A 72,089-nucleotide genomic window follows, 5' to 3' on the forward strand; every position below is an offset into this window, starting at 1 on the left:
AGATAAAAGCAGAAATAAATGAAATAGAGAATAGAAAAAAAATAGAATCAACAAAACCAAATGTTGGTTCTTTGAAAGGACCAACAACATCGACAAACCACTGACCAAACTGGCAAAAGAAAAACAGGAGAGGATGTAAATAACTCAAATAAGAAATGAAATGGGGAACATTACAACAGACCCAACTGAAATGAAAAGGATCATAGCAGAGTTTTATGAAAGACTATACTCCAACAAATTTGAAAGCCTAGAGGAAATGGACAAATTTCTAGAAACACCCTACTTACCCAAACTAACACAAAATGATGTTAAAAATCTGAACAGACGCAAAACAAGAGAAGAGATTGAGAGATTAAAAAAAAAAAACCTCTCAACCAAAAAAAAGTCCCAGCCCAGATGACTTCACTGGAGAATTCTACCAAACATTCAGAGAACAGCTTACACCAGTACTATTGAAACTATTTCAGAACATAGAAAAGGAAACTATCCTTCCAAATTCGTTATAAGAAGCCAGCATAACCCTAATACCAAAAGCAGGCAAAAAGAAAAAAAAAAACCACTGCCATTGAGTCGATTCCAACTCATAGCGGCCCTGTAGGACAGGGTATAACTGCCCCATAGAGTTTCCAAGGAGAGAATGGTGAATTTGAACTGCTGACCTTTTGGTTAGCCTCCATAGCTCTAAACCACTATGCCACCAGGGTTTCCAAACCAGGCAAAGACACCACAAAAAAAAAAAAATTACGGATCAATATCTCTCATGAATATAGATGCAAAAATTCTCAACAAAATTCTAGCCAATACAATTCAACATCATATCAAAAAAATAATACACCACGACCAAGTAGGATTCATACCAGGTATGCAAAGATGGTTCAACATTAGAAAATCAATCAGTATAATCCACCACATAAATAAATGAATCACATGAGCATCTCAATCTATGCAGAAAAGTCAATCGACAAAGTCCAACACCCATTCCTGATAAAAAACCTAAATAGAATAGGTATAGAAGGGAAATTCCTGAGCATAATAAAGGGCATTTACACAAAATCAACAACCAACATCATTTTTAACAGGGAGAGGCTGAAAACATTTCCCTTGAAAACAGGAACAAGACAAGGATGGCCTTTATCACCACTCCTATTTAACATTGGGCTGGAAGTCATAGCTAGAGCAACAAGGCACGAAAAAGAAATAAAGGGCATCCAAATACGTAAGGAAGAAGTAAAATTGTCCCTATTTGTGAATGATATGATACCATACATAGAAAATGCAAAAGACTACATGAAAAAACTACTGGAAGTAGTAGACAGATTCAGCAGAGTGGCAGGATCCAAGATAAACAAAAAAATCAGTTGGATGCCTATACAACAATAAACAGAGTGATGAAAAGGAAATCAGGAAAACAATACCATTTATAATAGCCCCTAAAAAAAAAATACTTAGGAACGAATCTAACCAGAGATATAAAAGACCTATACAAAAAAACTACAAGACACTACTGCTAGAAACCAAAAGAGACCCACATAAGTGGAAAAACATAAGTTGCTCATGGATAGGAAGACTCAACATCGTGAAAACGTCTATTCTACCCAAAGCGATCTATAGATACAATGCAATCCAGAACCAAATTCTGATGGCATTTTTTAATAAGATGGAGAAACAAATCACCAACTTCATTTGGAAAGGGAAGAGGCCCCAGATAAGTAAAGCATTACTGAAAAAGAAGAACAAAGTGGGAAGCCTCACACTACCTGATTTTAGAACCCATTATACTGCCACAGTAGTCAAAACAGCCTGGCACTGCTACAACAACAGATAGAGACCAGTGGAACAGGATTGGGAGTCCAGACATAAATTTACCCACCTAGAGAGTCGTTGTGAGTTGGAATCGACTCGATGACACTGGGTCCTGGGTTTTATGATTAGCTGATATTTGACAAAGGCCCAAAGTCAGTTAAATGGGGAAAAGACAGACTCTTTAACAAATAGTGCTGGCATAATTGGATGTCCACCTGCAAAAAAATGAAACAAGACCCATATCTCACACCATGCACAAAAGCTAACTCAAAATGGATCAAAGACCTAAATATAAAATCTAAAATGATAAAGATCATTGAAGAAAAAACAGGGACAACACTAGGAGCCCTAATACATGGCATAAACAGTATATGAAACATTACCAACAATGCACAAACACCAGAAGAGAAACTAGATAACTAGGAAAACCACCAAACCCAGTGCCGTCGAGTTGAATCCAACTCTTAGCCACCCTACAGTGACCCTATGTATATCTCTCGCTATGAGATAACTAGGAGCTCCTAAAAATCAAAACACCTATACTCATCCAAGGACTTCACCAAAAGAGTAAAAAGACAACCTAAAGACTGGGAAAAAAAATTTTGGCTACAACAAATCCGATCAGCATCTAATCTCTAAAATCTACAAGAACTACAAAACCCCAACAACAAAAAGACAAATAACTCAGTTAAAAAATGGGCAAAGTACATGAACAAGCACTTCACCAAAGAAGACATTCAGGTGGCTAACAGATACATAAGGAAATGCTCGCGATCATTAGCCTTTAGAGAAATGCAAATCAAAACTACAATGAGATACCATCTCACCCCAATAAGGCTACCACTAATCCAGAAAACACAAAATAATAAATGCTGGAGAGGTTGTGGAGAGACTAGAACACTTATACGCTGCTGGTGAGAATGTAAAATGGTACAACCACTTTGGAAATAGATTTGGCACTTCTGTAAAAACCATCCAAAAAACCCAAACCCATTGCTGTAGAGTGGATTCCAACTCAAAGCAACCCTATAGGGCAGAGTAGAACTGCCCCATAGAGTTTCCAAGAAGTGCCTGGTAGATTCGAACTGCCGACCTTTTGGTTAGCAGCCATAGCACTTAACCACTATGTCACCAGGGTTTCCAGAAGTACCAGGATATATTCCGAAGAGCGGGATTGCTGGGTCATATGGTAGAAGTATATATATATCCTAGAGAAATAAGAGCCCTTACACGAACAGATATATGCCCACCCATGTTCATTGCAGCATTGTTTACAATAGCAAAAAAGACGGAAAAACCAAGGTGTCCACCAACAGATGAATGGATAAACAAATTATGGTGTATTCTTACAATGGAATACTACGCATCGATAAAGAACAATGATGAGTCCATGAAACATTTCATAACATGGAGGAATCTGGAAGGCATTATGCTGAGTGAAATTAGTCAGTTGCAAAAGGACAAATATTGTATGAGAACACTATTGTAAGAACTCAGGAAAAGATTTAAACACAGAACAAAACATTCTTTGATGGTTACGAGGGTGGGGAGGGAGAGAGAGGGGAATTCACTAATTAGGTAGTAGACAAAAACCATTTTAGGCGAAGGGAAGGACAGTGCACAATTCAGGGGAAATCAGCTCGACTGAACTAAACCAAATGCTAAGAAGTTTCCTGAATACAACCAAACACTTTGAGGTACAGAGTAGCAGGGGCGGGAGTCTGGGGACCATGGTTTCAGGGGACATCTAGGTCAATTGGCATAACCAAATGTATTCAGAAAATGAGACTCCATCAGCCTGAGACCAGAAGAATTAGATGGTGTCCAGCTACCATCAATGACTACCCTCACAGGGAACACAACAGAGAATCCCTGATGGAGCAGGAAAAGCAGTGGGATGCAGAACTCAAATTCTAGTAAAAAGGCCAGAATTAATGGTCTGACTGAGGCTGGAGGGACCCCAGAGGACATGGCCCCTGGACTCTCTGTTAGCCCAAAACTAAAACTATTCCTGAAGCCAACTCTTCAGACAAAGATTAGACTAGACTATAAAACATAAAATGATACTGGTGAGGAGTGTGCTTAGCTGAAGTGGACACATGAGATTATGTGGGCAGCTCCTGCCCGGAGGTGAGATGAGAAGGCGGAGGGGGAGAGGAGCTGGTTGAATGGACACAGGAAATACAGGGTGGAGAGGAGGAGAGTGTTATCACATTATAGGGAGAGCAACTAGGGTCACATAACAATGCGTGTATAAGTTTTTGTATAAGAAACTGACTTGAATTATAACCTTTCACTTAAAGTACAATAATAAAAGAAAAAAAAAGTTCATTACGTAATGATGAAACGGTCAATTCACCAAGGAAGCATATCAGTTGTAAATGTGTATGCACCTAACAACAGAGCTTCAAAATAGATGAAGCAAAAACAAATGTTAAAAAGAAGGACACAAATTTAAATTTATAGTTGGAGACTTCAACACTCCTTGCACAGAACTGATAAAACAAGTACAGAGAAAATCAGTAAGTATATTGATGGCATGAGTCATGACACTATTAACAAGTTGTATGAATTGATATATAGAAAACACACCATCCAACATCAAAATGTACTTTGTTTTCCAGTGCACACGTAGCATCTACCAAGATATATTATATTTTTGAGTCATAAAACAAACCACAACAAATTTAAAGGACTTGAGTCAAAGTATATTCTCTGATCACACAGAATTACATTGTTAATAAATAAAAGAAAGATATCTGGAAACTACCTAAACAGTTTTTTACCTAAACAGTACAACTTTAATAAATACACTTCTGATTTTTGTTTTGAACAGAAAGGAATAACAGAGACCAAATTTACCATACCACTTGGCACAATTCGAAAAAAAAAAAAAAGCAGTCAAAATATATGAAGCAATGGCAGCCAAGACATTGGATAGTATGCAACAAAGAATAGTGATTCCTGAAAAATGGGAAACAAATAAAATGAGCCCTATAAATTGCACCAACTTACTGCCTGGAAAAGATACCAGGGTGCAGAGCAGGGAGGGGAAATCCATGCATTGTCCAGCAGTTTTCCTTAGTTGTGGAGGCAGGGCTGAAAGTCCTGGGAGGCCCAAAACAGTTAAAGTTCACAGGGAAGAGTTTCTGAAAGGAGAGTGCTGTGCAAATAAAGAACTGTGGAAATATGCAGAAGGTCCTCATCCATTAGGGACAGAACCACCTGAAGGGGCTAGAGGGAATAGTATCTGGCACTCACACAGGGCTGGTGATAGTGCATGTTATTATTACCAGCCAAAGTGGAAAATCTCATAATTTGTAGGGCATAGTGTGGACTACTCAGAAGGTTCTTTCCTCAATAGTGGAGAAATTTAACCCTAGACTAAAAGTTGCTCTGGTCCCATCTAACGAAGCTTAAAAGCAAGACATAAAAATGTCAGCCTGTTTCCAAGTGACTTAATTGCATCCCAGAACAAAGCTCAAGAGTAGGTATAGGAATCCAAAAATATGCAGTACCCAACAAAGTAAAACTCATAATGTCTGGCATCCGATCAAAAATTACAAGTCAAACAATGAGGCAGGAAAATATTACCCATAATGAGGAGAAAACTCAATTAGGACAGATGCAAAATTGACACTGATGATAAAATTAGTAGACACAAACATTAGAACAATTGTTGTGCTTGTATTCCCTATACAGGTGCCCCTGTATAAGAAATACAGGACATATTCAAGTTATGTTGAACTGCACTCAGGACCACCTTTTTTTTTTTTTTTTTGTACATCTTATCGTTAGTAATATATGCTACATACAATGTTGCAGTGAGTAATTTGGTGATGTTATCATTCTCAGATGTTCACTTGCAGATGTTCAATTTTATGATTTATTTTTCAAAACACTGCCATATAAATTTAGCTTTCTAAACTAAATCAGGGACTTCAGTTGCTTGAAAACATGGACCCAAATGCTTTGCTAAAGTTGATAGTTTTGAGAAGTAATGAGATGTTACCACCAAATATACGAAGAAAAAAGGAAAAGGGCCATACAGACAACTCACACTAATTTTCTGATTAGAAACGCCATTCCCGTTCTCAGGGATAATTTAGATGATTCATAACCTTCCACAAGTGGAGTTATTACCAAAACTGACAAAATGCCAACATCATCCAACACTTCTTCACCGTCAGAGTAAATTTTTATGATTTGTGTGTTTTTATGTATATACATATTAAAATATATCTCTAAGTTTATATGTAATATTTCCAACCTCCAAATAAAGATCTGATTTATAAAAATACTGATAATAAAAGGCAATGATGAAAAGCAAAAAAAAAAAAAAAAGTATTCGACTTACATCAGAACGAATTTACAGTGAAGTCATCGGAACAGAATCCCATCATAAGTCAGGGACTACCTGTATTCAAAAAGATAGAGAAAAGATTGAACACGTTAACTAGAGAAGTGTTAGGTATAAAAAAGACAAGTGCAACTTCTAGAGATGCAAACTTCAATTCCTGTGATGAAAAATACAGCAGACAGTAGATGGGATTAATGACAGATTAGAAATTTCAAACGAAATGATAAGTGAACATAAAGATACATAAACCGAAACTATCCGTAATGAAATACAGACAGGAAAAAGACAGAAATAAAATGAAGAGCATGATTGAGCTGTGGGATAATTGCAGCATTTTAATGTACTTGTAACTGAAGTCTCCAAAGAAGAGGAAAGAGTGAGACAGAGAAAAAAAATTTGAAGAAATAATGGCTGGAAACTTGACAAATTTGATGAAAACTCTAAGCCTGGAGATCCAAGAACCTCACTAGGCTTGAAGCACAAGAAAACATGAAAAATACTACACCAAGGCACTTCAAAATCAAACTACTCAAAGCAAATGATAAGGAAAAATTCTTAAAACAAGCCAGAGGAGAAAAGATACATAACATAAAGAGGAAGGCGAATAAGGATTACAGCAAATTTCTTATTAAAAATGATGAGAGTTAGAATACAATAAAACAACATCTTTAAAATACTGAAAGAAAAATCAGGTCAACCTAGAATTCTATAACCAGCCAAAATATGTCTCAAAAAGAAAGGAGAAATAAAGAAATTACATACATAGAAAATTTGAAAGAATTAATCACCAATTGTTCACCAGCACACCTACACTAAAAGAATTTTAAAGGAATTCTTTCAAATATATATTTGTAGTTGTAATTATATGCCGTTGAGTCAATTCCTCCTCACAGCGACCCTATATGACAGAGTAGAACTGTCCCATAGGGTTTCCTAGGCTGTAATCTTTATGGGAGCAGATCGCCAGGTCTTCTCTCCTGCAGAGTGGCTGGTGGGTTCAAACCACAACCTTTCAGTTAGCAGCCAAGCACGTAACCATTGTTCCACTAGGGCTCATTTCATATACCTATATTGTGTGGGTGTGGGTGTGGGTGTAAAAATAACCAAATGGAAATTATAAAACTGAAAAATACAATAACAGAAATAAAAAACTTGCTAGATGGTCTCAATTGTGGAGTGGAGATGAGAGAGAATAGAAGCAGTGAACTTGAGGGAAAAAGCCAATAGATATAAATCAATAGATATTTGAAAAGCAGATATAAATCAGTAGTTGAAAAACAGAGAGAAATAGGAGCCTCAGAGAGCTGTGGTAAAATAACAAAAGGTCCAACAATCATATTATCAGAGTTCCAGAAGGAATGAAGTGTGGTGGAAACAGAATTCAGTGAAATAACGGGTAAAATTTTCCCAAATTTGGCAAAATACATAAACCCACATTAAAGAGGCCAACTGAATCCCAAATACAAAGACGAAAGAATCCATGCCAAGACACATCAAACTTCTGAAAACCAAAGACAAATAAAAAAATCTTGAAAAAAGTCAGGAGGAAACGATGGCGAACTTATAAGGGAAAAACAATTCAGATAACATAGATTTCTATTCTGAATCCAACCAAGCCAGAAAGAAGTGACACGTCGTTTTTCAAGTGCTGAAAGAAGTATCAACACACATTTTTATAGCAGCTTTATTCATAATTGCCAAAAATTGGAAGGAACCAAGATGTCCTTCAATAGGTGAATGGATAAACAAATTGTTGTACAACCATACAATGTAATATTATTCAGTGATAAAAAGAAACAAGCTAGCAAGCCATGAAAAGACAGAGGAACCTTAAATATATACTTCTAAGTGAAAGAAAGCAGTCCAAAAAAGCTATATACTATATGGTTTCAACTATATGACACTCTGGAAAAGACTAAACCATAGAGTCAGTGAAAGATCAGTGGTTGCCAGGGGTTCACGGAGAAGGTAGAAGGATGAATAGGTGGAACAGCACAGGGCAGGGCATTTGTAGGGCGGTAAAACTATTCTGTATAATACTGTAATGGTGGACACATGACACTGAGCATTTCTCAAAACTCACAGGGCTATACAACACGAAGAGTAAGCTCTAATGTAAACTATGGACTTTAGTTCATAATAATCCATTAACATAAGTTCAATGATTGCGACAAACGTGCCACAGGAATGCAAGGTGTTAACAGGAGAAACAAAGTAGAAGGAGAGGGGGTACGTTGGAACTGTCTGTACTTTCTGCACAATTTTTCTGTGAATCTAAAACTGCTCTAAAAAATAAAATCTATTTAAGAAAATTGTAAGATCATCTAAAACTCAAGATGATGACATTTAAAAGCAGGGAGGATAAATGAATCTAAATAGAACTAAGGTTTCCATGCTTCACTGATGCAAGAAACTGTGATTAGGTCACTATGCACATTGTAATATCAAGAGCGGCAACAAGAAAACTATACAAAGAAATACAACCGGAAACATATAAATAAATCAAAATTTAACCCTAAATAATGGCCTAGTAACTCATAGGAAAGCAAGGGAAAAAAAAAAAAACAGGAACAAGAAGCTGGGGAATCAAACAGAAAACAAATAATAAAATGGCAGACTTAAGCCCTAACATTTCAATAATTACCTTAAATGTAAATGGTGTAAATAAATCAATTTTGAGGCAGAAATTGATGGAATGGATAAAAGAACACAACACAACTATATGCTGCTTATAAAAATTTAGTGACATAGACAGGCAAAAAGTAAAAAGATGAAAAAAGGTATTCCATGCAAATTTATTTTTTATTATTAAAGTGTCTATACTGTACCTAATTAAGTAGACTTAAGACTGAAGAAAATTATTGGAGACAAAGAAAGCCAATGCATAATCAAAAAAGGATCAATCCAGCAGGAATATACAACAATCCTAAATGTGTATGCACCAAACAACAGAGCATCAAAATACATGATGGCAAAAATAATAGAGCTGGAAAGAAAAATAGAAAAGTTCACAATTACAGTTGGAAATTTCAGCACCTCCTTGCAGCAACTGACAGAGTTACTAGAAAGAAAATCAGCAAGGCTATAGAAGATCTGAACAATACAATCAACCCACAGGATTTAGTTGAAATATATAGAACACTACACCTCATAACAGTAGAATACACTCTTTTTTTTTTTTCAACCACCCACAGAACATTCACCAAGATAGTCCATATCCTGGGCCATAAAACAAACTTCAAAAATTTTTAAAGGATTGAAATCATACAGCATGTGTTCTGCAACCACAGCAGCATCAACCTAGAAGTCAGTAACAGAAAGATAACAGAAAACTCTAGGAACATTAAGGAACTAAACCGAACTTCTAAATAAGCCACGGGCCAATAAGAAAGTCTCAGGGGAGAAGGAGACATTGAACTCAATGAAAATGCAGCATATCAAAACTTGAGTGAGGCATCAGTTGGTCTCAACTCACCTGGATCAAAGGAGAATGAAGAACACCAAGGACACAAGGTAATTACAAGCCTAAGAGACAGAAAGGGCCACATGATCCAGAGACTACATCAGCCTAAGACCAGAAGAGCTAGATGGTGCCCGGCTACAACCGATGACTGCCCTGACAGGGAACACAACACAGAACCTCTGAGGGAGCAGGGGAGCAGTGGGATGCAGACCCCAAATGCTCATAAGACCAGAGTTAATGGTCTGACTGAGACTAGAAGGACCCGAAAGGTCACGGTCCCCAGATCTTCTGTTAGTGCAAGACAGGAACCATCCCAAAAGCCAACTCTTCTGACATGGATTAGACTGGACTATAAGATAGAAAATGATACTGCTGAAGAGTGAGCTTCTTGGATCAAGTAGACACGTGAGACAATGTGGGCAGCTTCTGTCTGGAGAGGAGATGAGAGGGCAGAGGGGGTCAGAAGCTGGCCGAATGGACACACAAATAGAGTGGAGGGAAGGAATGTGGTGTCTCATTAGAGGGAGAGTAACTAGGTTTTTTTTTTTTTTTAACTAGGAGCATATAAGGTGCATACAGGTTTTTGTATGAGAGACTGACTTGATTTGTAAACTTTCACTTAAAGCACATTAAAAAAAATTTTTAAAAACTTGTGTGATGCAGCTAAAGCAGTGCTGAAATGAAGATATATAGCACTGAATGTTTACATTAGAAAAGAGAAAATCAATAATCTAAGGTCCTACCAAAGAAACTAGAAAAAGAAGAGGAAAATGAACCAGATGCAAGCAGAGGGGAGGAAAATAATAAAGATAATAGCATTAAAAAAATGAAATTGAAAACAATTTCTCAAAAACACAAACTACCAAATCTCTACCAAAATGAAATAGATAATTTTAATAGTCTTATAACCGTTAAAGAGTTCATAATTTTAAAAATTCCCGAAAAAGAAATCTGAAGCCCCAGATGGTTTCACTGGAGAATTCTACTAAAATGTTAAAGAATAATTAGCATCAGTTCTACATAGTCTTTTCCAGAAATGAGAAGAGGAGTAAAAACTCCCCAACTAATTTTATGAGGCCAGTATTACCCTGATACCAAATCCAGATAAAGACAGTATACAAAAAAGAAAACTACATTTAATTAATCTAGACACACACACAAAAACAAATCCTCAAAAAATTATTAGCACAGTGAATCCATCAATGTATAAAATAAATTGTACACCATGTCCACATGGAATTTATCAAGCTGATTCAACATTGAAAAATCATATGTAATCCACCATATCAATAGGCTAAAAGAAAAATCATATGATTATATCGATTGATGAAGAAAAAGAATTTGACAAACCCCAACACTCATTCATAATTAAAAGAAAAAAAAACTCAGCAAGTTAGGAATAGAGAGGCACTGCTTCAACTTGAAAAAAAGCATCTACTGAAGACCTACACCTAACATAATCAATGATGAAAGACTGATTATTTTCCCTCAAAGATCAGGTGAACGATTCAAGGATGTCTCCTCTCGCCACTTTTATTCAACACAGTATTGGAAAATCTAGCCACAATAATTAGTCAAGAAAAAGAAATAAAATGCATACGGATTGAAAGCAAGATATAAAACTATCACTACTTGAAAATAACATGATCATATAAATAGAAAATCTCAAGTAATCTACAAAAAAACCTCCTAGAACTAAAAAATGAGCACATCAAGGTCTCAGAATACAAGAACCACAAAAATCAATCCCATTTCTTTACATTGTCTATGTTTTATATTCTAAAGAAAAAAAAAAACCCAAACCCACTGCCGTTGAGTCGATTCCAACTCATAGTGACCCTACAGGACAGAGTAGAACTGCCCCATAGAGTTTCCAAGGAGCGCCTGGAGGATTTGAACTGCTGACCTCTTGGGTAGCAGCCGTTGAACTTAACCACTACGCCACCAGGGTTTCCTAAATATAAAGACACAGGTTAAAACTAAACAGATGGAAAAAGATATACCACGCTAATACTAACCAAAAGAAAGCTGGACTAGCTGTATTAATTTCAGACAAAGCAGACTTCAGAACAAGGAAAATTATCAGAAATAGAAATGGGCAGTATATGACAATAAAGGGGTAAATTCTCCAAAAATACATAACAGTTCTAAATCTGTACACACAACTCAACAGTGTCAAAGTACTTGAGACAAAAATTGATGGAATTAAAGGAGAAATAGATGAATCTACTATTATAGTTAGGACTTAACACCCCACTATCAGTAATTGGTCGATCAAGCAGGCAGAAAATCAGTAAAGCTATTTAGATGACCTGAACAACACTATTAGTCAACTTAGCCTATTTGACATTTATTGAATACTGCATCTAACAACCGCATAATTCACATTGTTCTCCAGTGCATATGCAACATTTCACCAAGATAGATCACATGTTGGTCCATAAAAAACACCTTAATAAATTTAAAATAATTGAAATCATACAAAGTATGTTCTCAGATCACAATGAAATTAAACTAGAAATCAATAACAGAATGATAAACTGGAAATTCCCAAATATTTGGAAATTAAACAACACACTTATAAAAACCCATGATTCAAAAAAGAAATCTCAAGAGAAATTTTAAAAATATTTTAAGCTAAATGAAACTGAAAATTCAACTTAACAAAGTTGGTGGCATGCAGAAAAAGCAGTATTTACAGGGAATTTTATAGCATTAATGCATATATTCAAAAATTTTTTCAAAAATCTAAAATCAAGAATCTAAGGTTCCACCCTAGGAAACTAGAGAAAGAAGAACAAATTAAGCATAAAATAAGCAGAAGAAATTAAGTAATAAAAAAGAGCAGAAATTGATGATATTGAAAACAGGAAAACACTAGACAAAATCAATGAAACCAAAATCTGATTCTTGAAAAGGGCCAATAAAACGGATAAAGCTATAGCCAGACTCACCAAGAAAAGAAGAGAGAAGATGCACGTTATGAATACCAAAAATAAAAGAACAGTTATCACTACTGATTCTGTAAACATTAAAAAGATAATAAGGGAATACGACAAGCCACTCTATGCCCACAAATCTGATAACTTAGATGAAATGAACTAATTCTTTGAAAGATATTCAAAGAAAGAGAAATAGATAATATGAATAGCCCTATACCTATTAAAGAAATTGAATCAATAATTAAAAATCTTTCTTAAAAAAAAAAGCATCAGACCCAGATGGTTTCACTAGGAATTCTATCAAACATTTAAAAACTAAATAATACCAATTCTTCATCATCTCTTCCAGAAAGTAGGAGCTTAGAAAACACTTCCTGGCTCATTCTATGAGTTCAGCATTATTCTTATACCAAAATCGATAAAGACATCACAAAAAATGAAAACAACAGACCAAAATATCTCATAAACGTAGACGCAAAAATCCCCAGCAAGATAGTTAGCAAATTGAAATTAATGAATTATAAAAAGAATTATATACCATGATCCAGTGGGATTTATTTCAGGTATGCAAGGCTGGCTTAGCACTCAAAAATAAGTTAATATAATCCATCTTTTCAACAGATTGAAGAAGAAAAATTGTATGATCGTATCAGTAGATGCAGAAAAAGCATTTGACAAAATCCAACACCCGTTCATGATAAAAACTTTCAGCAAACTAGGAATAGAAGGGAACTTCCTCTACCCGATAAAGAACACCTACAAAAAAAAAAAAAAAAACCTCTACAATTGACTTCATATTTAATGGTGAGAAACTAGATGCTTTCTAGTAAGACTGGGAACAAGGCAAGGATATCCTTTCTCACTACTCCTATTCAATATTGTGCTAGAAATCATAGGTAACACAATAAGCCAAAAAATAAACAAATAAATAAGAAAGAAAAAGAAAAGGCACTCATATTGGAAAGAAAGAACTAAAACTACCTTTATTCACAAACGACAGCAACATCTATGTAGAAAATCCCAAAGAATCTGCAAAAAAAAAACCCTGAAACTAATAAGCAAGTATAGCAAAAGAAGCAAGATACAAGGTCAATATGCAAAAATCTATTGCTTTCCTATATACTAGCAATGAGCAATTGACATTGATTGGAAATAAAATGCAATACAGTTGATAAGAGCACTAAAAATGCAGTATTTAAGTATAATTTTTAAAAATATGTCCAGGATCTATGTACAGAAAACTACAGAACACTGAAGAAAGAATTCAAAGAAGATCGAAATAAATTGAGATATATTCTGTGTTTATGGACTGAAAGACTCAATGTTGTTAAATTTGGCTATCTATTCAACATAATCTAAATCAAAATCCGAGGGAGGCATTTTATATTTATCAACAAGGTGACTAAAATTTACAGGGAAAGGTAAAGGACCTAGAATAACCAGCACAATACTGAACAAAGTTGAAGAAGTCACATTACTCAATTTTAAGACTTACTATGAAGCTACCCCCACACCTCTGTCAGTTTGTCATACTATGGTGGCTTGCTTGTTGCTATGATGCTGGAAGTTAAGCCACCAGAATTCAAATACAAGCAGGGTCCCCCAGAGTGGACAGGTTTCAGCAAAGCATCCAGACTAAGGCACACTAGGAAAAAGGGCCTAGCAGTCTACTTCTAAAAAAAATTAGCCAGTGAAAACCTTATGAATAGCAGCATTGTCTGATATAGCACAGGAAGATGAGCATCTCAGGTTGGAAGGGGCTCAAAATAAGACTGGGGAAAAGCTGCCTCTTGAAAGTAGAGTCGACCTTAATGATGTGGATGCAGTAAACCTTTCAGTACCTTCATTTGCTGATGAGGCACAACTCAAAATGAAAAGAAACACCTGCAAACATCCGTTAGTAATAGAAATGTAGAATGTACGAAGTATGAATCTAGGAAAACTGGAAATCATCAAAAAAGAAATGGAACACATAAAGATTGATATCCTAAGCATTAGTCAGCTGAAATGGACTGGTTTGGCCATTTCGAATCAGGTAACCACATGGTATGCGGTGCCGGGAACAACAAATTGAAGAAGAGTGGCATCACATTCATTGTCAAAAAGAACATTTCGAGATCTATCCTGAAGAAAAACACTGTCAGCAACAGGATAATATCCATAAAAGGATATTATCTTCCTACAAGGAAGACCAATTATTACAACTATTATTCAAATTTACACACCAACCACTAAGGTCAAAGATGAAGAAACAGAAGATTTTTACCAACTTCCGCAGTCAGAAATTGATCAAACACAATCAAGACGCACTGATAATCACTGGTAACTGGAATGCAGAAGTGGAGAAACAAAGAAGGATAGGTAGTTGAAAAACATGGCCTTGGTGTTAGAAATGATTTCGAGGATCACATGGCAGATTTTTGCAATACCTTTATTCAACAACATAAACGGCGACAATTTCGTCACTGGATGGAAAAAAAAAGAAATCACATAGACTAAATCTGTGGAAAGATATGATGGAAAGGCTCAGTATCATCAGTCAGAACAAGGCCAGGAGCTGACTGCAGAACAGACTATCAATTGCTCATATGCAAGTTCCAGTTCAAGCTGAAGAAAATTAGAACAAGTCCATAGAAGCCAAATTACGACCTTCAGTATCTCCCACCCAAATTTAGAGACCATCTCAAGAATACATTTGATGCATTGAACACTAACGAACAAAAACCAGATGAGTTGTGTAATGACATCAAGGCCATCATACGTGAAAAAAAACTAGGGGTCATTTAAAAAACGGGAAGGAAAGAAAAGACCAAAATAAATGGATGTCAGAAGAGACTCTGAAACTTGCTGTTGAATGTAGAGTAGCTAAAGTGAAAGGAAGAAATGATGAAGTAAAAGAGCTGGACAGAAGATTTCAAAGGGTAGCTCAAGAAGACGAAGTAAAGTATTATAATAATAAGCTGTGCAAAGACCTGGAGTTAGAAAACCAAAAGGAAAGAACACGTTCAGCATTGCTCAAGCTGAAATACCGAAGAAAAAATTCAAGCCTCGAGCTGCCATAGTGAAGGATTTTATGAGAAAAATATTGAACAAAGCAGGAACATCAAAAGAAGATGGAAGGAATACACGGAGTCACTGTAAGGAAAGGAATTGGTCAACATTCAACTATTTCAGGAGGTAACATATGATCAAGAACTGATGGTACTGAAGGAAGAATTCCACGCAGCACTGGAAGCATTGTCGAAATACAAGGCTCCAGGAATTGATGGAATATCAAATGAGAGGTTTCAAAAAACAGATGCACCACTGGTGCTCACTCATTTATGCCAAGAAATTGAAAGAAACTTCATCGCCAATCAATATAGGAAGAGATCCATATTTGTGCCTAATCCAAAGAAAGGTGATCCAACTGAATGAGGAAATTACAGAACAATATCATCAGTATCACACACAAGTAAAATTTTGCTGAAGATCATTCGAAAGCAGCTGCAGCAGTACATAGACAGGGAACTGCCAGAAATTCAAGTAGATTCAAAAGAGGCCATGAAACCAGAGATATCATTGCTGATGTCCGATGGATCCTGGCTGAAAGCAGAGAATATCAGAAAGAAGTTTACCTGTGTTTTGTTGACTATGCAAAGGTATTCTGCTGTGTGGATCATAACAAATTATGGATAACATTGCAAAGAATGAGAATTCCACAACACTTAATTGTGTTCATAAGGAACCTGTACATAGACCAAGAAGAAGTTGTTCGAACAGAACAAGGGGATACTTTGTGGTTAAAGTCCGGAAAGGTATGAGTCAGAGGTGTATCCTTTCACCATACTTATTCAATCTGTATGCTGAGCAAATAGTCTGAGAAGCCAGACTATATGAAGAAGAACGGGGTATCAGGATTGGAGGAAGGCTCATTAAGAACCTGTGATACGCAGATGACACAACCTTGCTTGCTCAAAGTGAAGAGGTCTTGAAGCACTTACTGATGAAGATCAAAGACTACAGTCTTCAATATGGATTACACCTCAATATAAAAAAAAAAGATCCTCTTAACTGGACCAATAAATAACATCATAATAAATGGAGAAAAGATTCAAATTGTCAAGGATTTCATTTTACTCCGATCCACAAGCAACACCCATGGAAGCAGAGGTCAAGAAATCAAAGGACACATTGCATTGGGCAAATCTGCTGCAAAACACCTCTTTAAAATGTTGAAAAGCAAAGATGTCACTTTGAGGACTAGGGTGCACCTGACCCAAGCCATGATATTTTCAATCGCCTCATATGTGTGGGAAAGCAGGACAATGAATAAGGAAGACCAAAGAAGAATTAATGCCTTTGAATTGTGGTGTTGGTGAAGAATATTGAATACACCATGGACTGCCAAAAGAATGAACAAATCTTTCTTGGAAGAAGTACAACCAGAATGCTCCTTAGAGGCAAGGATGGTGAGACTTCGTCTCACATACTTTGGACATGTTATCAGGAGGGACCAGTCCCTGGAGAAGGACATCATGCTTGGCAATGTAGAGGGTCAGAGAAAAAGAAGACCATCAGAGAGATGGACTATTGCTCAGCATACAGATCGAATAAGTATGGTGAAAGGATACAATCCTAACGCACATCTTTCCTAACTTTAAACCACGCAATATCCCATTGTTCTGCTCCAACAACGATTCCCTCTTAGTCACTGTACAGGTTCCTCATGAGCACAGTTAAGTGTTGTGTAATTCCCATTCTTTGCAACGTTATCCATAATTTGTTGTGATCCACACAGTGGAAAACCTTTGCATAGTCAATATAACACAGGTAAACATCTTTCTAATATTCTCTGCTTTCAGCCAGGATCAATCTAACATCAGCAATGATATCCATGGTTCCACGGCCTCTTCCAAATCCAGCCTGAATTTCTGACAATCCCCTGTCGATGTACTGCTGCAGTTGCTTTTGAATGAACTTCAGCAAAATTTTACTTGCGTGTGATATTATTGATATTGTTCTGTAATTTCCTCATTCAGTTGGATCACCTTTCTTTGGAATAGACATAAATATGGATCTCTTCCAGTCAGTTGGCCAGGTAGCTGTCCTCCAAATTTCTTGGCATAGACGAGTGAGCACTTCCAGCAATGCGTCTGTTTGTTGAAACATCTCAGTTGGTATTCCATCAATTCCTGGAGCCTTGTTTTTTCCCAATGTCTTCTGTGCAGCTTGGACTTTCTCCAGTACCATCAATTCTTGATCACATGCTACTTTCTGAAATGACTGAATGTCGACCAATTCTTTTTGGTATAGTCACTCTGTGTATTCCTTCCATCTTCTTTTGATGCTTCCTGTGTTGTTCAGTACTTTGACCATAGACTCCTCACTATTGCAACTCGAGACTTGAATTTTTTCTTCATTTCTTTCAGCTTAAAAATGCCAAGCATGCAACGGATGAATGGATAAATAAATTGTGGTATATTCACACGATGGAATACTACACATCGATAAAGAACAATAATTAATCCGTGAAAGAGTTCATAACATGGACGAACCTGGAAGGCATTAGGCTGAGTGAAATTAGTCAGTTGCAAAAGGACAAATATTGTATGAGACCACTATTGTAAGAACTAGAGAAATAGTTTAAACAGAGAAGAAAATATTCTTTAATGGTTACGAGAGCAGGGAGGGAGGGAGGGAGAGGGGTTTTCACTAATTAGATAGTAAAAAAAAAATAGTAGACAAGAACTATTTTAGGTGGAGGGAAAGACAACACACAATACAGGAGAGGTCAGCACAACTGGGCTAAACCAAAGGCAAAGAAGTTTCCTGAATAAACTGAATGGTTCGAAGGCCAGCGTAGCAGGGGCAGGGGTTTGGGGACTATGGTTTCAGGGGACATCTAAGTCAATTGGCATAATAAAGTCTATTAAGAAAACGTTCTGCATCCCACTTTGGAAAGCGGCATCTGGGGTCTTAAACGCTAGCAAGAGGCCATCTAAGATGCATCAATTGGTCTCAATTCACCTGGAGCAAAGGAAAATGAAAAACACAAAAGACACAAGGTAGTTATGAGCCCAAGAGACAGAAAGGGCCACATAAACCAGAGACTACAATCAGCCTGAGACCAGAAGAATTAGACGGTGCCTGGCTACAACCGATGACTGCCCTGACAGTGAACAAAACAAAGAGCCCCTGAGGGAGCAGGAGACATGTGGGATGCAGATCTCAAATTCTCATAAAAAGACCAGACGTAATGGTCTGACTGAGACTAGAAGGACCCCAGAGGTCATGGTCCCCAGACCTTCTGTTAGCGCAAGACAGGAACCATTCCCAAACTCTTCAGACAGGGATTGGATTAGGCTATGGGATAGAAAATGATACTGGTAAGGAGTGAGCTTCTTGGATCAAGTAGACACATGAGACTATGTGGGAGCTCCTGTCTGGAGGGGAGATGAGAGGGTAGAGGGGGTCAGAAGCTGGCCGAATGGACACAAAAACAGAAAGTGGAGGGAAGGAGTGTGCTGTCTCATTGGGGGAAGAGCAAGAAGTATATAGGAAGGTGTATATAAATTTTTGTATGAGAGATAGACTTGATTTGTAAACTTTCGTTTAAAGCACAATAAAGATTTTTTTTTTAATTCTAAAAAATAAAGTCTTAAAAAAATGCGGAGCATGTTCTTACCTTTTGGTTTCTAACTCCAGGTCTTTGCACATGTTGTTATGATGCTTTGTCTTCTCAAGATGCCCTTTGAAATCTTCTGTTCAGCTCTTTTACTTTGTCATTTCTTTCGTTCACTTTGTCTACTGTGTGTTCAACAACAAGTTTCAGAGTCTCTTCTGACATCCATTTTGATCTTTTATTTCCCTCCTGTCTTTTTAATGACCTCTTGCTTTCTTCATGTATAATGTCCTTGATGTCATTCCACAACTCGTCTGATCGTCGGTCATTAGTGTTCAATGCATCAAATCTATTATTGAGATGGTCTCTAAATTCAGGTGGTATATACTCAAGGTTGAACTTTGATTCTCATGGACTTGCTCTGATTTTCTTCAGTTTCAACTTGAACTTGAATATAATCAATTGATGGTCTGTTCCGCAGTCGGCTCCTGGCCTTGTTCTGACTGGTGATATTAAGCTTTTCCATCGTCTCTTTCCACAGATGTAGTCAATTTGATTCCTGTGTATTGCATCCAGGGAGGTCTACATGTATAGTCGCCATTTATGTTGTTGATAAAAAGTATTTGCAATGAAGAAGTCATTGGTCTTGCAAAATTTTATCATGCGGCCTCTGGCATCATTTCTATCGCCCAGGCCTTATTTTCCAGCTACTGACCCTTCTTCTTTGTTTCCCACTTTTGCATTCCAATCACCGGTAATTACCAGTGCATCCTAATTGCATGTTCAATCAATTTCAGACTGCAGTAGTGTTGTTTTCAATCTCCTTATATGCATGCAATAGCTGAACAATGAATAAGGAAGACCAAAGAAGAATTGACACCTTTGAATTATGGTGTTGGCGAAGAATATTGAATATACCATGGACTGCTAGAAGAATGAGCAAATCTGTCTTGGAAGAAGTACAGCAAGAATGCTCCCTAGAAGCAAGGATGGCAAGACTTCTTCTCACATACTTTGGACATGTAATCAGGAGGGACCAGTCCCTGGAGAAGGCCATCGTACTTGGTAAAGTAGAGGATCATCGAAAAAGAGGAAGACACTGAAGGACATGGATTGACACAAAGGCAGCAACAATGGGCTCAAACTTAGCAACGAATGTGAGGATGATGCAGGACTGGGCAGTGTTTTGTTCTGTTGTACATAGGGTCAGTAAGAGTCCAAACCGACTCTACAGCACCTAACGACAACAGTCTTGCAAGATGTTACCATTGGAGAAACTGGGTAAAGGGTACACAGGACCTCTCTGAATTGCTTCTTAAAATTGTGTGTGAATCTAAAACTACCTCAAAATAAAAAATTTAATTAGAATTTTTAAAAAAATATTCAGGAGATAGTGATAACCCTGAAACTAAAGAAAGTATGTAGTACTACCAAAGGTTATTGAACAAAATAATAGGTTATTGGTGGTGACCTCTACCACCATCATTTTAATGGAGTGTGGGAACAGAATTCTGATTGACATGGATCAAAGAATAAATGGTAGGTAAGAAAGAAGGTACAGAATAGACTCTTCTCTCAATAAGATTAGCAAAGAGAGCCCTATGGCAATAGGTACGGGGTGATAAAGGATCAAGAAAATATTTCTAAAGATGAGAGACACTTGATCATGTGAATAATCTGATGTAAGGGAACTACTAGTTCCCTTACATCAGATTATTCACATGAAATATTTTCTTGATCCTTTATCACCCTGTACCTATTGCCATAGGGCTCTTTTTGCTAGTCAAGGTCTTCTGCAACCAATAATAGTGTAAGCAAAGTTCTAGGGGAGATGAGAAGAGTCTTCAGAACCTGAAGAAGCATGAAGTGAGAGCTAGTGAAGCCAAAGAGACCTTCGGAGGTGTGGAGATGAGTAGCTGAGGTTGGCGTCAATTTCCTCTAGGACATAAGAGTCAAAGCAATTGTTGGAGGAGGGGGAGAGGGAGCAACGATGAAGGCTGTTACTTGAGGGGAGTGATGAAAAAACTTGGGGAACAGATGGGAGGAGAAAGAGAGAAAGAGATGAAATGGGGCATGTGAAAGGATGGAATGCTGAGTGGCCTGAAGGCCCAGCTGAGGTTGGAAACTCTGTTAGAGGCACCAGCATCGGTTGCTAATCCTTTTTACCAGAGTATTCGCTATGGAATTGGAGAAATCAGGTGTTGCAGGGACCCAAAGCTGAGGCAAAATAGTGCAGACATGGTATCTGGAGGGCAAGGGATGAAGATGCAGTCAGTGCTAAATCAATGTGCCCCAAGATTCTGTCTGGATAAGGAAGGAAGTGAAGAGAAAAGGAAGGGCTTGAGGCACTGGGGGTCTCAATGAGGCCAAAGAGCAAATGACATGAGACCCAGCCATTGCTAGATTTTGGTCACGATGGGATATTGGAGTTGAGTCTTTTAGAGGTGAAGCCATACACAGTAAAGTCAGGTTGATGGGCCGGGGAGGGAGGTTTGAGGTAGTAAGAGGCTGAAGGTGAGGGAAGTGTGAGGCCAGGGTGTGTGGAATGGGTCTTCCATGTGGATATTGTTGAGGTCCCTTAGGATGTGGGCAAGGCCTGGGGTATTGAGGAAGCCAGAGAGTCAGTCCTCAAAATGGGGAAGAGAGAGAATAATAGAAGATAATGCCTACATTTGCTGACTACTCTCAGCCCCAGCTCCTTGGTTAGTAGTCAGCACTGGGGAGCAATGTAGGGTAAGCAGTAATTTCAAGAGAAATGTGGTTTCAGAGAAGGCCAGGAGGTGAACGGAATGTTTTGAAATAACCAACTTTCCTGTTTGTTGTCTGGTTTATTTGTTAGTTTTTGTGCTGAGTGGGAAAAGCCCAGGTAAAATCTCCCTGGGAACATATTTTACTATTTTGACCCCACAAAGCAACGTATAGAAGGCCTGTCTGAATCTTACCCCCAGATCTCTGACTTTAGGAAGCTCATTCATATAATCAGAGGCTTGGAATGAATGAGCTCTAAGCTTTCTTCTGTCTCTAATATCCATGAGCCCCAGCTACAACTGCTAGGGTGTGCCTGAGATACCACAGTTATTTCTAACAAACAGCTCATTCTGTCTGGAGAGAAAGGGCCTACAAGAAAGGAAACTGAAGCTTGGTTTTTGAAAGTACAATCCCCAATCCAAGAAAATGACTAAGGTAATCACAATGCATCTTTCTGTCAGAGGTAGAATCCCAGGCTGAATGGGTCAATATGATACAGTGGCTGTTTTTTTTACTAACCAGGTGAGTAATATAGGCAAGTTACTTATCCTTTCTGTATCTTATTTTCCTCAAAAATAAAATGAGGATGACAGTACCATGTATCTCATGGGGTTGTTGTGGAGATTAAATAATATGATGCATGTCAAACTTTTAAACAGTGCCACAACCTTGGGAAGAATATCATCATAATTATCAATTATAATAGAATTATTATAGGAGGGAGCCAGTATTACATTTCTGCTGTCTGTAAGGCTCTATGCAAGGAAATATCCTAAAGCAGATTGTGCAAAAATAAATAATACACTCCATTTCACTTTCTGGGTCTCTGTCACTGACATGGGAAATTCCCAAGTATATCAAGAAGCCTTGAGCCTTCAAGAGAGGTTGAAGGTTCTATCAATCAAACAGCAGCACATTCTTCCTCCTCTTACCTTGGAAATCATGTCTCCAGATGTTTTAGGTTTTCATTTTTCACCAATTCAGGAGAAAATTCTCAGTTGAGAATACTTAGCGGTCTCCCCCTTTACCTTCCTTCCTTCTCCACTGAAGCCCCTCCCCCTTCTCTTTCATTCCTCTTCCCTATTTCTCCTTCATCCTTCCTTAATTCTTTATTGTACTTCAACCCTTCTATCCCCTTCATTCAATTACCACCCCTCCCCTTTGTTCCATTTTACTTCCCTTTATTCCTTGTCACCCTTTCCTTTATTTCACGTCACTAGCTCCCCTTTATTCCATATCACCACGTCCCTTTATCAACTTCACTCCCCTTTATTCCATGTCACCCCTCCTCTTTATTCCATGTTACCCCCTTCCCTTTCTTCCTTGTCACCCTTCCCTTTTATTCCATGTCATGTCCCTTTATCAACTTCACCTCCCTTTATTCCATGTCACCCCTCCCCTTTACCCCATGTCGCCCCTCCCCTTTATCCCACATCACCTCTCCCCTTTATTCCATGCCACCCCTCCTCTTTATTCCATGTTGCCCTTCCCCTTTACTCTGTCACCCCTCCCCTTTATCCCATGTCACCCCTCCCCTTTTTTCCTTGTCACCCCTCCCCTTCATTCCATGTCACCCCTCTGCTTCATTCCATGTCACCCTTCCCCCTTTATTCCATGTCACCTCTCCCCTTTGTACCATGTAACCCCTCTGCTTTATTCCATGTCACCCTCTCCTCTTTATTCTATGCCACCTGTCCCCTTTATTCCACGTCACCCTCCTTTTTATTCCATGTCACCTTCCCCCTTATTCCATGTCACCCTCTCCCCTTTACTTCATGTCATCCCCTTCCCTTTATCCCATGTTATCCCCTTTCCTTTATTCCATGTCACCCTCTTATTCCCATCCCCTACCTCCATTTACCCTTCAGCTCTCCATTCAGAGCTTCCTACCTCACTCCCCAAATTAAAATAAATAAATAAAGCACACAGTAAGCCATGAATATGCTGCTGTCACAATACAGATGTTTATTAATGATTAAACGCCAGAGAAGTTTTAACAATCACAAATCTTCGAGCTTTGCGGTTGTTACCCATTCTATGATCAATTTCTATCCCTCAATACAAAACATTCCTCATTCCATGGACCTTAGCAGTTGTTACCCATCAATATCAGCTGTAATTTTAGATGTCATACCTAACCCATATCTATGTTACCAGAGCACGTCTCCCCCCTGCATAAAGGAACTACAGAGACGATAGGTAAGATAAGAACATTTGTAATCAGGTGACTCTAACTATTTGGAACTATAGGTGTGTACCTAACTAGCTGTTTTGCTGACAACAGGGTGTGAACACCAGTTGTCTTTAAAACAGATCCAGGTTAATTCATCCAAATTTTTTCCCTAATTTTTGACCCCAGAAAAGCTAGTTAGACTTACACTTGAGGTTTTCCTGTTGACTTGACCTAAGCAAAACTGCACAGAATTTTGGGAGTGGCTGTTTGATGAGCCATAGGTCTAAATAGTTTGGGGAAAAAAACAAATCCTGAGGTGGTGGAATTGCCGTGGGGACACGGCTATGAGTTGGTGTGACATGGTTTAGCATTAATTGTTTGTCGGCTGTCAATAGGCTGACCTAACTTTCTAGCATGCCTCTTGAGGGCTTTTCAATTGAGCTCGCAGGAAGAGGGTAGGAAAATCAGGAAAAACATGCAATTCCCTTTGGGGGAGGGAAAGCATCTCGAGATTTGTGAGCTTCTCTGGGACAGGTGTTTGCCACGAATGTCACATCAATTAAAGATTGGACTGTAGTGTGGTAAAGCCAGGATCAGGGTTCAAAGGGAAAGGCAAGGTAGCACCAGGGAGCCTGGGCATGACACAGAAACATCTCTGCTTTTACCAGCTGAAGGGACCAAGCATCCCCAGTGAAGGGGCTGACAGTGTGTTTGGAGTTCCCAACCTGACCCGAGCCATCAGGCTGGAACTCCTTCTAACCCTCAGATCTTTACCTTCAACACTCTCCTTAATGTTTCCTGCGACACCCCAGGTCTACCCCCACCCTTTTCCCCTGTCCGGCACCTTATAGAAGGAAAAACATTTAAGGAAAGAAGTAGCTGATGCCAGTTTTGGCCTCCTTCTCCCGGGGCACACGGAGCAATGGGCGGTCTTGCTCCGGAATGGGAAGGTTACCCGCTCCTTCCTCATCGTCGTGGGAACGGGCAGTGCCAGGAGGCACATCTGGCTCCTCAGAGGAACCTGGAAAATAGTAACAATGTTAACTCCTTATGTTTCTAGACTTCATCCTTTCCACAGCACCCAAGGGCCTAAGACATAATTTTGGGCTTCAAATACAGTATGAAGCAAGAAGGTAGGGGCCGGAATGATTATTCCCATTTGGCATGTAAAAAAACTGCAAAGATCTCTATACCTTGGCCCACTGTGGAAACTAGTGGGGAGGACTGGGTTAGAGAACAGAAAGAGAGACAGATACCCCAGACTCAAAGCAAATAGACAATTCCACCAGGGAAGGGGGAAGAGGGAGACCTCCCAACAACCACCACCACCGTACAGCTAATCTGACTAATTTTACTAAGAAAATGAGTAACAAAGCTGGAGCTGGAAGCTTACAGGACTGCATGAAGGGGAGACAGCAGGTGTCACTCTTCAGTGACTCTGGGGAGGACTTTGGCCAAGCTGAGATTTGTTTTTAAGAAGAGTGGTATCTACAGGAAATGCAGCATATACACCTTTGCGGAACTGGATTGCCTTCGGATTCTGAACTTGTTTTGGGTCGAGATCTTGAGGCACTGAAACTGCTTCCACATTCATAACTTCTTCAAGGTTGACAGTCAGGTCTTTCTGAGGGTCTGGAATTGTATTGAGAATGGAGACATCTTCAGGCTCCAGAGCCACAGTGAGATGAACTTTGTCTTCTTCAAAAGTGTTGGCCCAGTCCTTCTGAGGATGTGGAATTTCACTGAGAATTGAAGCATCCTCGGGCTCTGGGACTACATCAGCAACTGAATCTTCTTCAAGACTGGGGTTTTTTTCAGAGTCTTGGATTCCACTGGCATCAGAGGCTTCTCTATGACCTGGAATTTCTTCGACGTCTGAGGCTTCCTCATTGTTTGGGACTTCATTGTCATCTGAGGATTCTTCATGGTCTTGAATTTCACCAAAATCAGGGACATCTTCAGAGCCTGTGACCACATGGAGAGCTGGGACCTCTTCAGGGCTGGGATCTTCTTCAGAGCCTGCAATTCCATTCACCTCTGGAACTTCTTCATGATCTGGGACTCCTTCAGCACCTGAGTCTTCTTCATCATTTGGAACTGCATCAAGACCAGGGACCTCTTCCAGATCGGGATCTTCGTCAGAGTCTGAGACTCCATTAACGTCGCGGGATTCTTCATGATTTGGGATTTGATGATTACCGGGGGCTTCTTCAGGGCTTGGGACCACATGAAGAGCTGGGACTTCTTCAAAGTCAAGGTCTTCTTCAGAGTCTGAAATCCCATTGACCTCTGGAGCATTTTCATGGTCTGGGATTTCTTCAGCACTTGAAGCTTCATCATTTGGGACTTTATCAACTGCTGGGACCTCTTCAAGATTGGGGTCTTCTTCAGAATCTGGGTTTTCATCATTATCTGAGGCATCTTCATGGTCTGGAATTTCATCGGTGTCTGGGGCTTCTTCATTGTCTGGGATTTCATCAGTTTCGGAGGCTTCTTCATTGTGCGGGGTTACATCAAGATAAGAAACTTCTGCAAGGTCAAGATTTTGGTAGTCTTCAAAATGTGGTCCTTCTTCAAGGTCGTGGTTCGGGTTTTCTCCAGGGTTGAGGGCTTCCTGCATATCTGGAGCTTCTTCAGGGTCTGGGACCATATCAAAATATGGTATTTCTTCAAAGTCTGGGATCTCAATGAGTTCTGGAATTTCATCATCATGTTCTAGAATATCTTCAAGGGGAGGCAGATCATCAAAATTCAGGGTATCATCATCATCATCTACTTCTTCTTCATCAAGCTCTGGTACGTCTTCTAGATGTGGGCTTTGAATATCAAGATCATTTGGGATCTCAAGACCTTGGATTTCCCCAAAGACTACTCCTTGACTGAGATATCCAAATACTAGTGCTTCATTGACTGACACATCTTCCTCAGAGGACTCATCTTCCTCAAGGGGCTCATCTTCAGCAAGGATCTGGCCTTCAGGAAGGGCCTGGCCTTCAGCACGGGGCTGACTTTCAGCAAGAGTCTGACCTTCATCAAGGACCTGACCGCCAGCAGGGAACTGACCTTCATCAAAGGGCTTGCTTTGAGCAAGGACAGCAGCCCGGGCTTCAGCAGAGTTTTCCACTGGATCAGAAAGTAAAGCATCCTCTTCCATCTTTATCCGTGCGCTCCTAAATGGAAAAGAATGTGAAAAAGCAAGTAAGTTGGTGCATTTGGGCTAGCTTACTAAAGATGCTCTGGGGTTTGCAGCCCCCTACAGGAGAGTCTGCTTCAAGCTAAACATAAACAAATCCAGAAACACTCACTGGATCCTCCTCAAATTCCTGCGTCTGATAAAATCAAGGGCTTCAGGACTGGCTTTCCACACTCGCTTAGCAACCTGCCTCTGGATATGAGGAGGCACCTGAGGGTAAAACCATCAATGTTAGCCTTTATTACTCCACATCTTTTCATTTATACTCTTCTCTATTAGTTTTTTTTTTTTCTATTAGTTACCCAGGATTCGATATGGCCTCCTGAATACTCAGTGATCTCTATGGTAATGTTCCAAACAAGGTTGCTCTCCCTAGAAGGACTGAAGGCACCATGATCAGCTAATAAAAGAGAAATTTATAGACTGAGATATTTTGTGGCTTCATGGTTTGGCTACCCTCAGGGATGTGTGTACAACACTCCCCTACCCTGTTAACAGGAGAAAGAGCAATTAATAAGTGAGTCCGAAATTTCTACCTACTTGGAAGAGGATATCCCAGTTATCAATCATGGAACGGATCACACTGACAGAAGCAACATAGTGGTCAATCCCCAGCCTTGTTTTCCTGGACTCCCTCTTGGCAAGCCTCCCCTTCTTCAGGAGGGCAGATCCAAACACCAAGGCCAAATTGGTGGAAGTCATACGATTGCCTGGAACCTAGGCAAAGGAAAGCAGAAGGTGATTGGCCCTGAGGTAGTACTGGAAGTTGTGAAAATAGGTGTCTGTAACTTTTGTCTTTCTCTGGATCTCCCTCTGTCTTTCTCATATACTCCCATGCATACCCACTACTGCACAGAGCCCTCACTACCCCTTCTCAGAGCTTTTTACCAACTGTCCATCAGAGCCAATGGAGTCCTCGCAGTTCTCAGTAATTTTATGCAGGACCTTCAGCAGACGCTCCAGGGTGTCACTGTGGCATGGTGGCATTAGGTAAACCAGCAACTGCAGGGCAGAAAGCTGATCCTCTGGCTTCAGAGCTGGAGGAAGGAAAACAAGGGCAGGTTCAGGAGGCTAGCCTTGGCAGCAGCCTTTTATTAAGAACGATGGAATTCTGCTTGAAAATTGCCGTAGGCTACAGAGAGAGTACCCAGGCATCTTGCCTTTGCTCATTCCCATAGCATTTGGGCTTGGGGTCTCTGAAAGGAAGTACTCCCAAGAAAGGAAGACACTCCTCTGCAGAATCTGGGTTCTTCTTTGCCCTGAGAGGGCACAGCTTCAAGAAACTCTAGAGAAAACTCTAAGCTATAAACCAATAAACTTATAATGGAATATTAAGAGATATAAGGAAAGTCACTTGGAGAGGATGTCCTTTCTCTTCTGATGTTCATTTTGCTTTAGTTCCTTGGAATTCTGCAGCCTGTGCTCTGTCCCTAGACCCCCAACATCACTTTTCCTTGCCAACAGGGGAGGGTAGAAGACTCACTTGCTGTCAGGAGGAAGGACATGTACAGATCATCTGGCAGCAGAGAGTCCTTCATGTCACGGAAAAACTCCTTGAGGAGTGCAGCCACATCATGAACATTCTGAGTGTCATCCAGCACGACATCCAGACCTTGGTCAAATTCTTCACGAAGCTACAAAAAGGAAGAGAAGATGTGGACTATCTGCCCTGCCCACCACAGGCTCCCTCCTGTCTATTCCTTCAACTAGTCTCAGGCTTCAGTTGGGGTAGCCCACAACATGATGCTCCTAGAGGGCTAGAGAGAAGATCTTGCTCCCCCCACTAGGCTCTACACTCCCCTCAGCTCTATGGGGGAGCCCCCACCTCCTCTCGCTATTTTTCACCCAGAGCATGGGGGAAGGGAGCATAAACAGAGCCCGTTTACCTGACGCACTCTTGCAGCCGAGAATTCAAGGGTGAAAATCCCCACTGTGCTTAAGCCTGAAAGAAAAAACAAAGGAATGTTTAGTATCACTGGATCCCTTCCCCTGGCATTTCCCTTCTCCTCCCGTCCCCTCTCCCTCCCCATCGCAGCCCCAACTGCAGGCCTGGGGAATGTTCACCAAGTCCTTCATCCCACAACCTCTTTTCTCTTCCTGTTTCTAGAGACCCCCTTTCCATTTTAATTCCCTCCTTCCTTGATCTAACAACATTTGTGGGCTCCCTTACCATTTTTCTCAATGAAGCTGCAGCAAGCCTCCACAACCTGGGGGATTTGTTTAGCAATTGGGTTGAGGCTCATCTTCCTTTTGGATCCCAGAAGTCGCTGGCCAATTGGAAAGGAAATCTTGGAAAGTTGCAGGGTCTGCAGCAGCAGGGCCCCATTCTCCAGCTCAGCCAGGCTGTCCACAGAAACTGCACCCTATGGAGAAACCAATATTTTCTTAAACTGGGGAGGGAGGAGCAGCAGGGTCCCCTGGGACTTTCCTGGGCTCTTTCAGGGGAGAAGGATTACCTGACATTCAGAACAGGAGACCTCCTCTCCCTCCAAGACAAGCCAATCCCACCCCTCCCACCCTGTTCTGTTCAGCTCCCCTACCCCCAAGGCCACAGGCCTTGACTCTCCCGCCCCACACTCCTGCAGGTAACTCTCCCTCAGGAAGGATCCCTGCCTAAAACCTAGGAGGTTTAACTCACTCGACGTCCACGGCGAGTGAACTCCGGGGGCAAGGAGGGCTCATCACGCCTGCGATTGAAAAGGCGCCTGATGCGGCCAAACATCCTTTGCGCCACGTTTCCACGTCGGCGGGAAGCCTGACGGGTGGATTCTTCAATCTGCATCGCGGTTCTCAGTTCCAGATGCTTGCGACGGGTAAGCTCATTCACCAGCGCCTCTTCCAGACGAATGCCAAAGGTCTTGAGTGAGACAGCTGGGGAACCAGGGAGAGAAGAACGAGAAACGTCTAAGCCCCCCAACGCTTAAGTCAGGAGGAACTGCAGGGGCTGTACCACGCCCGCGCCAACCCCACCGCTACAGACACGCAGCGCCTCTCCCTGGGGAGTAAGCCAAAAGGACCCTGCAGTGGGCTGGCAAAAGGACTCAACTTCACTCAACTACCCCGACGGGGCTCAAGGTGCCTGCCTTAAGTCCTGCCAGGAGGTGACCACCTTGTAGCAATGAGGGTGATGTCTTCAGGGTGTGATCTGTCTGGGGTGGGTCCACCCGGAAGGTTTAGACAGGTTTGAGGGGACCGCCCCCGCGCGCCTACAGCTAATGCGCCATTTCCTGAAAACATCACCTACCGAGGTTTCTCAGAAGGGGGGGGAGCGCCCACAGAGGCAGTAGGCACCGCCCCAGTCACCAGTAGCTAGGGGCGCTATACAAGGGGGGGGTGCAGCACTAAACGAAAGTATGAGAGCCCCTCACCCCTCTGTTGTCCTTTCAGAATCAGAAACCACTTCTCCAAGTTGTCGGGACGGTCAACTGGTACTATGGGAAGAGAAAAAGACAAGACACGCACACGCACACAAATTGGACTTGATAAGTGATTAAAACACATAGCAATGCATTCATCTGCAGGGGGGCAAACAACTCCATCCAGCCCGGGAACAGTGTTTTGTTTTCTCTCAGACTCAGTTTCCCCGTCTGACAGTGGGACCAGTCATTTGTATCGCACACGAGACTACAAGCATTCAACCAAACCGGCCCATCTGAGGCACCGCGCACGCACGGCTGCATCTTGCTCGGCACCAGAATCGCTCAACACAATCTTTAAAACATAAATTTGGGTGCTCTGAGGCGCCCGAACCGTGCAACAGGCGAGGGGAGGGCCTCTGCCTGCGGCGTCACCGCTGGTACCCGTCTCCAAGGATAGTTGCTGCGGGCGCGCTCGCACCTTCTGCGCTGCGACAGAAGTAGAGGCACCTGGCTGTCCCGTGACCCGACCACAGCTACCTGTGGGGTCTTCTTCGCTCGGTTCAGTCTGCGCTCACCAGTGCGCTAAACGAACCCACCACCCCCTGCACTTTCCATTCCTTCAGGAGCACCCCTCAGTCCGCGCGACAATCCCCCTCCCCTCGGCTCGGCGGCCAAGTGCGCGCGGACCTTTGAGACCCCCTGGCACGCTCGAACCCTGGCCCATCCCGCGTTCCCCCGCAGCCAGCTGAGGTGGGCAGCGCTGACAACGCACCGCTCGCTGCGTGCGCACCGCCCTACCGCTCCCGGCTGGGCTTGGCGCGTGTGTCTATCTCGCTATCTCCCTTTACGCTCAGTCTCTCGACCGCACTGTCTCTACCAGTTCTCTCTCCGAATGTCCCTCTGCGCCTCTTTCTTGCTCTGCCTTATTCTCGAACCCCACCTGGCCCGTTTGTCACTTCAGCTGTTCTCTGTCCACCTGTCTGTCCCTGGTATCGTCCTGTCTGTCTTACTGCCCCTCAAGCCCCAGGCTTCGACCCAACTCAACTAATCTTTACCTCTTCCGCAGTTCTACCAAAAGCCTTCAACTCCCGCTTGCCGGGTTCCCCCGATGTCAGGAGAACGCACCCGTCCCGGACCAGGTGCGAACGCCTCCCACCCTCCCGGACCCCCAGCCCGTCCCATCCCGCTCGGGGGGTCCACTCGCCTGGAGGCGAGGACGCCACACTCCGGGGTATAGCTCACCTCTCTCGGGATCGAATTCAGAGAGGAAATGCCTGGCCACGAGTTCGTGGTAAGCAGTCTCTTGCAGCTTCAGACGCTCCAGCTCGGAGAGGCTGTGTATAGATATCATCTTCGTCCTGCGGTCCGGGTTGTGTCCTGGGGCTCCTCCCAAGACGCTCACTAAAAAAATGAAGGCAGACAACAACAGCAAAGGGGGCATGATGCTGGGGCACCGTGTCCTTGCTGCCTTCAGAAAAGGAATGCAGCCACCCATTCTGGAATCGGATGATTATCAAGGCTGCATCATCCAATTGTCACTGGACCTAGTGAAGAGAACTATGTGGGGGCAGGGTAGAAGGGGGAGGGAAAACTGGGAGGCGGCTTCACCCTTAAGCAGAGCTGCCTCTGGTTGCTTACTTAAAAAAAAAAAAAATCCAACTTTGAAAAAAAAAAAAACTCAGCTCTGAACAGACAGTCCACAGAAGAGAAACATAATTAGAAAAAAAAAAAAGAAGAAGAAAGAAAAAGATAAAAAAAAATCAACCAACCTTGCAATAAAAAATACACATTGAGACAGCAATGAGGCAGTATTTCCCATTAGGTCATTAGAACATTGATGGAGTTTACTTTTATTTTTTAATAATAATATCTGGTACTGGTCAAGGTGGGTGAAATGGGCACTTTCGTCTAGGTTAGAGGCACTGTGAATTTGTGCAACTCTTCCAGAAGGCAAACTGGACACATGGGTCTGGAGCCAAAAGCCATTCCTAGGCTTTTGACCCAGTGATTTCCCTTCTAGGAATCTATCCTAATGAAATCTTCCTACAGCCAGGAAAAACCATATGCACATGATCCATAATAGTTATAAAAAAAAAGTAGTCAGACAATGAGACAAGTTATATAAATTATGAAATGGCCACAATATGAAAAAATTATGCAATCATTAAAGTGATGTTTACAAAGATGTTTTAAACAACAAATATAGAACACAGGATTGCATTCATTATAATTTCAACTATGTGAAGAAAAACATGCATAAAGATGAAAGATGAAGGAAATATATCCAAATACCAGCAGTGTCTATATTAAGTGGTGGGATTTTGTTTGCCTTTGCCTTTTCTCTATTTACCAAAAATTGTACAACTTAATTCTATTACTTTTTCATGAAAAAAAATCAATTTGCACCAAAACAAACATCATTTCCAGGTCATTTCTAGGGAGAATCCCTATACAAGATTGGTGAACAGAGTGGCGTTTGTCTTCATGTACTGGAAAACCTGCTTTGTATGTCCCTTCTCCATGATGCCCATGATCTCATACTGCATTCACGCTGCACAGGATCCCCCAGTGGGTATCTCCCTGGACCCCAGACAGCAGCCTTTCCTACTCATCCTCACCTCTATTATTCATTTGTTCTTACATTTATTCATTCATTTAAAAAAGAAAGCCCACTTTGCACCAGGCACTAGAGATTCAAAGATGAACAAGATAATACTTACTCTTTTCATAAAGGATTTAACAGTGCTGCGAAGGAGATACACAGGTTAGCAACAATTTACAGAACCTTGTGATAAGTCAACCAGCCAAGATATAAACAAAGTACTGTGAGAACAGAGAGAAGGAAACATCTAAGTCTGCCTGGAGACAGGGGGGAGGGTGGGGGGGGGAGAGCATCCAGAGAGAGAGAGAGAGAACAGCTTGTGCAAAGGCAGGGAGATTGGAAGAGAGGTTGTCATATTCTTGAAGCTGTCTAGAGGGTATGGAAGGAGATAAATCTGGATAGGCAGGGATGAGATCACCAATGGCCCTGTAACCCACGTTAAAGAGTTGGACTTTCTCCTGAAGGCAATGGGGGAACTACTGCAGGGTTTTAGGCCGAGAGTGGCAGAGTCAGAGCTGCAGTTTGGAAAAATCAGAAAGGGGTGAAACGCCTGGTTTGGGTAGAAGACCTCAAGTAGGTAAATCAGCCAAGAGGCAAGAGATGCTAACACAAGTCAATGTCTCTGGGGCTGGGTTTTATGGGTAGAATTGATGGAACTTAGGGAAAAGTTTAATTAGAACAGAGAAGAAAGAATTCAGGATTGCTTCCATGTTTATGGTTTGGGTGGCTGTATGGATGCAAGTTCCTCACAAAGAAGATAATTTGGGACATAAACCTTTTGACAAGAAGGAAAGTAGCTATGTGGCCACTTTTCTGAGCTGCCCTTTCCCATGGAGTTTTACCATAATTGTCTATATATCATCTGGGAGTTTAAATTTCAAAGATCAGGTAATGTGACTTTGACAGAGAGAAGGTAAGTATGGGTTTATTTTTCAATAATTTAAATGAATGAGCTTTCCTGTATCCAAACACACAAACACACACACACACAAACCACCCTTAAATTTTGTCTCCGAAATTCTTTCGCCCACTTTCCTAATGGCTAAAGTCACCCATGTCAGAAATGCTTACCAGAGATCTGAGTATGAAAAAGGTCTGCAGTATGAGAAAGGATGGGGGGTGGTCTTTCTATGGCTATTAAACTGAGCTAAGGAAAAACCCATAGCAGAGGATTGTAAAGCTCCTTCAACTACAAGGCACCATCCCCTGAGCCCAACCATCAAACTGCAACCACAAACTGACCATTTTAGGCAATGGCACAAGCAAAGCACCTAACCACAGCCCCAGGCAAAGCCTCTAGCAATCCCCTATTTGTGATGGCAGGTCCAGAGTCTACGAGTCAAGAGACTCATCCTGACCCACACAGCCCAGCTCTGGCTTAATTTTTCTCCCCCTCACCCCTTGCCCCAATTCGGACATTTATTTGTGTACCTGTCTTGGAGCTTCAGCTCTTTCTTCTTAGCGAGGCTTAACAGATCTGGTCATCCAAGGAAGAGAGCTGGTTCTTTTCACCCATACAAATACCAGGATGAAAATCAATCCCTCCCTCCAAAAAATAACATAAAAATAAGCAAAAAAAACAAAACAAAACAAAAAACAAAAACAAAAAAAAAAAACAAGGAGAGAGAGAGAGAAAAGCCTCTGAGAGATGAGTCAGCCTAGATGCTTACAATTCCGAAGGAAATCAAAGGCCTTGGAATAAACCGTTTGTCATTGCCTCCTGCTCAAATATACAGGGCTAAACTTAAGAGCAGTCATTCGCTGCAGTTCTGCCAGCAAAATTGGCACTGTCTTGCTTGCCTTCAACTCCTTCAAGGCACCAGTAGGATACAAGACAGAGGCAGTTAGGAAGGCCAGTGTGCCCAGGCAAGAACGAGCTGGGCGGGGTCGAGAAGGGGGGCAGGTTGGCAGGCTTCAGCACTGTGAGAGAGGCACATAGCAAGTCCTAGAGATTTGAATATCTGTCCTTAGGCCTGATTTTCCAAGCTGAACACAAAAGAGGTCCCCTGCAGAGAATGAAGTGCCAAGAGACCTCTTTTGCTCCAAAGTGTCATCTGCCCCCCCCCACGCCATGGCAATGGCCTAAAGTGACCTTGAGATCAAAAAGGTAATAAAGAAGGAACATAAAAGCAAGCTGGCTCAGCTTCAACCTAGAATTCAAGACATTTGCAAAATCAGTATCCTCAGACAAATATCTGTAGTGGGCGCTGGAGTTAGAGTCAAATACAACTAAGTTTGAAGGCAAACTTGACAACGTCCAAGCTGTGTGGCCTTAGGAAAGTCAGTTGAATTCTCTGACCCTCAGAGGCATCCTCTAGAAAATGAGGAAATAACACAGTACCCATTTCAGCACTTGTGTGAGAGTTATATTAAATAATGTACGTGTGATATATTAGCATTGGTATTTTATAAACGTCATACCGAAGGTTCTTTGCAGAGAGTCTGGGTATACCAGAAAACATAAGGCTTCAAAAGTAATTTTAAAATTAGAGTTTGTATCAATGCATCTAAGGACCTACTCTGCTCAATCTCTACTAAATCTGAATAAAATTAAAAACAGGTAAGGGGATCTTGGGAGACTATTTGGAGCAGATCTTTCTTCTTCAATCTCCAATTTAATCAGGATAAGGTATAAAAAAATCTCAAAACGCTAACTACATAGGTCGATTTTTCAAATGTTATTATTCAAACTAGTAAAATGCCTATATGTCCCAAAATTTATTTCTCTTTCAAGCCATCCAATTTTACATTGTCACTAGCAAAAGAAACTATTAGTTCATTTGGAGCAGTAAAGAGATTTAGGATATTAGCTAATACCGGGACAGAGACTTTTAATAAAGGGAGGTGGGACACCTAGATAGATCAAGTCTCCAGCAATACAAAAAGAGGAAACAAGCCTGTTCCTCGAGTCCTCCCAAAATGTACAGCACAGATGGAGAGACAAATTAACGTCAGAAAGGTCACCCACTTCGACACTGTGAGGGTAGAAATGCTTTCAGCCAGGCATAAATCCACAGCCTTCACAATTTGGAGGGCTAATTTACTCCATTGCCCCCATCAACTAGTTAGAATATTGTGGCCCTCACTAGTAAACACCTACAAGAAAAAAAAAACAGGGACTGCACAAATGCAGTGGTTTGAATCCTTTTAAATTAGGCACTTTATGGCCCCATCAGAATTTTGCTGCAAGCTTCCGAGAGCTCTTCAGAGTTGGAGAAATTGATAGTGGATGAGGCTGGGTACCCAGAAGGTATTGCAACCGGTATGTTATTCAAATGTCTACAGGAAGCGACAATGGATAAAGATATCCCCATTAATATATCACAACATGGGAAAGAGATACTGGTCTCTAGATGAAAACATTTGGGTACCGATTTGGTCTGCTGGCACATTACCTCCTTCATCCCTGAGCATTAATGACTTAGCCTTTAAGTTGATATCCCATAGCCTCCATTTCAGCAAGGGCTGCAGACGCAGTGAACATGACTCATTTTATCCTACGCAGTGGTGATGCCCCAAGATAATTAAACCTAGGGATGATGTTTGTCAATACATGGAGTCAGCCCATCATGTCATAGCAGAAGCTCATAAACTGGTAGTTGTACTGTTAAAAATACATTGAGAAAACCCCTACATTCCAAAAGAGAATGTTTAAAGAACTACTTAGAATATTATGATGGTTCAGAGATAGAAGGTATCTATCTAATACATAACCTAGTCCAAAACCACCATTTTACAGTTTGGAAAACTGAGGCTCAGAGAGGGACAGGGGTTTTCCCAAGGTCAGACAGTAATATGACAGCATAGCCTAGACAAGAACCCAGTTCTCCTCAGTCCCGGGGCTCTGTCCACTGTCCCATTCACCTCTGCTCTTAACAGCTGCAAAATTCTGCATGGCTAATAATGAAATAAAAAGAATGCACATATAATCAAAGCCAGATTTCAGCCAGGGTAGGTCAGATTGAAAGGCAGGCTGCCACCACAAATTACAACCTCTTTGTAAAACAAGTACAGTCGTCATTCCATAGATCATGGGTTGCCCTTTTTAAATTTTATTAACTGGAGAAACAACTCAAGCTCAGGATGGTGAAAAGCAACCTTTATTCTGTAAACACCCCCAAAGGATAGTGTAAACAAGGTGATGTGACATCGAATACAACAAGATACAGATAGTCTCACTAGTATCTGCAGGATGCGTCATGGTGCATAACAGTGCTGGCATCATACAGCTATGTCATCGTATATCTTTTTTTCCCCTCTTGGTTACTCTTCTATTAAGTTGAAGTGGAAAAATAAAAAGTAAGTTGTCCCATTCACAGGAAGTAAAATATTTTTAAATGCCTAATTTGTCTTGTACTTTTTACTTTCTCTAAAGCTTTTCAGGCCTATTAGCTCCAGTCCCTAGCACACAGTAGGTATTCAATAAGTGTTTGTTGGGTAATCATAGGATTATAAAATCTCAGGGTTCTGAGAGAACATTAAGGTCTTGTAATTAAAACAGCTATTCATGATTCATGAATAAATGAATCATGCCATTTTATTCTCACAACAACCCCTGGGAAGGAGGTAGGTGGGGATTATTTTTCCAAGTTTTACAGATAACAACAAACCAGGGCTGTGAATAACATGTGACTTACCTGAAGTTGCATGCCATGGTAGTTGCATAACATGTGACTTGCCTGAAGTTCCATGCCATGGAGGAATATGATTTGGGACCCAGGCATCCTGACCTCTCCCCAGGCCAGGCCTTGCCCTTCCTACCAAACCATGCTATCTCCTGGTATTTACCACCGATATCTGCTGTCTGTAACTGGGAAGATCCAAGTCAGAACGACCTTCTTTCCTAAGGATGTGCCCGGGCTTATGAGGTCTTATTTATACACGTTATCCTGTGCCGTTCCTTGGGAAATAGGAATATATATATATGCAGCTTTGAAAAAGGCTATGATGGAAGGTAGAGAAGAGGAGTGGGTAGAGGAGGAGGGCACCAAAACCCTTATATTTTCCTCCCACCACCATCTCTCACTCCACTCCACTCCCATCCCAACCTGACAGTGTGCTATCCTATAATGCTCCTGAGATGTGAACTGGAGCTTGAGTTCAAATTCCAGCCTCACCACATGTAAGTTCCCAGGCTAACTGCATGCATGACTTGGAGCAAATGGTCTTATCTCTCTGAGCCTCAGTATCCTGGCATTGCAAAATAAGAATCATGATAACTATGGCATGGCTGCGAAGATTAAATAAAAGACAGGATGGAATGAAAGCATCCTCCAAAGGGTGAATGGCTGTTCCAAGGTAAGGAAATTTTGCCAAAACACCTGAGAGTCAAATGTGAGGGGAAGACTGAGCAGAAGTGCTCCTATCTGGAATGAGGCAGATAGTGCCCCCACTGAAGAACGCCTCTGCACCATCTTTTGACAGTGAAAATGGGTATGCAGCCACTGTCAGCAGGAAGCACACTGTCAGAGGGGATGACATGAATTGTTTCTTCACTGGGTCTTTCACGATCAGAGATCTGCAAGGCAGCTAACTGAAGGGGATGAGGGGAGTAGTCTAGGCTGTCAAATGTAGACAAAAGTTAACTGACCCACAAAAGGTATTTAGCCCATACCTTTGGCTTCCTCAGCACAGTGCACAAGCCACCCATGCTAGGAATGGCAGAGGGAAGGTGTTGAGGGGAGAAAGGGGGCATTTGGAGTGGAAAATCCCAGTTCCTGCCCTTAGGAATTTGCAGCCTAGTTGGAGGTTACATAACATCAAGGGTCTGAAGGACTATCAAAGAAGGCCCATGGATCTAATATCATCCTTTCCTGTGCTGATTTACATATATTTCTCCCCTTTGTTCCTTTAAGAAATAAGAAGAATTTACCATTTCCCAAGGCTCCACTGAGAAGACCCTTATACTCAGCTGTAGGTTTTTACTATGCGCTCAGTAAACTCTGATTCATTTTTCCCATCTTCTCAACTCCCCGGTGGCCACCACCACCACCAACCTCTCTCTTTGAGACACACTTCCTTACAGACACACACACACACACACACACACATTCCCTCTCACAGATGTACATGCACACATCCATCACCTCTTCGTACTCTCTAAGATATGCATTTTCACACACAGAATACACTTCTCCAGCGTATTCACTGCAAGACAGGGAAGGAGGGAGATGAGACTCTGAATTAGAGGGAGGGTCACAAGCCTTTGTCCCTCCAGGTCGCAGCTGGGGCTTCTGCAGAGTAGGTGAGAGAGAGCTGACCAGTGGGGACACTCTCCTCCAAACCATTTGAACAGAGACCAAGCCAAGAAAATCTCCAGGATGAAGTTCTCAGAATGCGTGCGTGGAGCTTTCTCTCCTTTCTCTTTGCCCCCTTCTCTTCTTTGATTATATCTTCCCCAATAATACTTTTTTTTGTGTCAGTTTTCTTTTTCAAAATCATTCTAAATGACTGTCATAGAGAATTGAGGTTGTGAGAGACATTTCTCCTTGTAGTTTTCATGATAGAAATGTCATTTTAAAACTACACTAAAGAAACCATATTAAAAAAAAATAATCTGTCTGTCGAACTCCCTATCTAGCCCACTCCAAAAGACACCATTATCTTGTCTATGACAATGAGAAAAAAGCCCTGGACCACAAGTCAGGAGGCCTGCTCCTTTACTAAGCAGCTGGGTGGTCTTGGGCAAGTCGGTGAGTGGTGAGTGTCTCCAAGCCCAAAACGCAACCACACAACTGGCGTGATTTATTATCATCATGTTTATCTAAGAGCGCTGTCGAGACACAACTCGCACGTCTGCAAAGTCCTTGATTTTTCTACGGGACTCGGCTAACCCCTGGGCACAGGACCGCGCTGTCGCGGTCCACAGCTGGACAGTGCGCCCCCACCCTTCGCAGGCCCAGCTGCTTCAGAGTGCAGGGTCTGAATAGGGTCTTTTTTTTTTAGCCCTCCCTACCGGACGAGTCCCGCCCAGCTGCAAACCCCAGGCCCGGAGCCAGGCGGGGGAGGGGGGGTGGTGGCGAGGGAGGGAGCGGGAAGGAGGGTGCTGCGGCGGCTGCGCCCTTAGCCCCTCAGGCCTCGCCAAGGTGGCTTTGGCCTCTGGAGAGCCCTGTGCAGCAGAGCGCTGCCTTCGGGCCGAGTTGCGCTGCGCGCGCGCCAGGCTCCTAGGTGACTTGAAAGAGCGCAGAACCTGCAAAGTTCAACAAAGCCCGCGGGCCCAAAAACCACTCTCTGCTGCCGGCTCCCTCCAAGAACTAGAAAAACCGCATCTTTCTTGCCGCTCTACGTTGGTGCCAAGAAATGAGAAAGCATAGGCAACTTGCTCAGTACTGTCAGGCCTCCGCACCCTCCTCACGTCGGGCTGTCCACTTGGAGTACCCCCACCTCCCTCTCTCTACCCCCAGTGGGTCGTACTGGGGCCCCTGGAGCCCTTGCCCCAGCACTACCTCTTGGCGACTCTTCTGGTCCGGCCAGGGAACAAGTAGCTGCGAGACCGGCTCCTCAGTCCGGCTGTGCGGCTGTGGCCCGTCGTGGGACGAGCTACTGACGCTGTGAGCGCTGGGCTCTGCCGCTCAGACTCCCCCACTCTCTGTACAGCCCTACGCGGTGAAGGGACTGATTCATAGCAATTTTCCACACAGCCGTCAGCTCAGCGCCTTGCGCATGCATACCTGTTTGCTGAATTCCCTGGGCTACTCCCACTGTTTCTCATTGTACCCCACAATCTGCTCTTCCCCTCCCTCCCCTTATTCAAAACTCATCTCTTTTTCAAGATTCAGCCCAAGGGGTGCACTGAATCTTCCCCTCTCCTGGGGAGGGGGACATTAGAGGGGAAGAAAAAAGCAGAAGCAGAGGTTCAGATGGTCAAGAAACCTACCCAGGGCCTCAGGGCTAATTAGTGGCAGAGCCAAGAGGAAGACCCAGAATTCCTGGACTGTTCAGGATACTGTTTAGGATACTGTTTTTCACACCACATTGCTTCCTTTCTACCCTGACTTGTGTGTGTGTGGCATTGGAGGGCAAGGAATATCCCTTGTTGGCCCTATGCACACAAGGATTGCATACAGAACAAGCCCCCTCCCCTCACTCCACGCCTTGTTTCATTGTTCCTTCTCCTTGTTTCCTGTACTTGTCCAGGTCCTCTGCTCCTCCAAACTCATAGACAAAAGGGTCATTTTGTCCAAAGTTCATTCAGCAGCAAAAGCGAACAGAAGCTGACTTCAGAAGGTCGACCAGCCACCTGAATCAGAGTGGTTTCAGTACCCCCTGGTCCACTATTGTAGTCTGCATTTTTCTTTTTGTGCCTGCTTCGCATACCTTGGGCACCCGAGGAAGTCAGAAGGCTCTCCACACCTGTCCAAGCCATCTTATCTTCTAAAACCTCTTCCAGAAATGCCCTCTTCTAATTTGCAGACCACCAATCCTATCTACAAATCACCACACAATCAGGAAAAAATATATATATATTATTTACCAGAGCCAAGTATCTTCATCTGATACAACAAGGGCAATATGCGGTTTTAAACACAAGATCTGAAGTGGACAGGGGTTTCAAACACATAATTACATTCCCTGCCAATCAAATTTTCTCCTTTATTGGGCCAAGTAAATGAACAAAGGGAGAGTGCTGTTGACAGAGGGACGGGAATGGAGAAGAAAGAGAAGACAGTCAAGAATGTCAGAGACTGTGGAATGAGCCTGGCCAGAGGGAAGGAGAGGGAAGCTAGCTGGAGTCTAGGCAAAGGAAAGAAGAAAGGGAGAGGGTAGAGTGTGAGTGTGGGATGTACCAGCTGCTGGCTCCAGGCATACACAGATACTGTGGCAGCCCAGGAAGATATGGACTTATTCCTCAAAGGCTCATGGATGTGCCCCTTAGGGGTTGGGATTGGAAATGGGATCCAGAAGTCCAGTGGCAAGTTTCTCTGATCCCCTAGCAAAGAGAGAGAAAGCTTCTTGAGGTAACACTGAGGTAGTCTCTTGAGGTGGCTCTCTGGTGCTCTCTTTGCTTTCAGAAGTACCACCTCACCACCACCACCACCACCACCACCAAGATGCTCTCTTATCCTCTTCCTGCCCCCTCCCCACCTGCCTCCCCCCTTCAGGAATGGAATAAATCCTACCCAACATAGGAATGTCAGTTTTTTCCTTCCATTGAAGGAGAGGATCTCTCCCTATCCTCCTGTTGGAAATGGGCTGGGTGCTGCCCCTTTATACATTCTAGAACACCATATCAGGAGAGGGGGAAAAGGGAGGGAGTAGCTGTCGGAGGCTGGTCCAACTCATCCCTAGCATCCTCTCTCCATCCTCTCTTGAATGTGAGGTTTTCTGCAGCCCCTCCTTCTGGCCCTGGCAGCTCTGCTCCCCTTCCTCACTGCAGCACCCTGCAGGCAGTCCCCTTCCTTGTGATGAGACACTGATATTGGGGTCCATCTCCCTGGTGATGCTTGCTTTTTAAAGTGAACTTTTAAACTAACATGCCAGGGAAAGATTTGAGTTGGGTAGGGGAGGTGGTATTGTCATATGAGATGAAAGGAGAAACCCACCCAAGTAGCCAGCTACCTTGACAGAAAAGCAACCACCAATGTAGGGATTGGTGTTAGGGACACTGGGAGATATGATCTGAACCCAAGTGCGCAGGGAGCCAATTTTGGTAGAGGACTGGTGGGTTGTTGATTTGGATTACAGTGATCACCTTGGTAACAAATACACAAAGACCACATAAGAGAAGGTAGACCACTGGATATCACCCAGCCTCAGTTTTCTAAACTGGGGAATAGGGAGATAAATGCTTACCCCATAGCACTTGGGGAGGATTGTTTGAAATACTGGCAGAGAGCCTCCTTGCCCACTTAACTTCCTTCTGGGTTTGGGCAGAGGAGAGGCTACAGCCTGCAGTTAACAGCCAGACAGGAAAGGGCCCAGGCCATCTGCCTCTGGACTCAGCCCTCCCTCTTAGCTGTCTCCAGTCAAGTTGACATAACATTTTGTTTTAATCTTTGCACATTATCACATACCCTATTGATGTGTCCCCTTGCTACTGAAGCCCAGAGAGGGAAAAGTACTTGCCCAAGGTCACACAGTAAGTGGCAAAGTCCAGATTAGAACTCAGGCCTCCCACTACCCCACTTCCTCCTCTATGAACCCTTGTCAGAGCTGTCTTTGGGGATTTGGTGGAGCTGGAAGTGGGGAGTGGGGTATACGAGCTGAATTTATGCACATGACCATAGCCACTCTACCGCTTAGCCCCAACCTCAGAGGATCAAGCTCCTGCCTCATCCCCCTTCTCATCATCTCTCACGTAATCTCCTCATGCCATCTTGACCTGATCCATTGCCACTTTAGCACCACCTCTGCTGCCCAGCTCTGGGGGAGTGACTCACTTGCTAGCTGGCCAGGGCCTCTGCCCTCCAGGAAAGAGGCTTTCCTCTTAATTGACTGCAGAAGCCTCTGCATCAGTGAGACAATGCCCTTCCAGGCAGGCTTTGAGCTGGAGGACTTTGAGGAGGAATAGAATAGCTCTCATCCAAAGCCACTGCTCCCCCCACCCCCAACAGGGCCTGGAGTGCCACTACTGGAGTCCTCCCTCTAAGTTCCATATAACTCCTTCGGTACTCACAAGTTTCAGTGTTTCTGAGGGTTTTCACAAAGGGCATCTCTTTTCAGCACGTATGTGTGTGTGTACCTGGCACTGTGCTAGGCACTGGTGGGACATAAGGTAAGAGCAGACATTCCTGGCACCCAAGGAGCACTCATTGTCTGTTTAAAAAACTAAAGTGGCAGCTTGGAGAAGGGGGGATGAATGCAGGAGAGTGAGTTAGGAAGTACCTGTGAGGGTGGAAGTGATGGAGAGAAGGGTCTCTCCATTTCTTGTCGTCAGTGGCACAGGGAATTCTCTTTAAACACAGCACATTGCTTAAGAAATTGAATGTTAACCCAAAGCCTGTCCATTCTTTGCCTTTCTGTCCTGGCTCGGGAGCATCAGCTGGTGGCCATGTCCTCCTCCCAGCCTCTGACTTCCCAATTCCCAAATCTGTACCTCTTTGATGGGGGCGGGAGGCAGGACAGGGAATGGACATCCTCAGAATTTAACTGGGACTAAGCACTTGACATGTATGATCTTTAAATCTCACAGCTCCACCACTACGTAAGCCAGTGACTTGCCAAAGTGGTCAAGCTAAGCGGTGGAAAAGCTGGGTTTCAGCCCTACATCGGCTCCGAAGCCCGTGCACTTCCCACTGCACTTTCCGCAGCATTTCACAGAATCCGTCGCGGGAGCGCAGTCCAGTTCCCCCACCTTGCCTTCCTTCTTCACCCTCTCCTCCCCCCCCCCCCATCCGCCCCAGCTGTCTATCACTGTGGGAAGACAGCGGAGGACCTTGGCCAGAGGCGCATCTGGCCGCGGAGCATCCTGGAGTGAACCCCGTAGCTCACTACAATGGGGGTGGGGGGCTCCTCAGACTCCAGTTTCCCCGAGGGGAGCGACAGCACCGAGGCTACGCCGCCAGAAGTGCAAAGCACCTTCGGAGATTCTACCGCCCCCTGCCGCCCCGTGCTCGAGGCCAATGCCGCTGTTCTGGAGGGTCTCACCAACTGTCCAAGAGCGATGCGGATGGGCCTGGGCTGCAGAAATCCCTGTTGCATGTGGTGGTATAAGCGAGAGAGAGACATTTAGAGTGCCCTACTATGTGTCCCGAGCCCCGGTGGCGCAGTGGTTAAAGTCACTGCGGTTTGAACCCACCAGCCTCTCCGTGGGAGAAAGATGTTGCAGTCTGCTTCCGTAAAGATTATAGCCTTGGAACCCTATGGAGCAGTTCTGCTCTGTCCTACAGGGTGCTTATGAGTCGGAATCCACTGGACGGCTTTTTTGGTTTACTATGTGTACAGCGGGTCGGCAATTTCTAATAGCCCTTGAATTTTCTGTAGAAAATTAATTGCTATGCAAAATAGTGAGCTCTCCATTGTCTTCAAGCTATACTAGATCAGGTTTCGCACAAAGCTTGTCTGTGGGTCTAAACTCCTTACTTCTTAAAACCTATCAAGCTCCCCGCCGCCAACAGTTGCCCGCAGCTTTCTCGACTAGGGGAAGACAGAGCACTCCCTGCCTCCCTCCCTAGGGGCAGAAGTCAAGGCGGTGATGGGGCCTGGGGGAGGGTGCGAGGAGGTGGAGCCTGCGCAACTGCTCCACCGCGAGTAGTCAGGGTCCCAGCAGAGCCCGCACGCCGGGAGCAGCCCGTGCGCGGATTCCCCGCACCTTCCCGTTTTCCTAGGCTTCTGGGGATCCAGCCTGGACCCAACTCACTCATTCCCTTTGTGGGGGAACAGGCAACAGGCGTATTAATAGGGCAACACCCCAGGTCAAAGGGAAAAGGGCGTCAGTGCCCATGCCAAGTGTCCACGGAGCTTCCTGCTCCCCCAGCCCCGCCCACCCATCCCTCTCCTCCCCTCCTCGCCCCCTTCTCTTCCGCCCGAGGGAAGGCGGGGGCGGGCTGTGTGTGTACGTATGTATGCATGTAAGCGTGTGTGCGCGCGCGCGCGCGGGTGCGGGATGGCTGTGTGCGTTCAGTGTGTGACCGGGCGGTGTGTGCGCGGTGCACGTTTTAGCACGGGTGTTTGGTGTGGTGTGCATTAGGTTTGCTCTCTGACATGCAGCGTGTGTTTGCACGGTGTTTGAGTGTGCACGCTTGTAGGTTGTATGTTTCTGCCAGATTGTGTAGTGTGACTATGTGGGTGCGGTCTGGATGTGGGTGTGTTCGATGTGTGTTTCTGCCGAGGCTTGTGGTCATTCTCTGGTGAGCGTAAGTGTGCGGTGTGTGTTTCCGTGTGTACCCTTTAAAGCATGTGTATTTGTGCATTTGGTGTGTGTTTACACTTAGATTCGGTGTGTCAGTGTGGTTTTACGTGCGGTGTTTGCTGTGTATGTTCTTGTGGGCAAGGCGTCTAAATGCAGCCGACTTAAGGTGCCTGTGTTCAAAGGTGTGTGAGGGTGAGGTGTGTGTCTTTGGGTGTGTTTGGCTCCGATGGAGCACTGGAGACCCTGTGTGTCTTGGAAGGGAGATCACTGCATGAATGTGTAGAGGTGCGGTGTGTGAGTGCACGGGGTTGTTTAAAAGACCCCGAGTGACCGTGAGCACGGTGTGTCTTGGGGAAGGGGCAGCGTTGCAACCCAGAATTGGGAGGAAGGAAGAGGTAGGGGCGGCGACCGGGCAGGGGCGCCCGCTGGCCTGACCTCCCCGTCCAGCCTGCCTGCTGCCTCGCGCGCAAGGCCCGCTGGGGCAGGGCGTGAGCTTACCTGGCTGCAGAGGGAAAAGAAGAGGAGGGCGCTGCACGTGACTGGCCAGGTAGGGCGCTGTAGGGCGCAGTGTGTGGGCTGGTGGGAGTAAGCCAGAAAGATTCCTGGACTCTGACCCGACCCCCCTAGGAGATCCCAGTTCCAACCCAGCTGAGCCTAACTATTTGCTCAGGACCTAGCTGTTTCACACCTCCTTGGCTTTGTGTGGGCAGATCCAATGGCCCGGAAAGCCCTTTCCCCCGTGGGCCTCATGATAATCTCCTACTTATTTTTTAAGACCTAACTCAAGAGTCAGGAAACTTTCCCTGCTTTTCTGTTCCCCCTCCAAGTTGAGGATTCCCTCCTTTGAGGCACCACAGTTAAACTCTTCCTACTTTTCATGACAGGATCATACATAAGTGCCATTATTTATTTGTCTCTCCTTACACTTTCAGCTCCTGGAGAGAGTGCCTGGTATATAATAAGAATAATAACTATAATCATAATAATAATGCTGCCATTTATTAAGCACTTACTGTGTACCAGGCACTGTGCTAAGTATTCTTACATCCATTATGTCCTTGAATCCTTGCAATGACCCTGTGAGGTAGATAGAGTTGTGATTACCACTATTTTCCACATCACACATCAGGTTCAGAGTAGTTAAGTTACTTCCCCAAGGTCACACAGCCAGTAGGAAGCAGAGCTGGTATTTGAACACAGATCTGTCATGCTTCCTAAACTTTTCTTCTATGCCAGACAGCCTCACTAAGAGCCCCCTGGTTCCTGCTAGACATTGAAGTCTCTATCAAACAGTATCGTTTTGCAACAAATCTTTCTTTCGAGTTTACTGACAGCACATAGAGTGCTCAGCATAATTACTTTGTCTCTCAGATAGCTGATACCTTCTCTACCTAATTACCTGCTTTGTTGACACCTCAAAATCTTTAATTACTCTAGGCACATGAGCACCTCAATAGTTCCAGCGCTGGGAGCTCTCCTTAGTCTGGTGCTGAAAGAAAGTGCCCAGAGTGAGCATTTTCTAGCCATGGGGTAGGGAGAATTGAGTATGGAGGGGACATGAAGACATACGGACAGAAGTGTGTGGGGGGTCAGGGTGGGACAAAGGGGTGGTTTCACAGCTCCCCCAGACAGGTTTCCACAGCATCAGCACCAGAATCTGGTATGCAGTGAATTTCAAGCAGATCAGACAGCTCCATATCAAACTGCGCATAGACCAGCAGAGCCCCCCTCAGAAAAGATTCCTAAATGGACCCCATTTTGTATTATTCATGATTGAGGGGGGACACTGTGCTTGCCTAATGGGGCTCATGCTGCTCTAATGCTTTCCGGCAGCCTCATCTGAGAAATCCAAATGAAAACAATACATTGCATGGGGTGGGGGTGGGTAGTTATTAGCCCAGTCACAGCTAAAGGGCCACTGGAGGCACTGGCTACCAGCTCAGCCCCCAGGGAACCAGCCTAGACTGCTGCAGAGAGGTCAGGGGGTGGATAGAGACGGACAAATTTAACAGTGGTGAGTCACTTCACCACTTTTCAGGGGGAAAGTGAGAAGCACGATTTAAATTGCCACTGTTATTATTGTGCCCTTTCAACTGGCACAAATGAGCCTGGTATGCGGACGAGAAGCAGCTGGAACATCCACAAAGCTTCCCCCCAGCTGGGCGTGGGTCAGCACCTCATCCCGGGTGGGCACAAAAAGCATTGCCTAAAGCACTGTGTAGCCAGAAAATCTCCTTTTGAAGAAAAAAGAGGGGTGGGAGGGGGCTGGGGAGGCCAGTGTAAGTTATGCAGGGTACAGACTACCTGAAGCCCATTGGCTACATGGCATGTAAATCCTACAAAGAGTGCACGCAAACTTTGGGATCTCCCAGCGTCTGGTCTCAGACATTCAGCTTTCCTGCTGCTGTAGGGCCAGCCTGACATCTCCTCACTCTCTAAATATACCAGCCTCACACTCAACTTCTTCACAGATATGCATGTGAGGCCTCTTTCCCTCCTAAGGTTCTCTCCCTGCCTCCCCTCCACACCTCTCCTGCACACACCACTGGGTCACTTTCTAAAATTCTGTTGTGTAAGTTCCACCTGGGTTCATGAAGACTGTTTGGTTTGCTCCAGCTCAGTGTTCCTGCCTGTGAAATGGGGGGACAAAACTTCAACATTAAAGAAGCCAAAAGCTCCAGGGCTGGAACTCCAAACATGCAATCCTGGGCCAGAGACTATTAGCATAATGGAAGGCTACCTTTACTCCTCCCCAAACAAAAACCCATTGCCATTGAGTCAATTCTGACTCATAGCGACCCTATAGGACAGAGTGGAACTGCCCAGGCCCCTATAAATGATGGGGTAGGAGGGGCTACCAGGACCCTTGTCAATATTACCACCAACATGAGGCACACACATACACACTTTCACACACACACATTCCTTAGAGCTTCCAATCCCCACCATAAATCTCTCTCTCTTCAGGGTTCAGGAAATGTGTCTCCCGGACATAAAGACTATATAAGAAATTGTAAAGGTGGAAAAATGCCTCAATAACCGCACTACTGCCCAGTATAAACAGAGGTATGTGTGCTTTCACCCTAAAACTGAAGAATCCGTAGGGGCAGGGCACCAAAATGTGAATTTTATTGAGGACGGAGATCCTGATTTCTCCACAAGATTAAAGGGCTTTAAAGATCAAAGCCTTCCTCTTTTCCACAGAGGCAGAGGAAACCACAGGCTATGGAGTGAGACAGCTTTTGAGTTGGTATCCCAACTCCATCACTTTCTTGATGTGTGATCTTGGGAAGGTTACTTAACCTCTCTGAGCCTGTTTCCTCATCTGTAAAATAGAGATGTTTACTATGCCTGCCTCAGAATTCTTCAAATGATTGAAAGAGGTAAAACATGGAAAGCACCAGCCAAGTGCTTAACACATATAATAAATGCTAAAGAAAAGGTTAGTTAATTCCCTCCCCTGTTCCCCGCCCCTCCCCACCCCCCACCCCCGCCCTTCTCAGTGTATAGCCCAAAGTGTCTCAATCAGGGTGTTCAGGGAATGGAGCCAACTGACTGATCTGCCAATTTTCCTCATTACTGCTTGTCTGACACTCTTGAAATAGTCCCTCTCCTTTTAGGATGATGTTTTGATCAGTCTAATGCAGCCCCGGAAGAATTGGACCCCAAGTCCAATTCTCACCCTGTGGTTTTTCCTGGCAGTGTTAATGAAACTAAGGTTTCAGATACAATATCCACACAGGAAAGTCTCATACTTTCTGTTCTGTGTCCAAACTGCCACCTACTCCAACTATGGACTGAGCCCCCAATCCTGGCTGCAGACCCAACCCCAACCCTGTCTCCTAAACATGTATCATTGTGCTCAAGAGAATGAGAACACGAATATTTCCTAGCTAAGGTTGCCCCATTGCCCCTGGGTTTTTTTTTGGGGGGGGGTGGTTTTTTTGTTTGTTTGCTTATTTTTTCTCTCTCCTCCACCCTAGAAATTAAGAAGAATTCCCAACCAAAGCCATCCTATTGCTAGCAATCACCAAGGTTAGGGGTAGATGGGTTGATAGAGAGAGAGATGCTGGTTCTCTGAGTTATACTCTGCAGCACCTAAAATACACCTCAGATTAGTTATTCATTCCCCCTTGATGGAAAACAAAATCTACCCTGCAAAATATGGTGAAATGGGAGAAGACCCCAATATGCACCCTTCCTCCTTGATGCTGTTTCCTCCCTCTGGAGACAAAAGCAACTCATTACAAGTGAAGACTGCAGTTAAGCAGGGAGTGGTGAGGGAAGGGTAAGAAATTGGAGGGGTGGGAGGATGGGTATAATCCCAAGGAGGGATAAAGAGGCTACAGCATAAAGAAGTACTGAGAGTCATGGCAAAAGAAAAAAATCTTTTGGGAGCCCAGCCTTCAGGTATTCCCAGTCTCTGGAAATTTCCTTCAACCCCTCCCTCTCATTATTATTATTTATTATATCGTTATTCATCCTGCCTACTACCCTCGCTAACCCTAGACTCCCCCCTGCAGAATAATCTAGGAATTTAGAACTTCTCCAGCTCCTACCCCTGTCTGTTTCTGAGGGGTCCTGCAGCCTTTGCTTTGAGGAAGAGAATAGGAGGGGTAACAACCAAGGGTCAGCCATATCATGCAGCAAATAGGTGCAGCAGGGGTTCAGGATAGGCCCATGCCACTAAATAAACTTCCCTGGGTGCAGGGACCTACCGGCTGCTGGGTACTGAGTGCCCATCCCGAGGAAGCTGTGTGGTTTCTCAAGAGGTATATCTGAGATGTGACAGTGGCTGCCAAGACTCATCAAACATGCCATCTACCTACTTCTGCTGATACATGTGAGAACAAATGATACTGCCAGAAGGAAAGAGAAATCGTTTCCTGGTGACTCAGAGCCCCAGCTATGAGGACACAGGTAGCATCTGCGTTGCATCTTTCGGTTGAAATGTGCACCTTCTCATAGAAAGGAATCTACAAGTTGTCAGTTGTGTCAAAGACCAGAGTTTGGGCTCTGATCAACATCAAACTGACCACCTAGTAAATGCTTGCTGTATGTCAACATGGTGCCAAGAGCTATGCAAATGTTCTCTCTTTTCATCTTTCTCAGTCTTTAAAATCAGACCAAAACGAGTTCTAATCCTTGCTCTGCCAACTGTGGCAGCGAGCAAGTTACTGAATTTCTCTGAGCTTTAGTCTTTAAAATAGAGATAATAATACTTACCTCAGAGAGTTGTTACGAAAGTTAAATGAGATCATTTATGTAAAGTGACTGGCACATAGTAAATTCAGTAAATGTTTGGAAAAGGAATAAAACATATCTTTTGGTGCGTGAGCCATAAAGAAGAAAAACAAAACAAAACATTGCTGTCAAGTTGACTCTGGCTTATGGCAAGCCCATGTGTTACAAAGTAGAACTGCCCCATAGGGTTTTCTTGGCTTTAATCTTTATGGAAGCAGATCGCCAGGCCTTTCTTCCATGGGACCAATGGGTGGATTCAAACTGCCAACCTTTAGGTTAGTTATTGCTGTTGTGTGCCGTCAAGTTGATTCTGATTCATAGCAATATTAGGTTAGCAGTCGAGTGCAAACCGTTTGCCCTACCTAGAGACCTGAGCCATAGAAGGCATTTAATAAATGGCATCAATAATAATAATAAGTTATTATTATTGCTATTATTTATAATGCCAAAATGTAGGTATTACTATTCTCTCTTTAGAGAGGTTAACTTGCTTACAGCAACACTATAAAAGCTGGTCTGGGATTCAGACCAGTTCTGCTCAATCCAAAGTCCACCCAGTGATAAAGGGCATTTCGTGATCATGGGGAGATCCAGTTTGGTTGACCTGATCTAGTCATTACATTTAAACTAAATTTGAAGGAAAAAACTTAAATTATTGTGCTATTCTAGGCCATTGTATAGACAAATTATTTGAATACTACAGGCTCTTAGTTAGACTTAAAAGCCTTGTTAAGTTATATGAGTAGTTTAAGAACAAACTTTATAGAGATTTTAGAAAACAGAGAAAAGGGAGGAAAAAAAACCATTATCCCACCACCTTAATGCAATCTGTAGCTTCACCCTTTAGCTGAATTTTCTCCCAGTCTTTCAAAAATGTGTATTTGACGTAGTTGTAATCACACCATTTTCCATGTTGCTACATATTCTTCATAAACACCATTTTATGATTATATACTAATCTAATAAATGCCTATATCATAGTTTATTTAGCCATTCCACTATTGATGGCCATTTAGGTTGTCTTAGTAGATAATTGTGAAAAAACACAAAGGAAAGATGTTGCTTTCATTATTGCCACAGCCACCCTCAGGGACCTAGTGTCCTGCTCTATTAATGCCCAATATGCTTTCTGTCATTTGATATTTAAGCTTGATGAATGTGAGATCTTCTGGAGCCTGAGGTACATTTGCAAGGGTATTTTTTTTGCCACTTTTCATCACACGGATTCTGCATTACGGCCTCATGGTGGATAAAGCCTGGGCTAACTCTACCCCGAGAAACTAAGCTCTTGGAGTATCACAGTTTTTCTCCTATAGAAAAAAGGTCTTTTGAGGTGCAAACAAGTGATTTACAAAGGACCTCTGGGAAGCCCTGCCATTGGTAAATAGGAGTGCTCCATTTGACAATCTGACCAGGGGAGTGGGGTGTCTAATTGGCCAACCCATCCTGCTGCAGCTCAACTAGACCTGGCCTCAGCAAATCGATTGGGTCCCATCTCCAAGAAAAGATCAAATTTGTATGTAAAATGGGCCCCAGGGTCTCTTCAACTTTAGAGTTTTGGCTGCTTTACAGAAGTCCAATTGTTTGAGGCCAAATCCAATGCCAAGAGTGAACTGGGAAGAGAATTTCAAGTGGGTCAATCTTGCTGTCCCTTTCCCTGGGAAAGAAGACCTTTCTGGAACACTGTTTCTCCCAGACCACAATGATGCCTCTCCCAAAGGCCTTCATATGGTCGCCCATTGCCCACTGTCACCCTGAGAAGATTGGTCTGAGAGGCCAACTGCCTCCCGAGCAGAGGGAGAGGGGTGAAGGAACATTTAGAACACCTCCCCCACTCTGCCCGGTCAGTGGCCAGCTTCTGCCTCCGCCCACCTCTGACTCCTGAGGATTTCTGGAAGGCATTTGAAGGGAGGCACCAAGGGCAGTTATAGCTCCACAGAATATCAATAGTTACCCACAAAGTTACCCTTCACATTGTACAGCATTTCCCAGGGGAAGGGCAGTGAAGTGGGTTCTTACCTGGTCAAAAAACTGTGCCGAAAGACCAATTACCTATTTCAAAGGGCTGTTGGGTGACTGAAGTGAGATTATACATGTAAAGAACTAAGCCTAGGGCCCAGCATCTGGGAGATACTTCATACATATTAGCTGCTATTATTATGAGTAAGAGTGGTGTAGGCAGTGATGTGTCATTGGGCATGTGCGGGGACAGATCTCACCAGACTAGAAACACAATAGTGAATATAAAGTTTTGCATTTGGGTTCAAACAACTAAATACAAAATGGAGACTCCAAAAAGAACTTGGGTCTACTTAAAAAAAAAAAAAAAGACTTAGTAGCTTTAGTTGAAAATAATTCCAAACAAATATATTGTGTGATGTGTTTGTAGTGTGCATGCATGGGATTTGTGTGTGTGTGTACGCATGTATGATATGGGGATATCGTGCTGTGTGGGGGAAGGAAGTATGTGATGTGTGAGTAGTGTGTATGTGTGTGAGTGCTTTTTCCCAGGTATTTGTGTGCACATGTCTATGTGGGAGCTGGTGTGTGTGTGTGTGTGTGTGTGTGTGTGTGGCTTTGCATGGGCATGCATTGGTACAGGAATGTGTATGTATGTGTGTATTTATGTCTACGTACATGTGCACCATGGGTGTGGCATGGGCTTCCAAAAAGGGGAAAGCCAGTCATCCAGAACTATATTTATGCAATTGGTGGGGGGGGTGGCTGGAAACCCTCTTTTAGCCAAGTTACTGGGCATTTGCAACTTGGAGCATATTCAAAGAAGAGCAGCTAGATGCAGGTAGGGGCCTTGCTGCCATGTCACATGTTACACAAATGAAGGAACTGGGAGGTTTCATTTGAATATGGATAGGGGTGAGTAGAGGGTGTGAGGGGAGGAGGATCCTGAAGGTCAGCACCAGAGCCAGAAGGTGGAAGCTTCCAGGACATTTGGATTGTTTAGGGAAAAACCTGCTAATAGGCATGGTTGGAGTCCCTGGGTGATGCAACAGTTAATATGCTCGGCTGCTAACTGAATGGTTGAAAGTTCGAGTCCACCCAGAGGTGCCTTGGAAGAAAGGCTTGGCGATCTACTTTTGAAAACTCAGCCACTGAAAACCCAATGGAGCACAGTTCAACTCTGACACACATAGGGTCCCCATGAGTCAGAGTTGACTCGATGGCAACTAGGTATTTGTTTTGTTTTGCTCTTTAGATGAAGATGGCTCCCTTGTGTGATACTGACCACCACCCTCGCACACATGGGGTTATTCATATTCTTGATGTCATTGGAATCACACAGCATCCTTGTAAGTCAGGCAAGGAAGGGTGGTTAGCCCTGTAATGCCTTAAAGGGCATTTTATAATACCCTATTTATTTACTTTTTTTTTTCATTCACTAGAATCACATATACACTTGAAAAGCTATACAGAGCAAAAAATTAAACTCTCCACGTGCATGCAAATCTCTTTCCTTCTCAGAGGCCTGTGGCCCAGAGACTGTACTTGAACTCACCAAGTGCGCCACAATCTGTTAGCAGGAGTTTAGACTCCAGGGGTGGTTCTCAGCAGGGTGCTGGGGCTGATGAGAACTAAAAACAGTGCTCTACTGAATTAAATTGCTGAGGTCCCTCCTCTCCCCTGCCTGTGAGGGGGCAGAGGAAAGAGGAGACAATCCCAGGTTTGGTCTATGGCTGGTGACCAATGACACACTCTCACCAATTTAGATTTTGGAGGTGGAGATTATGGAAAAACAGGTGGCTATGGGGCCAGGTGGCAGCATGCAGGAGGTGAGGCCTACCAAGGGAGAGTGAAGGACAGTGTGGGTGGGGGTCCTGAGGGGTCTCAAAAAGAAACTATAAGTCTCCTGAAACTTGAAGGAAGAAAAAAAATCCGTTTCCAAAATGTACGTTGTAGAAGGAGGTCCAGGAAGGGGTGAAATGCGAAGTACATACTTACACCCATACTGTGATCTTTGCACACCTATGTCCTCACTTCCACAGGGATAGGAGAACCAAGTATTGATCTCTGATCTCAAGTACCCAGGGAAAGACCCAGATTAAAAACCCAAGGCCTCAGCCATTGGGCAGTTTGAGGCAGTGGGCAGCTGGCAGAGCCTCAGCAGACCCAGATCTGCTGCCAACTCTTTGCGTGACCTTGGGCAGGCCTTTCCCATCTCTAGTCTTCAATGTCACCATCTCTTAAATGAAGGGGTTGAATTCGACGACTCTAGGGGGCTTTTTCATGTTGATATTCTGTGATTGAGATGGGGGCAAGGAGGGCAAGCTTCAAGGAAAAAGGGGTGACCAGGAACCCCCACTTCCACTGCCAGGGTCCCTCGGCTTTGGCTGCCCTGGCAGGGACATTCATCCTTGGGCCTTCGGGCGCGCCTGACCCTATGCTCTGGCTGTCCTTAAGGGCAGCCAAGCCAGCGGCTCCGCCTCCGCGCTCGCCCCGCGTCCTGCAGAGCCATTAGCATGATTGCTCGCCATTCCCGGCAAAAAGCCGGTGATTTATGCGGGTCTTTTTTTTTTTCGACGGGGCCGTCCCTTGGGCCAGGAACAATTAGCTAAAGGCCAGTGGGAAGGGAGGCAGTGGGCAGGGAGCCAAGCTCAGGGCGCCCTGCCGGACTGCAGCCGCCTCTTTTCCCCCTATGGCAGGCACCCCAGCCCCCAGACTCGGGACCCACTCACCACGGCGGGGGCGGGGCTCGAAGGCCGACGCGAAGAGGCAGTCCAGGATCCAGGCCATGGCAGATGCGGGTGTCCTCAGCCTCGCAGGGAACTTCCTTGCTGGCCGCGCACCGGCCGCCCTAAGTAGCCCCCGGTGACCACGCCCTGAGCCGCACCCTGCACCCAACTAAGAGTGTCTTGGTCACCGGACACCTCGGACATGTCACGAAGGGGGCAGGGCCTCGGAAGCCCCCCTCCCCCCGCAGGAGAGGCCGCTGGTCCCGCAGCCCCTTCCCCCACGCGGAGGGAGGCCGCGACAGAGCTCCTGGTTGAGGGCAGGCCCTTGCCCCTGTCCCCGGGAGCCTGGAATCTGAGGGGAGACGCCATCTCAGCCCTGGTGAGCCCCGAATCTGTAGAGGGAAAGAAGGTGTCTGCCCTCAGGAGCTCTTAGTTGGGCGCGTAAAAGCGGACCTGTCCCCAGAAGCTGGAGTTTGAGGGCGAATTGGTGCACCTGACCCAGGGAGCCTCGGATGGATCTGAGGGTGAGACACGAACCCAGTCCTGGAAAACCCTGCGTTTTAGCGGAAACAGCTCTGAGAAGGCCCATTCTAAGGGGGAAGGGGTGACTGTCCCAGGAGCCCTGAAGCGGAAGGGGAGGCACTGCCTCAGCTCTTGGGAACCCCCAGTCTTAGGAGGTTCCCTCAGCCCTGTGTAGGTCCAAATCTGATGTTAACTCACTTCCCGGCTCTGGAGGACCAAGAATGTGAGTAGGAGAAGCGACTGCTGCCCCCCAAGGAGCCCTGAACATGAACCTGAGAGTGACTTTACTGCCCTTGCTCTGAGGAGCCTCAGGAAGAGGGAGATGTTCTCCTGCCCTGGGAACCCGCGTTTTGAGGGGAGTGATCCCCCACTGAAATAAAAGAACAGAGTGTCAAGCAGTTGTCAATGTGGGGTGCCCCTCAGTTGCTGCTGAACTCTAAGGCCTATGCTTTTGCTCAGAGCAGAGGCATAGGAGAGGCACCGACATTTATTTTTAGCAAGAATTTGATATTTGCTATTTCAATGGGGGGTGGTACTGGGTCGAATTTCTTTACACCTCTTGATGACTTTGTATTTTTAAATTTTAAATACATATGGGGGTGCATGCTGCAAGGGCTTCCGTGTTTGGGGCTTCCAGTGGTGATAATCCAGCCATGCCCCCAAGTCTTGGGTTAGAAGCAGCCACCAGAAAAAAAAGATGGTCAGAAAAGGCTTCTGAAGGAAATTTCCTTTTCTGTTCAAGCCCAGGGGCCCAAATTAATTTCTCCCCCATTTCTCGGTTGGCAGTTGCACAGACGTGACTCTCTATGCATTGTTTTTCTCCACTGGGAGAATGGGGCTCTGTCTATCAAAATGCTAGTGAGGAGGTAGAAAGAAATATGGAAAATCCTCTTTCAACAGCTTGATTGCAGGCCTGAGGAGTGAAAGCTGCAATCACCGGTCCTTTGGGGAGAACAGTTATTACATTTGCTTTGTTAACCACTGATATTAGCATTAACGTGGCAAAAGGGATGCATAAAATGGAAAAATCGCCTGTACTTTGCCGTGCAATTCTTAGCAAAGTAGAGCCATCGTCGGAGTTTAAAGGGCTTCCACTCATTTTCTTTCCTTTCTGGGAACCATGGTACCTCTCTGCCTTTTGCACCAATTTCTAAATCATTTCCAATTTTCCCTGTTTTCTAAAAGCAATCAAAGACAACAAACATTCACCAGACCTTCTCTTTCACCAATTTCTGCTGTACGAACACCCAGTCATCCAAGCCAAACAAGTCTGACATCTAGAAATGTCCAGTTTCAGGCTCTGGATATTGAGACTTCAGCCTTACCCCTTCCCATGAGCTTATCCAGCATCAGCTTTTGTAATGGCCTCAATGGGTTTCTTTCTTTTCCCCCCAGTCCAATGAGCTTTTTTTTTTTCCTTTGGCTCCTTCATGGCATAAAGAGCCTTGGTAACGGAAGTTTCTCTGCTTCCACAACAGCTCTACCTGAGGAACAAATCCATGATACCTATCCTTCGTTGCCTCTTTCTGAAAGAGGTCTGGTGTGGTAAAGGAACCAAGTTTGGGGTGTTCATGAACCCAGGTTGGAAGCCCAATTCTGCGATGTACTAGCTAGGTAATCTTGGGAGAGGTATTTAACCTCTCTGAGATTTGGTTTCTTCATTTGTAAAATGGGGATTTAATGGTTGTAAATAAGCTCCAGGCAAACCAAAGAGTCTGCCCGTTGGGAAAACAAAGAGATGGGGAAATACAGAGTTCAGAATTAAATAGGGTCACTGTGAGTTGGAATCAACTCGTCGGCAATGGGTTATACATAATTCTGTGTATATATATGTATATATATATATGTAATTCTGAAGATATATATATATTCGCTTATCACATTTGCAGTTCTCCACTTCCCCCCCCCCCGCCTTTCTCCTTGACCCACCTCCCCGCCACTTAATTCCTTAGTGTAAAGTTCCCTTTGGAAATATTGAACGTTGACAAAATGTCACATAATAGGGGAATGCATTCATCCATCTGTTCATTCAACAGGTATTTATCAAATGTTTTCTAGATGCCAGGTATTGAACTATGTAAATAGTGTTGTGTTCGCTCAATAAATTATCTGCAATTATTTTTAAACGGATAGTTTTGAAGTTTATATGCTAACCGGAAAATATAATTATTTTTTCTAATTTAATTTTATTTTTTGAAAATATACTTATTTTAAACAAACAAAAAAAAAGAGCAGGATGCAAAATGTGTATGCACTATAATATAAACAATGTAAATAAATAATAACCTTATACATAGAAAAAAAAGACTAAAAGGAAACACACCATAATCTTAATAGTGATTGTATCTAGGCAATGCAATTATGATGGTTTTTAACTGCTTTATTGTTTTCATATTTTAATATTTCCCAAATTTTCTCTAATAAACATTTATTATTTTCTAGAGTTGGAAAATACCATTCATAGGAAAAAATCTATAACCTTGCCTCTGCTGAATAAAAGACCAGGCTAGATAGGGGGGGAATGACTGGGGCCTTTAGGCTGAGGTTGTACTGGTGGCACAGGGCATTTGAGCTGGCTTTGGTGACCTAGAAAAAGATGAGGAAGTTGAGTTGTGAGTAAATTGCAGGACCCTCTTCTTGTGCAGGGAGACATACCCAGTTATGGCACCTCTTTCTGAAGGGTATTGGAGTCCTCAGCACCCCCATCAAGCAGCCAGGAGTCTGCTAGCCTGGACTGGCAACCTCTCACCCCAGGGCATGTGCTCTGAAGTGGGTGGCTCATTGGGCATGTCTGCCCTCACCCTGAGAGTCCAGGACCTTGAGCTTGCTGCCTCATCAGGGTCTCTCATTGTAATTCCAGCTAAGAGCCAAGCTTCCTGCTCCTTACTCAGGGCATTGTTTGCTGTGAGGTCTTTAGCAAGAAGAAAACATATTCTAGCTGGGAAGAAGCCACAAAGATGAAGTCAAGCTGGGGGCTTGTTGACCTTCCTATCTTTCATCATGAAGCTCAGAAGTGCTTGGCAACCAGGCAAAAACAATTGCTAATTAAATGGGACTCTAAGAATCAAAGGTCCTTACATCTTGTCATGGATCAGTGTTTCCTAAAATATGGTCCATTGGACTAGATGCATCAGAATCATTTGGGATACACTGTAACAATGCAGAGTCCCTGTTCCCACCCCAGACCTACTGAACAGGAATTTCTGGGCATGGGGGCCAGATGACAGCATTTTTAACAAACTCCACAAGGGCTATTCTTTTGCCCACTGAAGTTAGAGAAAGTCTAATATAGAGAAGTCTTTCTCTGGAAGCCCTCCACCACTGTCTCTTCCCATCGTACTCCTGCTACAAGGAACACTGGGCCAGACATCTGGGAAAATTGATCGCTTTAAGCCCACCTTAGCTTCATTTGGATATGTTGGTAAATAGGCAGGAGGGGAAATTGACGAAGCCTGGAAGTTGGACTCTTGATAAGGTCTAGAGGTATTCAAACTGAACATACTCCATGAAGGTCATCCATTTGGATTTTCTAAGAACTCTTGTGTATATGTCTGTCTACAGAGCACTTTTCATTAGGCTATCTGGTTTGAACTCCTTACTTGGGCTCCTTTCATCAGGCGAGAGGCAGCTGTAACACAGTGGAAAGAGCATGGCATTTAAAGTTAAAATATCAGGAGTGAGGCTGGGCATGACAGCTGACAGGGTGAATGTGAGTATGTTTGCTACCCAACCTAAGCCCTGGGCTTCTCCTTTATGAAATGGAGATTCCAGTCCCCCTATTTTCCTATCTCAGTGGATTGTTGTGAGGGTCTCCACAATTTTAGGAGTGAGATAACAAAGTGTTCTGCCCCCGAGCCCATGAAAGGAATTGGTAGATTAGTAACTCTGCCTCCCAGCAACCCCTTTGAGAAGCTCTGTCAGAAAATCTGCATATTGTGTACAGAGACTATATGTGTTCCCCAAAGGGAACTCCAAACCCCAGGACCTCAATACTCTACCTCCCCACCTGGTAAAGATTTATCTGGGCTGAAAAATCCTATCAGTGAAGTCATGAGGGACTTTTGTGGGGCCTCTCTGAAACTCAGAAGGGCCTCATTTTCCTTATTTCTCAAATGCGGTTGTACAAGGCAAACGTGAAGTTCCTTCCCAGCTACTTTTAACAGCATTCCTAGGACACACTTCTTCCATAACGCTTTTGCTTCCAAACATTTGTATGTCACCAAAGCCCGATGGTCTTAGCAACATTGTTGTGAGGTAGAAAGGGGAGAGAGTTATTCCCCCTCCCCTTTTTTATGTTAGAAACGCTGAGGCAAAAGACAGTAAGTGACTAGCCCGAAGTCACCCAGGGGAGGAGAGATGAGCCGAGACCAGCCTCCATATCTCTCTCCCCCCTGCCCGTTCTTTTCCAGTACTCCTCGCTAGATCCCAGGAGCTGTCTGTCAGTGTGCTGACACCACTCAGGAAAATGCAAGTTTCATTCTGACACCAGAAAGACAGAGCTACGATTACGCTTCAGTCCCCAAGGAAGCAGAGAAATTGCTTTTAGTTGACAAGTGCATCTCCCACACACATACCCCTCTGGTTGAATGAAAAGATAAAATCAAGTTAAAAATCTCAAATGCTCGCTTAATTTTGTAAAGCATTTTGTTCTTTAAGTTAGGGGTGGGCAGGTTGAGAGAATTTTCCGACTCTAGAATTCTAGAATTCTCGGGGGGGGTGCAATAGTAGGAAGTAAGGGAGGGGCACAGAAAAATACATCAGAAAGAAGAGAAAGTGGGGTAATGATCTTTTAGTTTTGTATCATAATCAATAAGAGGAAAGGAAGTTATATGAAATTAGAACTAGAAAGAACTAGGGTATGTGCGTATGTTTTTGCAAAACTAAGATATCTGAGCTACTGGGATTTCCATTAGAGGTGAAAATTTGTGGCTTCCAGTAACAAGAGTTTGGGGGCTGGGCAAGGGGACCATACACTTCCATGTGTTGTTGCCAGAGACCTCCAGACCTGGGGCCAGAGAAGCATTGCTCCTGAGTTTTCCTAGCTCGGAAGGTCATCTCTGTGAATCATTTGCCCTTATATGTTTAAGTGTGGCAGCTCCCAGCCTGCTCTCATCTCTGTTTTCATGTCTGAACCTCACAGAGCTTCGTGAGGTGTGAGGTTGGCCAGACAGAGATTAGCACGCCGCCCATTTTATAAAGAAACTGAAGCTCAAGGAAGGGAAGTGACTTGTCCAAGGTCACTCTTCTTTTTCTTTCTTTTTTTTTTTTTTTTTACTTTGGAACCTGTACCTGAAACACTGTGTATGCCTCCTCTCCTCCTGTGGTCCTCGTGCTCAGCTCCCTCTCGCACTGCCCACATCCAGACTGAACTCTGGTCTTTAAATCATATGTACCTCCCTGATCCCCCTCTGGACTCCAGAGACTGGAGACTTTCTCCCTTCTCTTTGCAAAACCCTTAAAATCTTTCCCACTCAGAACATCCTTTATTCTTAGGAGAAGCAGGCTGAAGTATTTAGGAGTAAAGTATCATTATGTCAGTAACATACTTCCAAATCTTGTGTGTGTATGTGTGTGTGAATTTGTGTGCATGTTTGAGAGAGAGAGGAAATGTCACAAATTGTAAACAAGGTTATATACAAGTATTCATTGTGTCATTCTTTCATATTTACTATACATGTAGAATTTTGAAAATACAAAGTTGGAGGGAATCTCCCCAACCTACATAGCCACCCCACCTGCCTACCGTAAAATCTAGGGGGCAATAGTGCATTCCCCCCGACCCACAGGGTTCCACCTCAGGACTCCATCAGGATGGCCCACCCCCAAGAACAGAGCCAGCTCAGCAGGAGGGGCAGGCTAGACCTATGGGTGGTCTCCATGTCTTACATGGAGCTTGGGTGCTAGAAAATGGCCGCATGTACTGAGTGGGAGTTTAGGTGACAGATTTGGTGGCAAAGCACCTAAACTGGAGCCCTACAAAAAGAATCCCCTAACAGATTCTAATCAGAGCTCAATCTCTTCCCAAAAATAGTTTGTTTTGGGTTTTTTTGAAATTTCAGAGTTTGCTTATCAGAGCTGGAAGTATCATTAGAGATTATTTAGTCCAACCTCCTCACATCATAGGAGGGACACTGAGATCCAGAGGGGGAAAGTGACTTACCCAACATCGCCCAGCAAGTTAGTGTCTGAAATGGTACTAGAAGCCAAGCGTCCAGCCTCCTAGTCCAGGGCTCCGTCCATTACATCACACTGCCATCCCACCTTGGGTTCTTGGGCTCTTGGAAGGTCATCTGCACACCCCAAGGCTTACTGTCTTCAGACTAGCATGGCACATGAGGGATTTGCAGTCAGCGACAGTCCCTGCCACTGGGAGCAGAGCCAGGCGCCTGAAGATGGCACCTGTCATATCCCATTGGAATGAATGACCTCCCTCTGAAATTGAGCCGGGCCAGGCGGAATCTGGGAGCGGCACCTTGAGAGCAGAGTCAGTCCAGGCCCGCACAGCTGGTTCACCATGGACATGCAAGGCAGAGGAAGTCATGGAAAATGTCCCGGGCACTGTTCGCTGGGGAGTTCTCCACCTCTTTTGGACCCCGAGTGATTTATTGATTGTTTTCAGGGCAGCCACTCTGGTTCATTGGTTTAGCTGCCATTACCCTTGAGGTAGCGGGATGGGGGATCTGCCTGCTGCTTTCCTTGGTGTGTCTGCTCACAGGATTGGTTCATGGGACAGCTTAGCTGGACCCTCATGAGCCTGTCAGAATTAATGACATTTGACTGCAGATCATGAGAAATCACATCGGTGGCTAGAGGTGGGGGTGGCGGGAGTGAGCCAGTTCGCAGAGGAGTGGGAGGGAGAAGAGGGCGAGGGGGAGAGGAGAAAAAGGGGGAGGTAAAAGAGGAAAATGTGATGGAGGAATTCTCTTGCACACCAACCAGTAACACTTCTGAGCCTGTAGCTTCTCACTTTTAATCACCCCCTCTGTTAATTGCCGTTTGCCAATGAAAATAAGTCTTTCTCCACTATAACTCAATCCTGGAACAACCAAAGCCTTGAATAAGGACAAGCCCTAGCTTTTCCTCCCTAATGAGTTGTTTGTTCTCTCCTGTGTTCCTACATTCTAGACACCACTGAGGCTGGTATGTGAACACCAGGGCTGGCCCTGGGTCAAAGGATGTCAAGGGCTTATTTTATTTTCTGAGCTGCTTTTGGCCTGGCACTCACCCAAGCCTTCCTTCTCCTGCCTTCCCGGGCCCAGTACCCTCTTCTACTTCCCAAGCCCCCAGGGCTTATAACTGCCCTGCTGTCCTACCCTTCGGATTCCAGGAAACTTGTTAGACTGAGAGCCAAGGGACAAGGCAGAGAGGGGCTGTTAGAGTTGCAGGAGCCTAGGATCAGAACGCAGGCATGCTGGAGAAGAGGGGCCATACCTGGGGCCAGATCAAATGGTAGGAAGGCTCTTTGATGCATTCAGCAGACTGTGTGCACATGTCAAAGGGCTGAGGACAAGACTATATTCAGAAAGCCCTTCTCTCTTGGCCTCCTTGAAGGAAATATTTGGCTGGATCACAGGGCTGTGGGTCCCCAGTGCCTTAGTAAATAACAGGGAAACTCTCTGAGTGACCATGAACCCTGACTTTGTTTTCAAGATGGGGTCCATAGGGCAATTTCAGCAAGAGAGGAGGAAGAGACTTGTGGCAAGGATATAGGTCATGGATGGTAGGCCCTCTCCACTGGGCCAGGGTCTGGAGCCCAGTATCCTGGGGCTGGGGCTTCAGCTCCCACACACCTCCACAGGGAGAGAGCCACCAGTATATTCCCCAAATCATATACCTTGCTGTCCTCAGGGACTGTCTCTCAAATCTACTCAGTTAATAGTGAGATTCCCTGAAAGGGATGGGAGTGAGGGGTGGTAATATCAGGGTCCAAGGCCAGGTTCAAGGACTGAATGAAGAACCTTGGACTCTTGGTTTTTCTGTCCTTTCCTCCTACCTCAGAGGAAGAAGGGCTCCTCTCTGGGACCCTCTCTACTGGTGCTCTGAAACCCAGCCCCTCCTGCTGCTGCCACTTCAGCCATCAAGGAGCCTCTCATCCTCTCATACCTTCATCATCTCCCTCTCCACTGACCCCCTTCCCTTCTGTCTACACGCATCTCAACCCTCCCCCATAAAAAAAAATCCTTCCCTCAGCCTTGCTCTACATGCTCCTGTGTCTGCCAAACTTCTCAAATGTGTCGTCTCCGCCTGCTGCCCCACTGGACATCCACTCACTGTTTGACCTCTTCCTACTCCTCACCCATACTGAAGGCCCTCATAGCTTCCTAATTCTAGATTCAGTGGTCCCTTGTCAGTACTCACTCCTCTTGACCACTTGGCAGCATTTGCTACCCCATGATCCTTTTCTCCTTATTGACTGAAAATACCTCTTCCCTTAGCCAAACCTTGCAGTTCTCTTACCTCTCAGATTTCTACTTCTGCCTGTCCAGTAACCCTCTCTCTCATCTACTTCTTTTTCTTCTCCTTCCCTACGGGCTTCTTCCCCATTGCCCATAAAGACATTCAAACTTTCCTATATGAAAACAACCCTCCCTTGACCCAGAGCCCTCTTATAGCTATCATCCAATCTCCCCCTTCTGAGCCATATTTCTTCACGCCTTCAAAGAGTTGTCTAGAATTGCTCTCCTAGCTTCTCACCATACACTCCTTCCTCAGTCCACAACAATGTGACTCCTCCACCCCATCCCTCCACACACATACCCAACACCCCGCTGAGAGTCCTCTCACTGCAGTTACCTAATCCAAAGGGACACAACTATGTCCTGATTTTATTTGCCTTCTCTTCAGAATGCCACATTGTGGATACCTTGCTATGTATTGAAATTTTCTCTTCCCTTGGCTCTAAGGACACTGTACTATACTAGTGTTCTTACCTCTAATTTGTCCCTTTGGCTCTTCATTTTCCTCTGGTACCCTCAGTGGGAGCATCCCTCAAGGTCCTGTCCTTAATGCTCTGTTCTGTGAGGAGGGGCTCGTCCAATCTGATGACCCCTATCTCTCTGGATCACTCACAGTACCTACAACAGGGCTCTACATATAGTAGACGCTTACTAAATGTTTATCTAATTGATTAACATTTGTTAACTGCACAGTGCCTGGTACATAACAATGTTCCCATAAAGGTTGTTATTGGGGTTTTATAGTTTACAAACATTTCCTGTATATTTACCTGACTTCATACTCATAATAACCCTGGGATGTTGATTCTTCATTACTCCTACTTTTACAGAAGAGAGAAGGGGAGAGGAGCTAACATTTTTTCCTGCATATCCTGTGCCAAGTCCTTCATACACACTTTTATTTCATTCTCACAACAGCACTGTGAAGTAGGTATTCTTGGCCACATTTTACAGATGGGAAAACTGAAGCTCAGAGAGGTGCCCAAGATCACAAGGAATATATAATTTACCTCCTCTGCTATTTCATTGTTCTGTAAATTTGATCATACCAAATTTAATGTGCACTGCCGGGGAGGCATACAAAAGTTATAATAGAGTGATATTATAATTATTGTTTACATATAAGTATTTTGTGTCATTTGCATTCCTATGAAATTTAATGTCAGGCATATAAAGAGCTGAAAAGGAAAATAAGACTCTTCTATTTCCAAACATTCTCTGCCTTCCCTTGTGCATATTATAATAATAGGAAGTGATTATTGAATGCTTACTATGTACCAGGCATTGTGTTTAGCACTTTACGTGTGATTTCATTTAATCCTTACCACCATCCTATGAGGTGGGGACTATTATTATACACCAATTTATAGATAAAGTAATTGCTCCTCGTAAGAGTGAAGTAACTTGTTCAAGGACCCCTACTTAGTCTGTGAGGTAACTGAAATTTTAAATCAGGTTGGTCTGACTCCGAAGCTAATGTTCCTTCTACGTCACCAGGCTGTCTTTACCAAGAGGATAGGGAAACTAAGGCTCAGAGAGATTTAGTGACATCAAGTCTCCTGACTCTATATCTTATATTTTTTCCACTTTGCTCCAGCTGCTTGCATCATTTTGTTGAAGAGACTGCTTTGCATTGTCAATAATCTTTATATATCCTCAGCCACATTGTCAGCTCTGCCAAACCTCTTTAGACCCCCCCCCACAGAGGGTTCTCACTAAATACTTGTCAGTTGATAAGCAAGGGGCTCTCTTCAGTTGAGAGAATTATTAATAAACAATCAGGTTTTGACAAAGCCCTTCTCATCGCCAAAGGAGTTGAGCCCTGGGTGCTTAGGAGATGTATCAATTCCTCGCCTTCCCGCAGCATGAAATCAGGAGCCCACACTCCCCGCCTCCGCGCATGGCATCCATTCTCCAGGGAGCCTCGATAGCGTCAGCATCATTTCACCAAAGGCTGACTTATGTGCGTGACTCTGGGAGGATGAGGTCCCAGGAATGGGGGAGAAGAATGCGGGCTGTGATGCTGCATGCAGGTGGACTCTGGGGATGTTTCTCATCATCTGAGATGACGTGTCAACCTCTAGCAGCCACGCACCACAGAATGAGTTCTAAAGATTGATTATTACTGTTGTGATTGGAAATATTAATAATCATTCTTACATTTGTACAATGAACTTCTACTTACACAAAAGGCTCCTGTACACGATTTCATTATTTTTATTTTGTGCTGGCCTTCTGTAAAACCTCTTTGGCTTCAGTATTTCCCGAAGAGACAGTCCTCTGTCCAGCTTCTGGGGAAGGGAACAGAGGCAGCTGAGCCCCTGAGAAGAGGAATGTTAACAGGCTGGAACTGAAGGCCAGCAATTTGTCCTGCTGAGCACTGAACGCAGATCCATCCCTGACCTCCTTCCCTCTCTTTGCTCTGTTCCCAGCCCAAGCAGAATCCTTAGCTCCTCCCACCATCAGAATGCCCCTTCCAGGTCCCTTCCCCCATCGATGGCCTCAGGGACACCTCTAAGGAAGCTGGCTCATTGATTATCTCCTCCCCTCCCCCAGACCAATTTTCTCATGCATTTGTATGAGTTCTCTCAGCATACTGCAAAGAGACAGGCAGTAGTAATAATCATAGCTAACACTCAGAGCTTTTACTATGAACCGGGCCCTACATTAAGCACTTTACATGCATAATCCCTCTTTCTCTTCATAACAACCCTATGAAGAAGGTATTATTAGGATCCCCATTTTATAGAGGAGGAGATTGAGATTCTGAGTGAGTATCAGCCTACCCAAGACCACACAGCCAGCTAATGCAGAGCCAGGACTCAGACTCAGATCTGTCTGACAATGAACCCCTATACTATACTGTCTCGGTATTGGCTTCCATTTCCCAGTTAGGAAGAATGAGACCCAGAGATTACAAGGCCATGTAGCATTCACAGGAAAGAGTCTTAGGAAGTCAGAAAAATAGCATTTTCCTCCCATTTCTGACAGTAACAGGCTAGATAATGCTCAGCAGGTCACTTGAAGGGCCCTATTCTGAATCTGCAGGCTGGGTCCAGCCCTAGCTCTTGAACCATCTTTTAAGGTTCAAAAGAGGTATGTCAAGGAAGGTTAACCTCCTTCAAATTTATAAAGTTTGAAAGTGCCACACAAAAAGTTTCTTATCATAATCCTTAACATTATTATTCCAGCCTATTTCTACCAATGAACTTGGGATAAAATCCTGGCTCTGCCCCTTGGATTCTGGTGCCATTTAAGTGCCAAGAGAAATGGTCTCAGGGAGTCGGGGGTGATCCATTATCCGGATATGGATTATTTCTCAGGAGTAAATTGTTAGGCTTGTCGGGCAGCTGATGAATTCTCCCACCGCACCTGGGGGCTCATCGTTCTGCATAGGACGTGCAGGGAATGCAAGCAGTGGCTGGAGTCGCAGTGTGACTCTGCTGATGGGGTCCTGGGGGCAGGGAATAGGGATGTGCAGGTTAGGTTCCAGGGATCAGCAATGACGCCATTTGCTCATGACTGAGAAACTAGATAATGAACCTCACCCACCCACAGCCCAGTCCAGGGCAAAAAGGGACCTCACCTGCACTCTCCTGATGCTTGAAGCATCTTTAGGGAGAACAAAGCACAAAAGAGGGGGACACATTCATACACAAGGAGCTGCTGAACAGATGAGGAGAATGGACAACAGAAAGAGAGGTGGAGAAAGACACACAGGGACAAAAAAAAGGAGAGGGAAAGAAGGAGAGAAAAATGAATCAAATAAAGCACAGAAAGAGACACACAGAATAAGAGGAACACAATATGAAGAGAAATCCAGAAAGAGGAGCTAAGAGGAAAGGGAGAAAGAGAGCAATGAGACTAAAAACAGACTAAGAAAGAAAGAAAAAAAAGGGGGGGAGGGGGACAGAAAAGGAAAAAAATAAGGAAAATATATGAGGAAAGATAAATCGAGTGAAAAACAAATTGAAAGAAAGGAAGAGAAAGGGAGAAATAAATAAAACAGAGACAATAAAAAAGGGATATAGAAAATATCAGCAAGAAAGAGAGAGTGAAATAAAAAGGGATAGGGAAGGGAGGATGGCTGGAAAGAAACTAGATAAAGCAAGAGAAACATGGGAGAAGAGACTGAGGTCTTAAGCAGCAGCAGAATTTTTTTTTTCTTATTTGTATCTTTTTCCTTTGGCTTATTCGGCACGCAAGATTTCAATGTGATGTCTCAGGACTGGCCTTAGGAATGGTCAGAGTCACCAGGTTCCTTCCCTTGCTTGGGAAGCTCCCCACTTCCATTTCTACCATTAGCCATTCCTGTGGGGTAAGGCATTGAAGGCAGGAACAGAAAAGTAGAGTCAATCATCTACTAAAATAAAAGCCACAGATAGAGACCCAAGCACAGAAAGGACATGTGTTTGCACACACACACACACACACACACACACACTTATACAAAATCACACAGACACAGAGACCCATCCTCAGGCAAACAGACACATGAAAAGTAGCACGCCAGATACACAGGTGCTGAGAGACTTGAGGTGTAGGCAGAGACAGACCCACAGCAGACGGGTGGCAACAGAGCCACCCTGAAGGACACACAAGGAGGGCATGGGCGGAAACTGATAGGAACTAGATACACAGCTGCAGGAGATGACCCAGAGGCACAGAAAAAGCTGGGCAGACGACCACTCAGGTGCAGAAGTAGACACCAGCCAGGGTGGGAGGAGTTTCCATTCAACTCTACTCCTCTCTTCTCTTTGGCTTCATGAAATACCCTAGTAATGGGCATTTACCACCCTCTGTCTCCTGTCCTCAGAATGGTTCTCTGGGCTTTGTGACAATTAGTGTGTGTCACCCCTTCTAGGGAACAGAAGGCCTTGACCAGTTTAAATAACCACATCCGATTGGCCCCTTCAGCCATGAGTTTAAATGGTGGAATATCAGACCCTGTGGCTAGGACAGAGTTGGAGTCTGACTTGACTCCTACCTCAATACTAGGGCTTTTTCCCAGTATGCCATGGTCCCTCCTAACTTCACTAGGCTTTCCTTTTCTCCTCTGTAGTTTGAGGCAGATGAGGGAGGGTGGCCAAGCAGTGGGATCTAATACCTGCACCCCCACTTGAATGAGAGGAGTGTCATAAGATTTCACTGGATAAAAAGAGTTTCTTGCAAAAGAAAAGTTTGAAAACCTCGGGGTTACACAGGGCCAGATGAGTTCTAAGGGTCCTTCCAGCTCTGACATTCTAGGATTCTATGACTAAGAGCTAATTCGTTCAAATCTAAACCTGCAGTAATTGGACAAACCCTGATTGAATTTTCTGAGCAAACATGGCGTCACTGTCTGCCCCAATAAATATTTAGCCATGGCCCCAGTTTATCGACTTTGTGCAGTATCAGTATTTCCTGGTGCAGCTCCTGACACTGACTGGGAGACTCATGATGATATGCCATGTGCAGTCTCAAGATGCCGTCCCAGAAAAGCCACAGCTGGTTGTTGGTGTGTCCATCTGGCTTGGACTGACAAACAGACCACTCTATTCCCCTTTCCTGAGCCTTGGACTACATGGTGCTGGGCACATGGAGGTGTGAGACAATTGCCTTTGGAAGAGGCATAATGCTTGAATGGACAGATCAGTTTGGCTTAGAAGCTCAGTGATGGTGTAGACAACTGATTACAAAGAGAGCCTAGGTGAACGGGGCTTGCTTTGTGTAGCTTCGTTTTGATAATGGAAAACCCCCCTTAGAACTTGATTCATTACACAGTGAATGCTTTCTCTGTGCCAAACTCTGTGCTGCAGCTGTGGATACAGACATGAACAAGACATGGTCAAATCTCTCTCAAATACCTCATTTGTGAACCAGAATTGTGATACAATAAGGGGGGCAGTATATGAGCTAAAGCCAAGAAATATTGATGCCGCTCAGCATCAACAAACTTAGGCTACAGATAAATATTTATGAGAAGAAATAATTTGGTAGGGATAATACTGTATATGCATTCTTTTAATTATTCCCACTGGCAAAACCGATGAATCAGAGACCTTTTTTGTATGCAGTATTCAAAATGCATAAAGTCTTATAATTAGTTCAGGTAAAATAACTTGATTGTTTCTTAAGTACAACTCTAAAAAGTACAAGTTAACTGAATACTTCTTGTTTATCTTTTAACTACACATTTCTTGGTGACAGGGATCCATTTGATGGGGATGGTTTGAGAGCATTGTTTTTTGGAGAGAATTAAGGTGTTTACTGGAATAGAAGGGAAGATTAATTCCTCTCTTTGATGCTGCTGTGGCACTAACCCTGTCATTCCTAAAGAGGAATACCTTGGTGTAAGTTTGTGAGTTGGTTCTCTTGGTCATTCATTCACTTGGTTATTCAGTCTTTCATCCATCCACTTAAGTGTCTTCTCTGACATATGCATTGGGTCAGGTATGGGGACACTGGGGAGAATCAAACATAGACTCGCCCTTGAGGAGCTTACACTCCAGAAGAGGAACAGACAAGTAAATCAAAGACTTTAGGATGAGTGCTGTGCAAGGGGTGAGGACAAAAGGAAGCTGAGACAAATGGAGCCCAAGAGATGAGAGTAGTTGGAGAAGCTTTAAGAGACAAGGTGACCCATGGTGGAGCATGGGGGCAGGAGGTCTGAAGGCCAACCCTATTCGTCACTGTGGGGCTGTACGAAGCCATCACCATTCCCCCAGCTCTTTTTTTGATCTGTAGCAGGTATTGGTAAGAGCTGCAGAGCTACAAAACAAGCAGACCAGTCTGTGGCCTGGGTTAGTCCAGTAAACACAGTAATTTAACTGCCTCAGTTTAGGATGAAACATATCTACTTTTAAAAAACAGAATGGGGGTGGTCAGAGACTTGTTCCTAGCTTCAGCATCAGCTTCTTGAAATCAGACTCCCCTTCCCCACCCTACACCCCTATCTAGCAGAATTCTTCTCTCATAGGGGTAAACGGGTTTAAATAGTACTGGGTACGGTGGTGGCTTTCAAGTTATTCACATTCCAAAAGAACCTTAATGATTTCCAGGATAATTGGTTGTAGAAATAAGTCCTTCTAAAAACCCAGCAATAGAATGTTCGTGATGCCACAGGATGATTCAGAGCATTTGGCCTTAATTACTTTGATTGT

At 43.9% G+C, this 72,089-nt stretch overlaps 1 protein-coding gene across 2 annotated transcripts; it reads right to left on the reverse strand.

Annotated features, from left to right (window-relative positions):
• Positions 1–24,956: 24,956 nt before the first annotated feature.
• On the reverse strand, positions 24,957–56,038 carry ARHGAP36 (Rho GTPase activating protein 36). Of its 2 annotated transcripts, XM_049873409.1 has the most exons (12): positions 55,973–56,038; positions 31,888–32,046; positions 30,655–30,717; positions 29,925–30,157; positions 29,457–29,649; positions 29,173–29,228; positions 28,770–28,920; positions 28,175–28,323; positions 27,827–28,003; positions 27,399–27,496; positions 27,157–27,263; positions 24,957–25,114 (listed from the first exon to the last, which is right to left on the reverse strand). In XM_049873409.1, the coding sequence occupies exons 1-12, from the start codon at positions 56,028–56,030 to the stop codon at positions 24,957–24,959; spliced, it is 1,602 nt and encodes a 533-aa protein (XP_049729366.1). In that variant the 5' UTR covers positions 56,031–56,038. The 2 variants fall into 2 exon arrangements, with proteins under 2 accessions (XP_049729366.1, XP_049729365.1); XM_049873408.1 differs by lacking the exon at positions 55,973–56,038 and having other exon boundaries at positions 31,888–32,140.
• Positions 56,039–72,089: the final 16,051 nt, after the last annotated feature.

This window comes from Elephas maximus, chromosome X (assembly GCF_024166365.1).
Source record: "Elephas maximus indicus isolate mEleMax1 chromosome X, mEleMax1 primary haplotype, whole genome shotgun sequence".
In the NCBI taxonomy this organism is placed as follows: domain Eukaryota; kingdom Metazoa; phylum Chordata; class Mammalia; order Proboscidea; family Elephantidae; genus Elephas; species Elephas maximus.

Bases quoted from the DNA above. Each gene is read 5' to 3' on its own strand.
- ARHGAP36 (XM_049873408.1), bottom strand. From the start codon at position 32,140: ATGGGTGGCTGCATTCCTTTTCTGAAGGCAGCAAGGACACGGTGCCCC. The intron at 30,158-30,654 runs GTGAGGGGCTCT...CTGGTTCCCCAG, and splicing joins TCTGAAAGGACAACAGAGGG to CTGTCTCACTCAAGACCTTT. The intron at 28,324-28,769 runs GTGAGTCTTCTA...TCCTTCCTCCAG, and splicing joins GTCCTTCCTCCTGACAGCAA to CTCTGAAGCCAGAGGATCAG.